The following is a 70,048-nucleotide window of genomic DNA, read 5'->3' on the forward strand; positions in this document are numbered from 1 at the left end:
TCAGATGGATAGATTGCAAAAATGTTTTCCCATTCTGTTGGTTGCCAGTTCACTCTAATGATTGTTTCTTTTATGTATTTGAAAAGCCAAAATAGACAAATGGGATTTAAGAAACTCTTAAATTTAATTAGATCCCATTTGTCTATTTTGGCTTTTGTTGCCATTGCTTTTGGTGTTTTAGACATGAAGTCCTTGCCTATGCCTATGTTCTGAATGGTATTGCCTACATTTTCTTCTAGGGTTTTTATGATGTTAGGTCTTACGTTTAAATCCTTAATCCATCTGGAATTAATGTTAGTGTAAGGTGTATGGAAGGGGTCCAGTTTCTGCTTTCTGCACATGGCTAGCCAGTTTTCCCAACACCATTCATTAAACAGGGAATCCTTTCCCTATTGCTTGTTTTTGTCAGGTTTTTCAAAGATCAGATGGTTGTAGATGTGTGGCATTACTTCCGAGGCTCTGTTCTGTTCCATTGGTCTATATCTCTGTTTTGGTGCCAGTACCATGCTATTTTGATTACTGTAGCCTTGTAGTATAGTTTGAAATCAGGTAGTGTGATGCCTCCAGCTTTGTTCTTTTTGCTTAGGATTGTCTTGGGTTTGCCAGTATTTTATTGAGGATATTTGCATTGATGTCCATGAAGGATATTTTTTTTTTTTTTTGAGACGGAGTTTCGCTCTTGTTACCCAGGCTGGAGTGCAATGGCGCGATCTCGGCTCACTGCAACCTCCGCCTCCTGGGTTCAGGCAATTCTCCTGCCTCAGCCTCCTGAGTAGCTGGGATTACAGGCATGTGCCACCGTGCCCAGCTAATTTTTTGTATTTTTAGTAGAGACAGGGTTTCACCATGTTGACCAGGATGGTCTTGATCTCTTGACCTCGTGATCCACCCATCTCGGCCTCCCAAAGTGCTGGGATTACAGGCATGAGCCACTGCGCCTGGCCCCATGAAGGATATTGAGCTGAAGTTTTTTTTGTTGTTTTGTAGTTGTATCTCTTCGAGATTTAGGTATTCGGGATGATGATAGCCTCATAAAATGAGTTAGGGAGGAGTCCCTCCATTTAAATGTATTATAATAGTTTCAGCAGAAATAGTACCAGTTCTTCTTTATAACTCTAGTAGATTTCAGCTGTGAATTCATCTGGTCTTAAGCTTTTTTTGTGGTTTGTAGGCTATTTATTATTGCCTCAATCTTAGAACTCATTATTGGTCTGCTCAAGGATTCATTTTCTTCCTGGTTCAGTCTTGGGAAGCTGTATGTTTCCAGGAATTTATCCATTTTTTCTAGATTTATGTGCATAGAGGTGTTTATAGTATTCTCTGATGGTTGTTTGTATTTCTGTGGGGTCAGTGGTTACATCTCCCTTATTTTTACTGATTGTGTTAATTTGCTGCTGCTTTTTTTCTTTATTAGTCTAGCTAGTGATATATCTATTTTATTAATTGTTTCAAAAAAACAGCTGCTGGATTCATTCATTTTTTTGGAGGGTTTTTCCTGTCTCTCTCTTCTTTATTTCAGCTCTGATCTTGTTTATTTCTTGTCTTCTGCTAGCTTTGGGCTTTGTTTGCTTTTGGTTCTCTGGTTCTTCTAGTTGAGATGTTGGGTTGTTAACTTGAGATCTTTCTAGCTTTTTGATGTGGACATTTAGTGCTATAAATTTTCCTCTTAACATTGCTTTAGATGCAACCCAGATATTCTGGTACCTTGTCTCTTTGTTTTCATTAGTTTCAAATAACTTCTTGATTTCTGCCTTAATTTCATTATTTACTCAGGAGTTATTCAGGAGTAGGTTTTCAATTGCCATGTAGTTGTTTGGTTTTGAGTGAATTTTTAAATTTTGAGTTCTAATTTGATTGCACTGTGATCTGAGAGACTATTCTGATTTTAGTTCTTTTGCATTTGCTGAGGAGCATTTTACTTTGGCCTGTGTGATCAATTTTAGAGTAATTGCCATGTAGTGGTGAGAAGAACGTGTATTTTCTTGTTTTGCGGGGAGAGTTCTGTAGCTATCTATCAGGTTTACTTGATCCAGAGCTAAGTTCAGGTTCTGAATATTTTTGTTAATTTTCTGTCTCAATGATCCATCTAATATTGTCAGTTTGGTGTTAATGTCTCTCACTATTATTTTGTGTGTCTATGTCTTTTCATAGCTCTCCATGAACTTGATTAGTGAATCTGGGTACTTCTGTATTGGGTGCATATATATTTAGGATAGTTAGCTCCTGTTGAATTGAACCATTTACCATTATGTAATGCCCTTCTTCATTTTTTGTTGTTGTTGTTGTTGTTAATTTTTGTTGGTTTGAAATCTGTTTTGTCAGAAACTAGGGTTTTGACTCCTACTTTTTCTGTTTTCTATTTGCTTGGTAGATTTTCCTCCATCTTTTTATTTTGAACTTACGCTGTCTTCATGCATGAGATGATCCTCTTGAAGACGGCATACTGATGGGTCTTGAATCTTTATCCAGCTTGCCATTCTATGTCTTTTAATTGGAGAATTTAGCCCATTTACATTAAAAGTTCGTGTTCTTATTATTGTTATGTGTGAATTTGATCTTGTCATCATGATGCTACCTGGTTATTTTGCAGACTTGTTTATGTGGTTGTTTTATAGTGTCACTGGTCTGCATATTTCAGTGTGTTTTTGTAGTGGCTGGTACCAGTTTTTCTTTTCTGTATTTAGTGCTGCTTTTATGAGCTCTTGTCAAGTAGATCTGGTGTTGATGAATTTTCTCAGCATTTGCTGAGAAGTGCTGACCTTAGAGAATCTGATAATAATAAATCTGATGATGGAGTATTTCAGCCTTGGAGAATCTGATGATGATGTGTCTTAGGGTTGATCTTCTCGTGGAATATGTTGCTGGGGTTCTCTGCATTTTCTGAACGTGAATATTGGCCTGTCTTTCTAGGTTAGGGAAGTTCTCCTGGATGATATACTAAAGTATGTTTTCCATCTTGATTTTGTTGTCCCTGTCTCTTTCAGGTACCCCAGTCAGTCATAGGTTCGGTCTCTTAACATAATCTCATATTTCTCAGAGGTTTTGTTCACTCTTTTTTTTCTCTATTCTTCTCTGCCTATCTTATTTCAGAAAATAGTTTCAAGCTCTGAGATTCTTTCCTTTGCTTAGTCTGTTCTGCTATGGATACTGTGGTTGCATTGTGAAGTTCTTGTGTTGTGTTTTTCAACTCCATCACATCAGTTATATTCCTTTCTAAATTGCCTATTTTGTCTGTCAGCTCCTGTATTGTTTTATCATGAATCTTAGGTTTTTCGCATTAGGTTACAACATGCTCCTTTAGCTCAGTGAAGTTTCTTATTACTCACCTTCTGAAGCCTACTTCTGTTAAGTCAGGCATCTCAGCCTCTGCCCAGTTCTTTGCCCTTGCTGGAGAAGTGTTGTGGTCATTTGGAGGAGAAGAGGCTCTCTGGCTTTTTGAGTTTTCAGTGTTTTTACGTTGATTCTTTCTCATCTTTCTGGGTTTATTATCCACCTTCAGTCTTTGAGGTTGCGGACTGTTGAATGAGGTTTTTGTGGGATTTGCTGTTGTTTGTTCTTTTTATTTTAACAGGCCACTCTACCATAGGGGTGCTGTAGATTTTTTTGGGTTCACTCCAGACGCTAGTTGCCTTGGTTTTTCTCATGCCTGGGGCTTCACCAGTGAAGGCCATGAAATGGCAATGATGGCAGCCAGCTTCTTCTGGAAGCTCTGTCCCAGGGGGTACTGACCTGTTGCCTACCCTCACACACCTCCTATGAGAGGTGCTGGAGACCCCTGTTGGGAGGTCTTACCTAGTTTAGAGGAATGGGTTCAGGGACTTGCCCAAAGAAGCAGTCTGGTGCTTTTAGGTAGAGCAGTTACACTACGTTGGGAGAGACCCTTCCTCATCTGGACCACCTGTATTTTCCACAGCTGGCAGACTGGAGTGGCAGAGTCAGCCAAACCACAGAGATGCCTGCTGCCTCTTCCCCAGGAACTCAGACCCATCGTAGGCAGACTCCCAACCCACTGCCACTGGCTGGCTGGGATTCCAAGCCAGTGGGTCTTACCTTGTGAGCTGCCCTGGAAGTGGGGCCCAAAGAATGATGCTGCTCAGCTTTCTGAATTCAGCTCTCTTTCTAGGGATATATAGGAATAAATTTCCTACCTTGCCACAAATCCCAGGACTGGATTATGTAAAACTTTTGGGTCTCTATGTTTGCCTGAACAGCTGCTCTTCTGAAACTCCACACAGCTCTGTGGACCCAAGGCCCTGGTGGCGTGGGCTCAGAAGAGGATCTCCTGATCCATGGGTTGCAAAGATTTGTAAGAGAAGTGTGGTTTCCCAGGTGGGGTCACACAATCGCTCACTGCGGTTTTTGGCTTTGGTTTTGTGCCGCTCCCAGGCGGGCTGTCACTCCCCTCCAGCCACTTTTTTTTGTTCTCTGTGGGTCTGTGGGTGGGATTTCTTTTCTTTCTTTCTTTTTTTTTTTTTTTTTTGCCTAGTTAGTCCTGATGTGAGAACCTGCAAATTTTAGTTGAAGATGCTGAATTCAATCACCCCTTTTCATTCCTCTCTGTGAGTGCCACAGACCACTTCTAATCAGCCATCTTGGATCGGTCTCCCAAACAAGCTATTAGAAATGAATTCAGGAAAGTGGCAATGAAGAAACATGGTGATTGAATCTAAAAACTTGAATTCAGCTGAATGATTCTGCAATATTAGCTTAGTGGTATAGAAAAACAGTGGTTCTCACTACATATAGGTTCTATTTTCTGCAGTGGAGTACATTTATTTCAGAAATTTGTGCAAAATGTAAAATCAGTTTTCTAGTATGAAAAAGTTATACTCTGCAAGTTATTATTTCTATATGGTATATTTTAAAATGGTACATTCTAAATGAAGTAACAAGATTTTTCATGAGCTGCTCTTGTCTGTCACAAAAAGGTATTTTCCTTTTGTATACAATATTGGCATCTGTGCTCTTTAGAAAAATACTATGAATTCTAAAATCTTTGAAGAAAGCTAAAATTCTCAAAAAGTTGCAAGAATCTTTAAAATGCTGAATAGAGTTGAATGAAAAACATAACTTCCCAGTTACAGAAGCAAACCAAAGGAACAAACCAGAAATTAATCAAACTAAGAAGCAAGTGTTTCTCTTACATATTGGTGATCACACATATACCATATCCATGTGACTTGCCCATTGCCATAAAGCAGATGGAAAAAACAAACATGTAACCTGACTCCAGACAGTCTTTTCAACGGTGCTTGTGCCCATAAGGGAGATCCAAATTACAACCTATGTTACCTGTGTTACAGGTTTACATTTAAAATGCTTGTCAATACAATGAGGGAAATAGAAAAAAATATAATAATGTGCAAAGAACAAGGAACTCTAAGATTGACAAGCCATATTTGGAAAAGAGCTAAATATGACGTAAACAATGGAAAATGTAATCAGTAGGGGCTGCTCCGCGGCAGAAGGTGTGTGCGGTTCCGCACGGGCTCGCGGCCGGAGCTGGCGGACACTCGACGGGACCGCAGCGCGCTCCGGCCCACTTAGTACATTCAGGATCCTGAGTTGTTGCCGGGGCCTGGCCACTCCCGCCCGGAGCCCTGCCTTGGCTGAGCTGGTCACTGCCGCATGTCCCGGGCTGCTGGCCTGCCTGTCATCTGCAGTGCACAGTGGCTGCCTCCAGGAGATGATGGCCGCGTGAGTGCCTGCCATGGCCCACTAGAAACGTGAGAGCGTGGGGAGCGGCATGTTGGACCACGGGGCGAGGCTGGGTTCTGTCCCCCACGGCCAGGAGCAAAGACGTGGAGCTGCCCTTGGAGGACTACGTGCCCAAGGGCCTGAAACTGGCCACCCTGCGGCCAGAGAGCCCCATGCCCCAGGAGTAGGAGTGCCACAGCCACAGCCCCGATGGGGACTCCAGCTCCAACCATGTGAACAACACCGTCGAGGAGGACGACTTTGACGAGGGCCTCCCTGAGGAGGACGAGGGCATCACCTACTACATCTGCTACTGCCCCAAGGACAACAGCTACCTGGAGGGCATGGACTGCAACGGGGATGAGTACCTGGTCCATGGCACGCACCCTGACGAGTGCCAGGAGCATCCACACAACATGCCTCATAACTGGACCAGTGAAGACCTCAGCCCCCATTAGAACTGCAAGGCACCCAGTCCCTCCCACCGCCTCGCTTCAGCATCTGCGGGGGCTATACCAGGAGGTCCCTTGCTCTCGGGCTCGTCTGCTCCCTTCCCTGGGACAGGAGAGGAGTGACTGGACTCGACGGGCCTGCACCCCCTCGGCCGTTGTGCTGAGGGCAGCCAGGACTACCCTGACGGCCACCTGCCCATCCTGGAGGACGAGCCCTCTGTCCTGGAGGCCCACGACCACTGGGCCTCTGCTGTTCAGAAGAAGATGGCCACTGCTGTCCCAGCAAAGAGGGCTTCCAGGACTGCTACCCCACAGAGGCCAACGGGAACACCTGCACCTCCCACTACCACATGGGGACTGGGATGTGGAGGACCAGGAGGAGGACATCGACCTGATCGTGGCTGAGATCAAGAGGAGCCTGAGCATGACCATCATCACCAGTGCCAGTGAGGTCAGCAGAACAATAAAATGTTGCACAGGAGTGATGAACTCTAAATTCAGAGGAGTGGGTACCTCTAGGGACGGGTAGAGAAATAAGCCTGTCGGGGGAGGTCTGGGGTTTTTTATTTCATATGTAAGTTTTAGTTCATGAAACAAAAAGTCTGAAGCAAGTTCCACTACATATGAGTATGTTCTGTTAACCCCAGAGAGTGGTACCGAGGTGTTTGGCATATGGACTCCTTCAGATTTATGTATGTTTGAAATACTTCCTTTGAAAAAAAACATAAGCAATATACTTAATATACAATATATGGGTTAAATGTTAAATTCTTCTGAGTTGATGAGAACATTACTGAACTGGTATATTTAGCACAATAATTACAGTAGAAGGAGAAAAAATATAAAACAAATATAATTAAACATGTAGCAAGTGAAATGAGAGGGAATAAAACAAATCTAATTGTTTTCCTAGAATATATTAAAAGAATTAAAGTAGGCTGGGCACGGTGCCTTACACCTGTAATCCCAGCACTTTGGGAGGCCATGGCGGGCAGATCACCTGAGGTTGGGAATTGGAGATCAGCCTGACCAATGTGGTGAAACTCCGTCTCTACTAAAAATAAAAATTAGCCGGGTGTGGTGGCACACACCTGTAATCCCAGCAACTCAGGAGGCTGAGGCAGGAGAATTGCCTGAACCCAGGAGGCGGAGGTTGCGGTGAGCCGAGATCGCGCCATTGCACTCCAGCCTGGGTAACAAGAGCGAGACTCCGTCTCAAAAAAAAAAAAATAAATAAATAAATAAATTTTTTAAAAAAGAAAGTACTCAAAGAGTTGGTGATTTGTAAGTTTTTAAAATTGAACATCAGACATAAACCCTTGAATTCAGAAATGCAGTGTGTCAAAAAAAGAAAAAAATACTTAAAAGAAGTAATAGTCAAGGTGCATAACACCAAAGAGAAGGAAAACACTAAAAATCAATGAGAGAAAAAGATAATTTACAAAGGTGAGACCAAAATTTTCACAGCCTGAGTAGAGCCAAAAATAATGAAATAAATATTAAGGGAGCTGGGAGAAATTGTCTTTAAAGCAAGAAATGAATACTTACCTACCTAACATGCCTTTAACAAAAAAGGGTGACTTAATATGGTTCCAAATGAGAAAACACTGAATAATTTGGTTACCAACAGAAACTTCTTAACAGTATACTTCAAGAAGAAATAATGTTTTTGTGGGTATATAAGCTTAAAAATGTAAAAGAAAGATACATGATTTGGGAATATCAAATCCTAGTGGGCATTGAACTCAAGAAACTAAGTAGGCCAGGTGCAGTGGCTAACACCTGTAATCCCAGCACTTTGGGAGGCCAAGGCAGGCAGAGCACTTCAGTCCAGGATTTGAGACCAGCCTGGACAAAATGGCAAAACCTTTTCTCTACAAAAAATATAAAAATCAGCCAGACATGGTGGCATGTGCTTGTCTCTACAAAAAATATAAAAATCAGCCAGACATGGTGGCATGTGCCTGTTGTCCTAGCTACTTGGAAAGCTGAGATGGGAGGATCAGCTGATCCCAGGGAGGTCCAGGCTGCAGTGAGCTGTGATCACACCACTGAACCCTAGCCTGGTGACAAAGTGAGACCCTGTCTCAAAAATAAAAAAGTGACATGAAGAAACTAAAGAATACATCAATGCATTAGATGAAGATTGAACATGATTTCATAAATTTATATTAAATTATTAAAGAATAATTAGCACAACTTAGCACACATTGATTTGGAAAGCAAGATGATATGGAAATTTTCTGGCAAAAAACCGTATATAGTTCTTCCCAATATAGACCCCTGCTAGAAATCTAAACAGAATAATATCCACAGGAGTAGAGAAGTTTATAAAAGAGGTGCTCACAAAGTTCCAGGATCAAGTAGTTTAACAGGGATATTCTACAGTCTTTTCAAATATCACATAAATCAATGCTGCTAACTGAATTTAAGAACATTACAATGGAAGTATTACTTCCAAGTAGGTTATGAAGATCAAATGGAACATTGATACCACAAAGTTCCAAATGTTGTCCAACGTAGAATGTTACAGAAAAATCTTATTTCTGCCTATACATAAAATATGTAAGACAAAATACTAGCAAATTCTAATTGATTATTAAAAACAACATATAATGACAAATTGCACTTTGTACCTGGAATTCAAGAATGATTAAATATTTGAAAGTCAACGGACAAAGTTCATTTTTATAGAGATAATAGAACAGTCCTTGATCATGTCTATATATGCAAAAATGTCTATTTAGCAGAATTTAAGATGTGTTACTGTTAATTTAAAACTATCTAAAATAGGAATTGATAGATTTTTTTTCAAAGATAGCAAAGTCTTTTTCATACACATGGAAAACATACTAGAGGCTATTTATTTTTAAGCTAACTTCAACATTGTATTTGATTCTGTCATTTTTTAAAGCTAGAAACAATTTTGCAAAGTGTATATGAAAGAACAAACATAAAGCTGGGTGCGGTGCCGAGGTGGGCGGATCACCTGAAGTCAGGAGTTCGAGACCAGCCTGGCCAACATGGTGAAACCCCCATCTCTACTAAAAATACAAAAATTGGCCGGGCATGGTGGCCATGCCTGTAATCCCAGCTACTCAGGAGGCTGAGGCAGAGGAGAATCGCTGGAACCCAGGAGGCGGAAGTTGCAGTGAGCCGAGATCGTGCCACTGCACTCCAGCCTGGGCGACAGAGCAACACTCTGTCTCAAAAAAAAAAAAAAAAAGCAAACAGGAACAGCCAAAACCCAAGAAAGAAACACAATGAAGGTTTCTGGTTCTGCAAAACATTAAAACACATGATGATCTTAATTAAAGCAATCTGGTGTTGACGCAAAAATAGGTGAACAGATCAGGACAGTAGAAAAATCAGAAATACACTAAAATGCATAAGAGATGCTATGCAATAAAAACCACAGAGCTTTTCTTAATACTTTGTGTTTGAGAATTGAACATGCCCATAAAAAAGATGGAAATGAATTCATTCTTCACAAGCTATAGTAAGATAAAGGATAAATGAAGGAGAAATCTAAATGGTAAAAAAAAAAAAAAAATGAAAACATACAAATAGTTGAAGAAAACATTGGTAAATACTTCTACAAGCTGTGAGACTAAATCGGGCTTATGACTCAAACCAAAAAATATTTAAAAATGATTACAATATAAAATCAGAATTTTGTGCATGTTAGGAAATGCCATAAGCCTAGTAAAAAGGAAAATGCCAAATGGGCATCTTTTTGCACCTTCTGTAACAGAAAAAAAGGAAGCACACAATGTCTGTTTGCTCCAGAAAATAAGAAGTCTTTCAAAACATACAGGCTCATGGTTCAAGGACAAAAAAGGCAATGTAAAGACCCCCTCATTTAAGATGGGACAATTTGGCTGGGCACAGTGGCTCTCACCTCTAATCCCAGCACTTTGGGAAGCCAAGGTGGGTGGATCATCTGAGATCAGGAGTTCGAGACCAGCTTGGCCAATATGGTGAAACCCCATGTCTACTAAAAATACAAAATTAGCCGGGCATGGTGGTGGGTGCCTGTAATCCCAACTATTCAGCCAGCTAGGGCACGAGAATCACTTGAATCTGGGGGGCAGATACTGCAGTGAGCTGAGATCACGCCACTGCACTCCAGCCTGGGTAACATAGTGAGACTCAGTCTCAAAGAAAAAAAATGGAGGGGGGGGTTATAATTTGAGCTCAAAAAATAGATATAGACTGCAGTATATGGACTCTCATTAAATACACAAAAAATAAGATTAGAAAAAATATTCACATTTTTTTGTTTGCTGAGGCCACACCGTTATTATTATGACAGTTAATAAAAGGGAGAATCAAGCTTTTATTCTTCCTTTCCTGATACGCTAGTTTTTAATGTAAAAGAGAGAGCTCATGAGAAAACGCAATTTTTAATAGAAGAATGAGAATACATGTGGAGAAAATAATTAGAAAACCACTATTTGGCAACTGTCACTGAGATAAGTGAAATTAGGAAATAGCAATCAATAAATTCTGAACAGTTATATGAAAGGAACAAGCAGGCACTCCTGGACCCCTCGATCAACCTTAAAGTGGTAAAACCACACACGTATCCAAATGCCCTATCTGAATTGAAACATGCTGGTAGCTTAATATACAGAGTGATTTTGAAAATTTAATATCCAACCAAAAACTTCATTGATAATGTTATATTCATCACCTATTGAAACAATATTTTTGGATACATTTGGTTAAATCATTGTAATCAATTCCACGTTTTTTCTTTTCTATTGCTACTGGGACATTTAAAATAACACACGTGGCTTTCATTTTATTTCTATTGGACATTGCTACCTGAGAGGACGTTCTCTTTTCAAAATTCGGGCTGCCTCTAATCCCACTGGGAGCAAGAAAATTCAAGATGCCTCCTTAAAAAACAAGAGGCTAGGAAAGTGCGAAATCTGAACTGTTAAAATAATTATCAGAGTGTTTCCAGTTGTAAATATCACACATATTACTCGTAAATGGACATAATCTTTTGTATATGGTTAAATGGGAAAGTCCCCGGGGGCGCCAGGTATCAGCACAGGGCAGAATCCGTGCCGGAAAAGGACTGCAGGCAAAGAACCTGGCCTTACTGAGCCCCTGGTCTGATTGCATCTCCCGTCACTCAGGACTGAGGGGGCGCGGCCTAAGGCCCTGTCCAATCGGGCGCTGGGAAGGAGGGGCAGCTTCCGGGACCTGGGGGGGTCTGTGCGTCCCCGCTGCTCCTTCCCCTTAGCCCTGGGACGTCCCAGTGGTTCCGCGGCAGCTTTTGTTGGTCTGGAACGTGCAGGTCCTGGAAGGTCCTTAGGGAGGACCCCAGACACCTGGAGACTGGGACATGGTGAGTTTGCCGGCCAGGTGTCTGAGGGGGAGCGGGGAGCCGACAGGGAGCGGTCGCGGCTGACACGGGCCTCCCCGTGGTGCGGACCCGAGTTTCCGCTGGTGCCTCGCGGCCTTGGGCCGGACCGGCAGCCAGACCCCGGGCGACCTGGCGTGTCCCTGCCTCGCCGCGCCGCCCGGGCCCGGAACCCTTTCTGGGCAGCTGCGCCCCTGCAGACCCGCGTCTCCCTCAGCTCGCGCGGTGCCCGCGGGAGGGTCCCAGGGGAGAGTCCCGAGTTGGGGTTTGGGGTTCCTGTGTGGGAGGAACTTTGGTCTGTGAAGTCCCCCAAACCGCCTTTCTCCTGTTAGAAATAAAACTGAGGCGCCGTTAAAGTATTAAAGAGTCTGAGCAGAGTCGTGGATTAGGAAGCCGCCAGCGTGGTTTGTGGTTTGGGGAAGGAGAGGCTTTTTATACAGAACCCGAGGAAGCAGACCGAGGTCAATGATTGTGTACAGCGTATAGCCGCCGCCCATGGACTGCGGAGCTAGAGAGCTCCTGGTTATATAACCAGAGGTTAACCGGTGGGTTCGTGGTTAAGGCTGTTTTATTTCCCTTTAAGTTATTAATTTACAAGAAATGCATGCGTTACATTTTGGTTGTTGTTTATTCATGTGTGTATGTACATATGTATGATGGAGTCTCGGACCTTGTACTCAGGCGGTCCTCCCACCTCAGTCTCCCTAAGTGCTTGTATTTAATTATTTTTAACAGTCCACCTGCCTTTTTGTGGACCTGCCTTTTTGTGAACCAACAACCCTGTTCCCACAGCCTAACTCTTATGGGGCTTCTAGTAAAATCCTAAATTTCCAATTCTTTGCCTACATTCAAATGCAACATTATCAAGTCTTTGTCTTTCATTGTACATTTCGTACAGATGCAGTATGTTACTTTTTCGGGGTAGTGAGTCGTTCTTAAAATATTTGTTTTCACTCTTAAAATATTTCCGAACGTTACACGAGTAGAAAGCAGAAAATCACCTGACAGTTAATTGTAAAAAAAAGACTTTGCGCATCTCCTAATATTGTCTTTTTTGAGTGTGCACATCTTACCAGAATATCTTTGGAGTGAAGTTCCCCTTTGGACACTTTAGAGGGTGATATGCCCTCAGCCACCTTCGTATCTTTTCTTGGTCCTCTGGTTTAGCGGCCAGATCTCTTGGAGTGTCTAACGAATATCTTCTCCTGAGTCATCTCCTCCCAGAGGACAGTTTAAAATATGGGAGAAGAGCCTCTCCAGGCAGCATCTGGGTGCCCTGGAGGTGAGAGACCTCTCCTAGTATACTCTTCGTCTAAAAAACAAATCCCTGGGGCATTAGGATTTTCTTCCTCCAACCACAGTTTTCATCCTTCCTCGGAGACACGGTGGTGGGCAGCCAGTCAGATGCTGGTGTTAAGGGAAAAAGCTAGAAATGATTCCTGCCCTCTGGATTTTGTCGGACTTGGGAATGGAGAAAAACTCTCACAGGGCAAGGAATACCCACCCCAATGAGATGGTGCAAGAACCAGAAAAGGACCATAATCAGAATTATGTAAGAAGGGAGTTGGCTGGGCGTGGTGGCTCCCACCTATAATCCCAGCATTTTGAGAGGCTGAGGTGGGGTGGATCAGGAATTTGAGACCAGCTGTGCCAGTATGGTGAAACCTTGTCTCTACTAAAAATACAAAAATTAGCCCAGCATGGTCGTGGATGCCTGTAATCGCAGCTACTCAGGAAGCTGAAGCAGGAGAATCACTTGAGGCCAGGAGGTGGAGGTTGCAGTGAGCTGAGATGGTGCCACAGCACTCCAGCCTGGGTGACAGAGCAAGAGTCAGTGTCGGAAAAAAAGGTTTATTCTGAAGTATTGCAGTGGGGAAAAACACAAGGTGTAAGAGCTGCAAGCATGTTGAAGTTTAGGCAGAAAAGGGCTTAGAAATTCAGGCACACAGTGGGGCACAGTACAGTGTTTTCTTGGGAGGGTGGTCATTGAATATTTCTGTGAGGAGGATGGGCCTGTGAGGATCTCTGAAGTGATACAATAACCCAACTTGACACTTGAGTCAGAGATGTTGGTGTTCCTTTCAGCACACCCCCTCCCCAAGTTTATTGCCTTGCAGAGATTTATTCACTTAGTTCAGCTTCAGTTTTTCATTAACTTTAAAATATATTTTATTCATAGAGCTTGAAAGATAAAAAATATATATATATATTTCTAAAGAGACAAGAAAGAGGTGGTTTTTCAGTGGGGAAAAAAATCTAGTCATATTCCGAGGCAGCGGGTGTAAGCGAGAGCTGGCCATCTCTGTCCCCCTCGCTTCGGTGTGGCTGTCCGCTAAGAGGAAAAAAAGAAGAATTTCTTGTTAACCCTTTTCTTCCCAAAAGTGAGTGCAGTAAGTTTCTCAGGTCTATTCTTTTTTGAGAGTGATTTCAAATGTAATTCTAGGGCTTTGCTTTGGGAATGTGTATTTGTTTTCAGGCTGCTGATAAAGACGTACCTGGGACTGAGCAATTTACAAAAGAAAGAGATTTAAAAGACTTAGGTTCCACATGGCTGTGGAGGCCTCACAATCATAGCTGAAGACAAGGAGCAGCAAGTCACATCTTACGTGGAGGGCGGCAGACAGAGAGAGCTTGTGTAAAGAAAATCCCGTTTTTAAAACCATCAGCTCTCATGAGACTTACTCACTATCACGAGAACAGCATGGGAAAGACCTGCACCTTTTATTCAGTTACGTCCCAGCAGGTTCCTCCCACCACATGTGGGAATTGTGGAAGTTACAATTCAAGTTGAGATTTGAGTGGGGATACAGCTAAACCATATCGTAATGTTACTAGGGAAAAGTTGGAAAAATCTTTTTTATTTTATAGCTGCAGAAAAACGAATACATTTCCACAAGCAAGTGTTGTAGATAAATTGGTGAATTACAAATATTTATCAAAACATCAGTACCTCCTTTTTGCAGGGTGGAGAATTTCTAACAGTGGATAACTGTGTTCTGTATCCTGTTATCTGGACGTTGGGGTTTAATGCTAAATTTTATGGGACAGGACTTGGCAACTCCTAGAGATGATTTGTTATCATGAACATAATAAATAAATGATATGTTTATTGTATGGTAGGGATAGATACTTCAGCTTTTCCAGTTGAGGTACTAAGTCTAATTGCCTTACAATTTCCTTCTCTTCTATAAATGTAAACACTGAGTTTGAGTTATTTTTCTGGATTCTTCAAATATTATTTTTAAAAAATTTAAAACAACTGAATAACCTTGACTGAGAAACAGAAGCTGGAGCTCAGTTACTGCCAGCAAAGGCCATCGTGAAGCCTGTAAAAGAAGATCATGGAAGGCCTACTCAGTTCTTCGGGAGCCTCCTTTACAGGTGTCTCCACCTGCTCACCCCAGCCATGAAAGGAGCTCTTTATATTGAGAGAGGCTACAGAGTCCTGGAAATCTGGTGTTCACAGGTGGATGTGGTTGGCCCTGGAAGGAAAGGATGGGATCCCCTTTTTAAGTGTGTAATTTTTTCATTGTCCTGGCATTCTTTCTAGACATTATTCAATAAAGCAGGGGTTGCCAACCCCTGGGCCATGGACCGGTACCTGTCAGTGGCCTGTTAGGATCCAGGCCATGCAGCAGGAGGTGAGCTGCGGCAGGTGAGCGAACATTACCGCCTGTGCTCTTCCTCCTGTCAGATCAGTGGTGGCATTAGTCTCAAAGGAGCACAAACCCTATTGTGAACTGTGCAGGGGAAGGCTCTAGGGTGTGTGCTTTTTATGAGAATCTAATGCCTGATGATCTGAAGTAGAACAGTTTGGTCCCCAAACTATCCCCATCATCCATGGAAAAATTGTCTTCCGTGAAACCAGTCCCTGGTGCCAAAAAGCTTGGGGACCGCTGCAATAAAGTAAATTCAGAATTATGTAAGAGGGGAGTTTATTCTTAAGTATTGCAATGTGGAAAAACACCAGGGGTAAGAGCTGCAAGCATGTTAAAGGTTAAGCAGAAAAGGACTTTCTTTCATAGGAAGGAGCAGACTAGATTAGAAAGGAGGGGAGAGGAAGAGGGCCAGATGGATTCTAGATGAGAGAACATTTCATCCTGAGGTCAGCCTGTTCACAGGAGATGCATAAAGAGGGGTTGTATGTTGGCTCAGCATGGAAGTGTATCAAAGTTCAGGGGCCTGAGGGAAGGAGGGAAACTTAAGTAAAATTTGGTTAACAAGTATTTTGTTCTGACCACTGAAGATGAATTTGTTCAGCTAATTGGTTATGAGGCAAAAAAAAAAAAAAAAAAAAAAAAAAAATTACAGTGTCTGTTTCAGGCTTTATGATGCATAAAGGAAGCATCATCTAAGTCATAATGAGAAGGTGTTTGTTTTCATCAGGCTGTTCCTGGAGAACACAAAGAATGTTTTTTTTGTTGTTGTTTTTTAAGTTGCAGATATTTAACAGGATTACCTACTCACCCCATCTTCCCCTGCTATGTTCTCTTGTCCTTTACAACTCTTCCATTGAGTTGTTCCTGAGTCACATCTTTTATAATAAACTAGTAAACATCAGTAAATTGTTTTTGCTGAGTTCTGGGAATAGTTTTTTTCACATCATCAAACTTGAGGAAGGGGTGATGGGAACCTTTGACTTATAAGCAATTGGTCAGAAGGCTAGATGGGCCCCTGGGGCTTGCAACTGACATGTGCAGTGTGGGCAGTGTTGTGGAACTGATCTGTGAGCTTGTGGGGTATGCGTTGAGTCTGAGTGGTGTCAGAATTTAATTGCTGGACGATTAGTAGGTGTTAGAGAATTGGTTGGTGTTCAGCAAAGTCCACACATTTGGTATCAGAAAAAAGACTCACAGATCAGAGCCTTCACCTGACTCTGGGAGAGTGTTTGGTCACTGGTGAGAATTGAGACCCTGGAGAAGAAAGCATTTCCTTACTGTAAGCTGGGGATAATAGGGTGTATGGAGCTCCCAGAATTAAATTTCCAGTTCCACATGCTTCCTTCAGTCATTCCCTAGGAATGAACCACCTTGGGCTATCTCCACCTTGAGAGTGGTCCCCAAGCTTCAGAACATATTTAACCTATGGAGCATGGGGTTCATCTTTATAAAATCTTGCTGGCACATAATTCCCATTTGGGCAAGTATTTAAGAATTTTATTCCATGATTTGAATGTGAGATTTTTCTTGGTTAAAAACAAGTGAATTGAGTGATATGACCTGAAAAAAAATCATAGATAATTCTTGAAATAAATTGTTTTATGCTAAGTTTAAATAATAAGACTATAAAGTAATAGGCTCACTATCCAGGTGAATAAACAGACTTTGTGCAGTTCTGGTGTTCTAATCATTTCTAACTTCTGCTCAGAGATGTGAACCACAGTTCTAATTATTTGTTCTTATTTTTTGTATATTAACCATCTGTTTATCATGAAGCAGAATTTTGCTCTTTTTTTATGGCTGCATAGTTTTACCTCTTGAATTTTTAGTAGCTTAATGTTACTATTAATATACTATTGTGCTGAAAATATTTTTTGTGTTTTTTTTCTTAAAAGTGTAAATTAAATTTTGTTTGAAATAATAAGGGTGGGCACAGTGGCTCACCCCTGTAATCTCAGCACTTTGGGAGGCTGATGTGGGTAGATCACTTTAGTTCAGGAGTTTGAGACCAGCCTGGGCAACATGATGAGACCCTGTCTGTACTTAAAAAAAAAAAAAAGCGAGGCACTGGTGGTTTGCAGCTGTGATCTTAGTTACTTGGGAGGCTGAGGTGGGAGGATCACTTGAGCCTGAGAGTTCCAGGCTGCAGTGAGCTGTAATTGCACCATTGCACTTCAGCATGGGCAACATAGTGAGACCCAGTCTAAAATAATAATAATAATAAATAAATACAACTGTGAAAGCAAATATAAATATTTAGTAAAAGGTATTTTAGTCAATTTATAAATGAGTTCTTAGATTTTAATGAAAATTCAAAATACATAACTCAAGAAAAAAACAGTATAAAAGATTTCATAGTACTTTAAGGCATGTGATTATTACCTTCATATTCAGACCTTCATCATTCACCAATTTTTTTTTAATTCAATTTATATTTTAGGTTTAGGGGCTACATGTGCAGGGTTGTGACATGGGTCAAATGTGTATCAGTGTGATTTGGTGTACAAATGATTTTATTACACAGGTGGTGAGCATAGTAACCAATAGGTCGTTTTTTGACTCTCACCCTTCTTCCATTATTCATCTTCAAGTATGACCAGTGTCTGTTTACCTCTTTGTGTCTATGTGTTACTCAGTGTTTACCTCCCACTTATAAGTGAGAACATGTAGTGTTTGGTTCTTTGTTACTATGTTAATTTGCTTAGGATAATGGCCTTCAACTACATCCATGTTGCTGCAGTGTGTGTGATTTTGCTCTTTTCTACGGCTGTGTAATATTCTCTGAGGTATATGTACCACATTTTCTTTATTCATTTTACTGTTGATGGGAATATAGGTTAATTCTATGACTTTGCTATTGTGAATAGAGCTGCAGTGAATATACACACACATATGCCTTTTTGGTAGAATGATTTATATTCCCTTGGATATATACCCAGTAATAGGATTGCTGGGTTGAGTGGTAATGCTGTTTTAAGCTCTTTGAGAAATCTCCAAAATGCTTTCCACAGTGACCGAACCTAATTTACATCCCCACCAGCAGTGTATAAGCATTCCCTTTTCTCTGCAACCTCACAAACATCTGTTATTTTCTGACTTTTTTGTAATAGTTATTCTGACAGAATTGGATCTTTTCTAATGATTAGATGTTGAGCATTTTTTCCACACACTTCTTGAGCATGTATATGTCTTTTTTTGAGAAGTGTTTGTTCATATTCTTGCCCATTTTTTCATGCAGTTGTTTTTTTTTTCCTTGTTGATTTGTTCAAGTTTCTTACAGATTCTGGATATTAAAAACCTTTGTCAGATATGTAAATAGCAAATATTTTCTCCCATTCTATAGGTTGTCTGTTTACCCTGTTGACAGCTTATCTTGCTCTGTAGAGGCTCTTTAGTTTGTTTAGGTCCCACTTCTTTATTTTGGTTTTTGTTGTAATTGCTTTTGGAGACTTTGTAATGAAATATTTGCCAAGGATTATGTCCATAATGATATGTCCTGTTTTCCTCTAGGGTTTTTATAGTTTTAGATTTTACAACGAAGTCTTTAATCCATGTTTTTTTCTTAAATTTTTTTTTATTTTTAATTTTTGTGGGTACATACTAGGTGTATATATTTGTGGGGTACAGATGTTTTGATACAGGGATGCAATCTGTAATAATCACATCATGGAGAATAGGGTGCCCATCCCAAGCATTTTATCCTTTGTATTACAAACAATCCAATTATACTTAGTTATTTAAAGTGTACAATTAAATTATTACTGACTATAATCATTCTGTTGTGCTGTCACATGCTAGGTCTTTTTTCTTTCCTTTCCCTTTTTTTTTTCTTTCCCTGAGTTACAGTGGATAACATTGCAACATGCTAGGTCTTAATTTATTCTTTTTGTTTTTTAAATACCAATTAACTATCTCCACCTCTTCCCCAATCCCCCTACTACACTTCCCAACCTCTGGTAACCATCCTTCTGCTCTCTTAAGAACATGAGATGTTTGTCTTTCTGTGCCTGGCTTATTTCACTTAGCATAAGGACTTTTAGTTTCACCCATGTTACTGCAGATGACAGGATCTCATTCTTTCTTATGGCTGAATAGTACTCCATTGCGTGTATATACATTTTATTTATGCATTCATCTGTCGATGGACACTTAGGTTGTTTCTTATTTTGGCTATTGTGAACCAGACACGTACACCAAACTACAATAAACACCAGAGTGCAGATATCTCTTTGATATACTGGTTTCCTTTGTTTTGGGTGTTTATCCAGCAGGGGGGTTGCCGAATCATATGGCAGGTCTTTTTTTTTAGTTTTTTGAAAAACCTTCAAACTGTTCTCCATAGTAGTTGTACTACTGTATAGGTCAGTATTCCCACCAACTGCATACAAGCGTTCTCTTTTCTCCATATCCTTGCCAGCATTTGTTAGTTACTACCTTTTTTTTGTCTTCTTTAACTTTCTTGGGCACATAAAAGATGTATGTATTTATGGATTAATGAGATGTTTTGATACAGGCATGCAATGTGAAATAAGGACCTCATGGAGATTGGGGTAGCAGGCATTTATCCTTTGAGTTACAATCAAATTACACTCTATCTTAAAATGTACAATTATTATTGACTGTAGTCATCTTGTGCTATCAAACTGTATGTCTTTTTAACTTCTTTCTATTTTTTTGGTAGCCATTAACTGTCTCCACCTCTCCTCCAGCTTCCAACTACTTTTCCCCCACCTCTGGTAACCATCTTTCTACTCTCTATGCCCATGAGTTGAGTTGTTTTGATTTTTATATCCCACAAATAAGTGAGAACATGCAATATTTGTCTTTCTGTGCCTGGCAAATTTTACTTAACATAATGATCTCCAGTTCCATCCATGTTGTTGTTGCAAATGACTGGATCTCATTCTTTTTATTTTTTATATTTTTTTGCAAACTAGTATCCTCCTGTGTATATATTACCACAGTTTCTTTATGCATTCATTTGTTGATGGACACTTAGGTTGCTTCTCCATCTTAGTTACTGTAAGCAGCATTGCAGCAAACATGGGAGTGCAGATATCTCTCTGATATACTAGTTTCCTTTCTTTTGGGTATATGCCCAGCAGTGAGATTGCAGGATCATATGGCAGATCAATTTTTAGTTGAGGAATCTCTAAAATTTTCTCTATAGTGGTTGCACTAATTTACATTCCTACCAACAGTGTACAAGAGTTCCTTTTTCTCCACATTCTTGCCAGCATTTGCTATTGCCTGCCTTTTGATTTAAGCCATTTTAACTGGGGTGAGATATCTCATTGTAGTTTTGATTTGCATTCCTTTGATGATCAGTGATGTTAAGCATCTTTTCATATGCCTGTTTTCCATTTGTATGTCTTGAGAACTGTCTATTCATATCTTTTGCCCATTTTTTTTTTTTGAGATGGAATCTTATTCTGTCACCTAGGCTGGAGTGCAATGGTGTGATCTTGGCTCACTGCAACCTCTGCCTCTTGGGTTCAAGAGATTCTCCTGCCTCAGCCACCTGAGTAGCTGGGATAACAGGTGTGCACCACCCCACCCCGCTAAGTTTTATATTTTTAGTAGAGATGAGGTTTCACCATGTTGGCCAGGCTGGTCTTGAATTCCTGAGCTCACATGATCCATCCACCTCGCCTCCCAAAGTGTTGGGATTACAGGTGTCAGCCACCATGCCCAGCCTTGCCCATATTTTGACCAGATTATTAGATTTTTTTTTCCTATTAGAGTTGTTTGAGCATCTTATATATTGTGGTTATTAATCCCTGGTCAGATGAGTAGTTTGCAAATATTTTCTCCCATTCAAGTGGGTTGTCTTTTCACTTTGTTGATTGTATCTTTTGCTGTACTGGAGCTTTTTAACTTGATGTGATCCCATTTGTCCATTTCTGCCTCGGTTATCTGGGCTTTTGGGGTACTACTTGTAAACTCAATGTATCTGAGACAGGTCTTAATCAATTTAGAAAGTTTATTCTGCCAAGGTTACAGTATGTAACGAGGTCCCAATGACATGGTAGTTGGGGGTATAGCTTACTTTTGTACATTTAGGGAGACATGATACATCTATCAATACATGCAAGATTTATATTGATCTGGAATGGTGGGACAACTCAAAGTGGGGGCTTCCAGGTCATAGGTAGATTTAAAAATTTTCTTATTGGCAATTGGTTGTAAGAGTTATCAATAAAAAGGAATGTCTGGGTAACAAGAGGTTGTGAAAACCAAGATTTTATCATGCAAATGAACCCCCCAGATAGCAGGCTTTAGAGGGAATAGATTGTAAATGTTTATCATTGGAACCTAAGGTTTGTGTTGATGTTAATGCTGGTTGACTTTTCACGAATTCCAAAAGGGAGGAGGGTATAAAGAAGCTTGTCCAACTCCCTCTTCCCATCATGGCCTGAAGTAGTTTTTCAGGTTAACTTTGGAATACCCTTAGCTGAAATGAGGGGCCCAATCAAATGGCTGAGGGGCCTTAGAATGTTATTTTTGGTTTATATTTTCAAAGCTGTGAGGAGTATGTAAGCTTTGGGGGATGAGCGTCCATGACCATGTTCCACTGCAGCTAATTCTGCACCAAACCTCTGGGCTCCGTGCAGGAAAGAATTCTGTCTTTGTCAACTGTCTGTGCAGTTATGTTTTCCAGCTCAGGTGTCCATGGGGGCTGTAGGTCTCCTGCAGCTAGGATCCTGGAGGCCTATGGCAAGAGTGGGCCACTCCATACCTATCTTACTCCTTTCCTGGGAGCCAGTCAGGGCCAGAAATGAGGCCTGGTTCTGTGCGGGGTTTCCACCTTTCTCCCCTTTCAGCCCAGGGGTCTGTATCATTTCTCTGTCCACTGTCAGTGCCTGTGTTTGTAGTGTGCTGGTCTACTTGGTGGTCTGGTCTGTGAGTCATAGACCTTCCTGGCTGTGTCGAGTTGGCCATCTTGACTCTGCTCTTTTTTTATGAGATTTTTTGCCTCAATCTGTTGCACACATACTGCTGTTGGAGGCTGTGGGTCCCCTACTCACCCATTACACTGCTATGGGACTTGAGCTGTCACAAGTTTATTTTTTGATGTTGACAGTGTCCTTTTGTCCCAAGTGGCAGCGCTTCATAAATTTATTACATATTGAGAAAAACGTGCTGGGTTTTAAAATTGCAGATAAATTCACATTTGCTAGAAAATGCCAATGGAATGTATGGATTAACTGACCCTTCATAAATAAGTGTTTATTCCTTACAAATACTTAGCCTTATTTCTTTATTTCTATGTGGCTATATATAGTTTTTACTGATTATTATTGGTTTTGAGCATTTTTCCTATGTGGTCATTTTCTGTGAAATATATTTCAATCATTTTCTATGAAATAGTTTTCAAATGGTTCTCAGTCATTTATTTGCATGTTTATTGCTTTTACTCTCCCGCTTTAAACATACTTACATGGTATTCCACTTCCATTTGTAAAGATTGAAAATATTAGTATTTTTCCCAGGTTATTTTTTCTTTTCATTCTAGTCTACCATTTGATGGACTCTTCTTAATTTTAGTAGAGTTGAACTTGTCAGTCTTTTTAGGGGCTTTATTTTTTCATATAAGAAAACTTGTAAGACAGGAGGGCATGTTGTACTCAGAGAGTTAACTCCTTAGGTTTTCTTCCTCATCACCAGGGACTCGTCTCTTCTGGGGCTGCATTTCAGCAGAGTCTGGCTCTCAAACTTAGAATATGTTTAACCTTCTGAATGAGGGTTTTCATTTTGAACTGTAGGTGAAACAGCCTCCTTATCTGAGCTATAGCAAATGTTTGCTTTTCTTCCCTTGCAATTCCTTTATGGAATGTTGTTGCCATATAACTCCAGTGTTTTTATGCATTTAGTAATTTTAGTTCCTTTTTGGCATCTTTTTATTTTCTTGGTTGAAAATGCATAGACCGGCCAGGCATGGTGGCTCATGCCCATAATCTCAGCACTTTGGGAGGCTGTGGCAGGTAGATTACTTGAGCTCAGGAGTTCAAGACCAGCTGAGCAACATGGTGAAACCCTGTCTCTACAAAAAAATACCAAATTAGCTGGGCATGGGGGCATGCACCTGTGGTCCCAGCTACTTGAGAGGCTGAGGGAGGCAGGAGGATTTTTTGAGTCCAGGAGATGGAGATTGCAGTGAGCCGAGATTGTGCCACTGCACTCCAGCATGGGTGACAGAGTGAGACCCCATCAAAGAAAAAAAAAGAAGGAAAGAAGGAAGGAAGGAAGGAAGGGTAGGAGGGAAGGAGGGGGAGCGGGAGGGGGAGAGGAAGGGAAGAAATACATAGACTGAGAGAGCCAACAGCCTCATCCCAAATTGCAGAGGTCTGGCTCCCTCTTGTTGCCTGACCTGGGCCCCATTTTTCCTTGAGGCCACAGATGGCTCCATTGGACAATGAGTCTGTAATTTCCTGTCCATGCTGTGCCCCTGTGTTCAGGAGGAAAAAGCAGGAAGGCCCCATGGAGTGTAGGAAGACAACAGTACAAAGTTCTGCCTAAATGCAAATGCCTACTGGGTGAGGTCAGGTCCCAGCACAGGAAGGAAGCCAAGAACCTGTCATTCTGGCCTCATTGGGCCCCACATCTGATCACATTTCTTGTCACTTGGGAAGGAGCAGTGGCAAGTGAAGCCCTATCCAGTCAGAAGCTCAATAGCAAGCCAGAGAGGAACGGGTAGCATTCTGCAAGTTGGTGGAGCCTTTGTCTTAAGAGCCCAGTGGTGGCAGAGCTCAGGGTCTTGTCTTCACTGCTCCATGTCGTCTGATGAAGGAGGCTCCAGATGACTCTGCTGCATTTTCTGTTGCTCTATGACCTGACTGCAGGTACTGCAACATTCTAGAAAAGATGCAGGGACAGTCTAGAAGTTGGGAAATGGTGAGTGTGCAGGATGGGCACGCTAACACGGGGAGGGGGCTGATTGGAACTAGGCAGAATTGGCTGAGGCCAGACCTAGCCCTCCCTGTGGGCAGCTACAGAGTCTGTGACCTGAGTATCCCATGGTGCAGCTCAGCCCTCAGTGCCCTCCAGTGCAGGGTGAGGCTGTGCCAGCAGCTGGGACCCCAGGCATCCTGTCACTGCTCCAGCAAACTTGGCCTGGCCCAAAGCCCTCTGGGAAGCTCTGTGCTCACAGCCCCATGTCGCCCTCAGATTGTGTGGTTATGATGGAAGGATCATCGGAGGAAAATTTTCACTTGGTATGCAGGGTTTGTGTGGAGGAGCAGTTGTGGTCTGTGGGGTCACCAGTTCTCCATTCTCCCCAGGTGTCCCGTTTTTCTCTGACTCTTCAAAATGTATGAAAAACAGAGTCTCAAATCCACCATCTTGTCCCCTCACCCACCTCCTCCTAAGGCTGGCAATAAATTCCCCAAATCCCAGTTTCCTTTTCAGGTTCCAAAATGCTACTTTCCCTCTCTGGTTCACAACGATATTATCAACTTTTTGTTTCCTGTGATACATTTTTGAATGGATGCTATTTTGTCACTTGTTGCATTGAGTAATGGATGGCAACTTTTAAGACACTCGATTTTTTTCTGAATACTTTACATAAAAGCAAAGCAGAGGCCGGGCGCGGTGGCTCAAGCCTGTAATCCCAGCACTTTGGGAGGCCGAGGCGGGTGGATCACGAGGTCAAGAGATCGAGACCATCCTGGTCACCATGGTGAAACCCCGTCTCTACTAATACAAAAAATTAGCTGGGCACGGTGGCGCGTGCCTGTAATCCCAGCTACTCAGGAGGCTGAGGCAGGAGAATTGCCTGAACCCAGGAGGCGGAGATTGCGGTGAGCCGAGATCGCGCCATTGCGCTACAGCCTGGGTATCAAGAGCGAAACTCCGTCTCAAAAAAAAAAAAAAAAAAAAGCAAAGCAGAGAACAATCACCTGACCACTGTATAAAAACCTCTGTGCCCCTCATCCTCCTATTCTACCTAAGCACAGACATTTCGTCAGAATGTCACTGGGTTGAGATCCCCCTGTGGAAACTTCAGAGTGATGTATCCTCAGCCACCCCTCTTGCCTGTTCCTGGTCCTGAGTTTCAGAATTGTCTGGGGCAACCCAAGATGCCCACAGTAGCCTTATCTTGGAGTGTCTGATGAATATCTGCCCTGGGTCATCGTCTTCCAGAGGACAGACTGAGGGATGGGAGTGTAGTTTGTCAGTGAAGCAGCTGGTTGTTCTGTGCTGAGGGGAGTCTCCTGATACGCCCTTCATCTAAAATGTTAACCTTCTGGGATATTAAGAGAGGAGGAAAACCCACCCCAGTGAAGTGGTGGAAGAACCTGCAAAGTAAAATATGCACTTTGGACACACAGAGGGCACAGTACACTTGGGAGAGTGGTCATTGAGCAGTTTTAGTGAGGGATGCAGGATGTTCCACATATTAGGATGGCCTGACGACATTTGAGCGTAACTGTGTTCCAGTCAGTACCACCTCTCCCTGTGCTCTCACCTTAAGAAGGTATGTTCACGGCCAGGCACAGTGGCTCACGCCTGTAATCCCAGCACTTTGGGAGACTGAATTAGGTGGATAACCTGAAGTTTGGAGTTCGAGACCAGCCTGACCAACTTGGAAAAACCCTGTCTCTACTAAAAATACAAAATTATCTGGGCGTTGTGGTGCATGCCTGTAATCCCAGCTACTCAGAAGGCTGAGGCAGGAATTAGTCTTTTGTGAAAGTTCAGTTGCTTACCTTTGTCAGGGTTTATTTCTGGGTTTTCTGTCCTGTTTTATCATGCTTATTCTTTCTCAAATATTGCACTGCCTTGATTACTGTAGTTTTACATTAAGTCTTCGTGTCAGGTGGTATCAATTCTGTGACTTGATTTTTCAATATTGTATTGATGACCATCTGGGTCTTTTGCCTTTTCCCGTAGGTGTTAGAATAAATTTTCTTTTTTAATATAACTTGGTAGGATTTTTATTGTGATGATAATTGAATTTGTTATTCAAATTGGGGAGAACTGACATCTTAACAATATTGAGGCTTCCTATCCATGGACATGGAATCTCTATTCATTTTTTTCTCTTTCATTAGAAATGTATAGTTTTGTCATATAGAGCTTTCTTTTTACTGGGTGCTATATAAGTGCTTAAGTGTTTTTTATCCAGTTGCTCATTGCTAATATACAGAAAGATAATTGGCTTTTTAATATTAACCTCATGTACAACTTTGCTATAATCTCAGTTCAATGAGATTTTTGTTGGTTCTTTTGGATTTTGTACGTAGACAGTCATGTTATCTGCAAATAAACAACAATCAATCTGCAAAAAGGCAGTTTTATTTATTCTTTCTCAATTTGAATGGCTTCCTCCCCTCTGCCCCATTTCTTTACCTTACGGCTTTTCATCAACTATTGATATGATTATGTTATTTTTGTTGTTTATCTTGTCAATGTGGTAAATTGATTTTTGCTTTTTGAATCAGCCATGCTTATCCGTCATAATTCCTAGTTGGGTGGGGTGTATATTAATACATTTTTATATTGAAAATTTTTGCGTCTCTGATTATGTTTTTTTTAATCTGTTGTTTTCTTTTGTAATGTACTCCTGTAGTTTTGGTAGTTAGGGCAGTGTTATCCTCATAGCATGCATTAGAAAATGTGTACTCTGCTTCTATTTTCTGGAAAAGCGTATAGAGAATTTGTGTCAGTTCTTCTTCAAATGTTGGACAGAATTCACCAGTGTGATCATCTGGGTCTTCAGCCTTGTCCTTCCTCTTTTGGACAGTTATTACTTTATTGATCCAATTTAAAAAACACATATAGGCCTATTCATGTTTGTTTATCTCTCCTTGTGTGAGTTTTTGGAGGTTTCTTTCAAAGGATTGGTTAATTTTATTGAATTTATCAATCTAGTGGTCATGGAGTTGTTCATAATCATTTTTTTTTAAACATCTATAGCATTAGTGGTAATGATGGAACTGTTTCATTTCTGATCAACATTTTGTGTCTTATGTCTTTCTCCCTTTTTTGGTCTGGCTATAGGTTTATCAATTATATGTTTATGAAGAATCAGATTTTGTTATTGTTGATTTTCTATATTGATTTCTTGTTTGCAGCTTTACTGATGTTTTCTATAATTGTTGCTTGTTTGTGCTTGACTTAGGTTTACCTTGCTGGCTTTTTTCTAGTTTCTTTTTTTTTTTTTTTTTTTTGAGACGGAGTTTCGCTCTTGTTACCCAGACTGGAGCGCAATGGCGCGATCTCGGCTCACCGCAACCTCCGCCTCCTGGGTTCAGGCAATTCTCCTGCCTCAGCCTCCTGAGTAGCTGGGATTACAGGCACGCGCCACCATGCCCAGCTAATTTTTTGTATTAGTAGAGACGGGATTTCACCATGTTGGCCAGGATGGTCTCGATCTCTTGACCTCGTGATCCACCCGCCTCGGCCTCCCAAAGTGCTGGGATTACAGGCATGAGCCACCGCGCCCAGCCCGATTCTTAAAATGGAAGGTTAGATTATTGGTTTTAGGTCTTTCTTTTCTAGCACATGTCCTTGATACTTTAAATTTCTTCCAAGCACCACTTGTACTGCATTTCACAAATTCTCTGAAGATGTACTTTATTTAGTTTCCTTTGAAGTATTTACATTTACCTTGAGACTTACCTTTGACCTATTTGTTATTTAGAACTTTACAGTTTAATCCTCAATTATTTGGATGTTTTTCAAGTATATTTCTGTTGTTGATTACTAGTTTAATTCCAATTATGTTCTTAGGGCGTATTTTGGATGTTTACTAGTTTTGTTTTAATTTTTAATTTTTGTGGGTAAATACTAGGTGTATATATTTATGAGTTACATGAGATATTTTGATATGGGCATGCAATGCATAATAATTGTACCAGGGTAAATGGGGTATCCGTAACTTTAAACATTTATCTTCTGTGTTACAAACCATTTATAACCTTTTACTTATTTTAAAATGTACAATTGACTTATATTTGACTGTAATCACCCTGTTGTGCTAGCAAATACAAGGTCTTGTTTCTTTTTTTTTTTTTAGTACTCATTAAACATTCCCACATCCCCTCCACCTCCCCCACTACTGTTCCTGCCCTTTGATAACCTTCCTTCTGCTATCTCCATGAGTTCAATAATTTTAATTTTTAGTTCCCACAAGTAAGTAAGAATATGTGAAGTTTGTCTTTCTCTTCCTGGCTTACTTCATTTAACACAATGACTTCCACTGCATCCATGTTGTAAATGAATGGATCTTATTCTTTTTTTGTGTCTGAATAGTAAATCATTTTGTATATGTGCTACATTTTCTTCATTCATTCATCTGTTGATGGACACTTTGCTTCCAAATCTTGGCTGTTGTGAATAGTGCTGCAGTAAACATGGGAGTTCAGATGTGTCTTCAATATACTGATTTCCTGTTTCGTGGATATGTTATATACCTAGAAGTGGGATTGCTGATCATGTGATAGCTTTCACTTTTCAAGGAACCTTGAAACTGTTCTCCAGAGTGATTGTACTAATTTACATTTTCACCACCACTATAACAGGGTTCCCTTTTCTCCATATCTTCTCCAGCATTTGTTTCCTGGAAAAAAAAAATGGATAAAAGCCATTTTAATGGAAATGAGATATCTCATTGTGATTTTGATTTGCATTTCTCTGATGATCAGTGATATTGAACACCTTTTCATATACCTGTTTACCATTTGTATGTCTTGAGACATTTTTTGGATCGGATTATTTGCCCATTTTTGGATCAGATAGTTAGAATTTTTTCCTATATTTGTTTGAAATACTGATATATTCTGTTTATCAATCTCTTGTCAGATGACTAGTTTGCAAATATTTCCTCCCATTCTGTGGGTTGTCTCTTCACTTTGTTGATTGTTTCCTTTGCTGTGCAGAAGGTTTTTAACTTGATGTGGATCTTATTTGTCCATGTTTGGTTTGGTCTTCTGTGCTCATGGGATATTACTCAAGAAATCTTTGCCCGGTTCAGTGTTTTGAAGTTTCCCCAATGCTTTCTTGTAGTAGTTTCATAGTTTGAGGACTTATATTTAAAATTTTTAATCCATTTTGATTTTTTTATCTGTTGAGAAATAGTGGTCTAGTTTTATTCTACATGTAGCTATCCAGTTTTTCTAGCACCATTTATTGGAGAGACTGTTCTTTTGCCAATGTGTGTTCTTGGTACCTTTGTCAAAAATAATTTCCCTGTAGATGTATGGATTTGTTTCTGGGTCCTTCATTCTGTTCCACTGGCCTTACGTGTCTGTTTTAATGCCAGTACCATACTGTTTGGTTACTATAGCTCTGTAGTATAATTTGAAGTCATGTAATGTAATTCCTCCAGGTTTTTTTTCTCCCACTTAGGATAGTTTTGTCTATTCTGGGTCTTTCAGGATTTCTAAGAATGTCATTGGCATTTTGGTAGGGATTGTGTTGAATTTGTACATTGCTTTTGGTAGTATGGACATTTTAACAATATTGATCCTTCTGATCCATGAACATGGAATTTTTTTTCATTTTTGAGTGTTTTGAATTGCTTTAATGTATTTCAAAATTTTCATTTTAGAGATCTTTTACTTCCTTAATTCCCAGGTATTTAATTTTTTGTGTGGCTATTGTAAATGAGATTACTTTCTTGATTACTTTTTCAGATTGTTCACTGTTTGCATATAAAAATGCTACTAATTTTTGCATGTTGATTTTGTATCCTGCAACTCTACTGAATTTATTGCTTCTAATAGTTTTTTTGGGGTGAGGTCTTTCGATTTTTTTCAAATATAAGATCATATCATCTGCAAACAAGGATAATTTGACTCATTCCTTTCCAATTTGAATGCCTTTTATTGCCTTCTCTTATCTAATTGCTTTAGCTAAGACTTTCAGTACTATTTTGAATAACCGTAGTGACAGTGGGCATCCTTGTCATGTTGCAGATTTTAGAGAAAATGCTTTCAGTTTTTTATCCAGTATGATACTAGCTGCGGGTCTGTCATATATGGCTTTTATTATGTTGTGGTATGTTCCTTCTGTTACCATGTATTTAAGGCTATGCATCAGGAGGGGATGATGAATTTTATGAAATGTTTTTTCAGCATCAGTTGAAATGATTATATGGTTTTTGTCCTTCATTCAGTTGATATTATATAGCTCATTGATCAGTTTGCATATGTTGAACCATCTTTGCATCACAGGGATAACGCCTACTTGGTCATAATGAATGATCTTTCTGATATATTGTTGAATTTGACTTGCAAGTATTTTATTGTAGATTTCTTTTTTCTTTTTTTTAGACAGTCTTGCTCCATTGCCCAGGCTGGAGTACAAGTGGTGTGATCTTGGCTCACTGCAACATCTGCCTCCTGGTTTCAAACAATTCTCTCACCTCAACCTCCCTGAGTAGCTGAGATTACAGGCATACATCACCATGCCTGGCTAATTTTTGTATTTTTAGAAGAGATGAGATTTTACCATGTTGGCCAGGCTGGTCTCAAACTCCTGAGTAGCTGCAATTGCAGGCATGCACCACCACACCTTGCTCATTTTGTGTTTTTTAGTAGGGACAGGGTTTCACTATGTTGGTCAGGCTAGTCTCAAACTCCTCACCTCAGATGATCCGCCCACCTCGGCTTCCCAAAGTGGTGGGATTACAGGCATGAGCCACCATGCCCAGCCTCTTCTCTAGTTTTTTTTGTTGTTGTTGTTGTTTTTTTTTTAAAGAGAAAGAGAGAGAGAGAATGGGGAGGAGGAAAAAGGAAGAGAAAGAGAGAGAGAGAATGGGGAGGAGGAAAAAGGAAAAGAAAGAGGGAGAGAGAATGGGAGTATTGCTTTCTTGCCCAGGCTAGAATGCAATTAGTAATGGGTATTGAAAACCTCTTGTATACTGATAATTATACTTAATAATGTAGTCAGGAAGGAATAAGGGAAGAAGATAACAAACAAACAGCCAACCAATATTTCATTTAAACCTATGAAATGCTATGCGATTATTGAGGAGTGATTTACTTCCAATTATATAGTCACGTTTGGAATAGGTGTGAGGTGGTAATGTATGTTTTGTGTATTTGAAGTGGAGAGTTCTATAAATGTTTATTAAGTTTACTTGTTCCGGGTCTGAGTTCAAGTCCTGAATATCCTTGTTAATTTTCTATCTCGTTGATCTATAGAATCGTTAGCTATTCTTGTTACATTGATCCTTTTACCATTATGTAATGTCCTTCTTTGCCTCTTTTGATCTTTGTTTCTTTAAAGTCTACTTTATCAGAGGCGAGAATTGCATCTCCTGCTTTTTGTTTATTTGTTTATTTTTACTCTCTGGTTGGTAAATCTTCCTCCTTCTCTTTGAGTCTTTGTGTATTGTTGCATGTAAGATGGGTCTGGATGTAGCATACCGATGGGTTTTGGCTTTTTATCCAATTGAAATATATATAAGTTTAATACTGGCGTTTGATGCTAGCTGGCTGTTTTGTCCATTAGTTGATGTAAATATTTCATTGTATTAATGTTCTTTGCTTTTTGATGTATTTTTGGAAAGGTTGATATTGGTTGTTCCTTTATATGTATAGTGCTTCTTTCAGAAGCTCTTGTAAAGCAGGCCTGGTGGTGGTGAACTCTCTAAGTACTCGTTTGTTCGCAAAAGATTTAATTTTTCCTTTCCTCATAAAGCTTAGTTTGGCTGGATATGAAATTCTGGGTTGAAAGTTCTTTTCTTTAAGGATGTTAAATATTGGTCCCCACTCTTTTCTGGCTTGTAGGGTTTCTGCTGAGAGATCTGCTGTGAGTCTGATAGATTTCCCTTTGTGGGTAACCTGACCTTTCTCTCTGGCTGCCCTTAGTATTTTCTCCTTCATTTCAACCCTAATAAATCTGGCAATTATGTGCCTTGGGGTTGGTCTTCTTGAAGAATATCTTTGTGGTGTTCTCTGTATTACCTGGAGTTGAATATTACCTTGCCTTGCTAGGTTGGGAAAGTTTTCCTGAATGATATCCTGAAGAGTATTTTCCAACTTGGGATTCATTCTCTTCATCACATTCAGGTACACCTATCAAACGTAGATTAGGTCTTTTCACATAGTCCCATATTTCCTGGAGACTTTGCTCATTCCTTTTTATCCTTTTTTCTCCAATCTTGTCTTCTCGTTTCATTTCACTGAGCTGGTCCTCGACTTCTGATATCCTTTCTTCTGCTTGATCAATTCGACTGTTTAAGCTTGTGCATGCTTCGCGAAGTTCTTGTGTTGTGCTTTTCAGCTCCATCAATTCACTTATATTCCTCTCTAAATTGTCCATTCTCGTTAGCATTTCGTCAAACCTTTTTTTAAGGTTCTTAGTTTCTTTGCATTGGGTTAGAACAAGTTCTTTTAATTCACAGAAGTTTCTCATCACCCACGTTTTGAAACCTGCTTCTGTTATTGGAACACACTCGTTCTCCATTAAGCCTTGTTCCATTACTGATGAGGAATTGCGATCCCCTGTAGAGGGAGAGGCATTCTGATTTTGAGTATTCTCTGCCTTTTTAGGCTGGTTTCTTCCCTTCATTATATATGTATCCGTCTGTTGTCTTTGTAATTACCAACTTTCTAACTAGGTCTCTGAGCGGACGTCCAACTTTTTGATTCCCAGCGCCGAAATCTGAGCAATCCACTGCGCCGGCCAAGACAGCGGTGTTAAAGTTGATGGTGCCTTTCTGCCCAGGAATCTCTGGACTCTGCACCAAGAACTGCCGCTTTAAGGCGCCAGCCAAACCGCTGTGCCGGCCACAAGAGTCGCTCTGGCGACCCGTGGAGCTCCTCCGCTGGGAATCTCCTGGTCCGTGAGCTACAAATATTCTTCTGAAAGTGTGGCGTCCTCTCGTTCTCTGCACTTTCACTGGGAGCTACGTGCCCGAGCTGCTAGTGGTCAGCCATCTTGGATCTCTCTCGAGTAGCTATTCTTATATCAGGCAATACAAACTTTAAAGCAACAGCAATTAAAAAAAGAAAGGATCATTATATAATGTGACAAAAAGACTCATCGAATAGTAAAATATCACAGTCCTCAATCTCTATACATCTAACATTGGAGCTTCCAAAGTTTGAAAACACTGTTAGACCTAAAAAATGAGATAAATGGGAACACAATAACAGTGGGGGACTTTCATACTCCCCTGACAACACTAGACAGATTAAGACAGAAAGTCAACAAGTAAACAATGGTCTTGACGATACTCTAGAACAAATGGACTTAAGAGATATTTATAGAACATTCTACTCAACAACTACAGAGTACACATCAGCACATGGAACATTCCCTAACATAGACCATATGATAGGCCACAAAACAAGTGCCATTAAATTTAAGAAAATCAAAATCATATCAAGTACTCTCTTAGACCACAATGGAATGTAATTGGAAATCAACTCCAAAAGGAACACAAAAACCATGCAAGTACATGGAAATTAAATGATCTGCTCCTGAATGACCATTGGGCCAATGATGAAATCAAGGTGGAAACTTAAACACTTTTTGGACTGAATGATAATGGTGATACAAGTTATCAAAACCTCTGAGGTACAGCAAAAGTGATGCTATGACAAAAGTTTATGTCATTAAATGCCTACATCAAAACGTCTGAAAGAGTACAGACAGACACTCTAAGGTTAATCCTGAAAGAACTAGAGAAAGGACAAACCAAACCCAAACCCAGCAGAATAGAGCAAAACTAAATGAAATTGAAACAAACAAAACTTACAAAATATAAATGAAACAAAAATCTGGTTCTTTGATAAGAGAAAGAAAATTGATAGACCTTTAGTGAGATTAACCAAGAAGAGAGAAAATCTAGATAAGCTCAATTAGAAATGAAATGGGAGATAATACAAACAATATGACAGAAATAGAAAAGATCACTAAGGCTACTTTCAACACCTTTATGTGCACAAACTAGAAAACCTAAAAGAGATTTATGAATTCCAAAGTATAAAACTCTCCTAGATTAAATCAGAAATAAATAGAAACTCTGAACAGACCAATAACAAGGAGCAGCAATGAGATGGTGACATGGTTTGGCTGTGTCCCCACCCAATATCTCTTCTTGAATTAGAGACCAGGTGGAGGTAACTGTTTTCACGAGATCTGATGGTTTGATGTTTGGCAAGTTTCTCCTTCAGTCATTCTTCCTACCACCATGTGAAGAAGGTAATTGCTTCCCTTTTGCCTTCCACCATGATTGTGTTTCCTGAGGCCTTCCCAGCCATGTGGAACTGTGTCAATTAAACGTGTTTCCTTTAGAAATCACTGAGTCTTGGCTGGGTGCAATGTCTCACTGTCGTAATTCCAGCACTTTGGGAGGCTGAGGCAGGTGTATCACCTGAGGTTGGGAGTTCGACACCAGCCTGACTTACATGGAGAAACCTTGTTTCTACTAAAACTACAAAATTACCTGGGCTTGGTGGTGCATGCCTGTAATCCCAGCTACTTGGGAGGCTGAGGCAGGGAAAACACTTGAACCTAGGAGGTGCAGGTTGCAGTGAGTAGAGATCGTGGCTTTGTACTCCAGCCTGGGCAACAAGAGCAAAACTTTGTCTAAAAAGAAAAAAGAAAAATCACATTATCAGATAAATTACTCAGTCTCTGGCATTTTTGTATAGCAATGTGAGAGTGGACTAATATAGTAAATCGGAGAAAGTGGGGTGGTGCTATAAAGATACCTGAATATGTGGAAGTAACTTTGGAACTGGGTAACAGGCAGAGGTTGAAACAATTTGGAGGGCTCAGAAGAACACAGGAAGATGTGGGTAAGTTTAGAACTTTTTTTTTTTTTACATTTATTTATTTTACTTTAGGGGCATACTATATCTGGCATTTCTCCCCATGTTATCCCTCCCTCCCCTACCTTCCCACCCCCCATTGTCTCTCCCGTACCCCCCCCCAACTGTCCCCTGTGTGTGATGCTCCTCTCCCTGAGTCCACATGTTCTCGTTGTTCAACACCCACCTATGAGTGAGAACATACAGTGCTTGGCTTTCTGTTCTTGAGTCAGTTTGCTGAGAATGATGGTTTCCAGATTCATCCAAGTCCCTACAAAGGACACGAACTCATCGTTTTTTATGGCTGCATAGTATTCCATGGTGCATATGTACCACATTTTCTTTGTCCAGTCTATCATTGATGGGCATTTGGGTTGGTTCCTAGAACTTTCTAGAGACTTGTTGAATGATTTTGACCAAAATGCTGATAGTGATCTGGACAGTTAACTCGAGGCTGAAATGGTCTCTGATGGAAATGAGGATCTTGGGAACTGAAACAAAGGTGACTCAGTGTACTTTACCAAAGAGACTAGCACATTCTGCCTCTGCCCTAGAGATCTGCAGTACATTGAAATTCAGAGAGATGAATTAGAGTATCTGGCAGAAGAAATTTTCAAAGAGCAAAGCATTCAAGAAGTGACTTAGATGCTCTTAAAAGCACTTAGTTTTATGCATTCAAAAAGAGATGGTTTGAAATCAAAACAGGTTTAAAATGGAAGCAGAGGCTAATAGTTTGGAAAATCTGCAGCCTGGTGATGTGATAGTAAAGAAAAACCCATTTTCTGAGGAAAAATTTAAGCCAGCTGCAGAAATTTTTATAAGTAATGAGGATCCAAATGTTGATTACCAAGACAATGGGGAAAATGTCTTCAGGACATGTCAGAGGTCTTCATGGCATTCCCTCTCATCACATGGTGGAAAGAAATGTTTCATGATCCAGGCTCAGTGCCTTGCTGCTTGGGACTTGGGGCTGTGTCCTGGCTGTGGCTAAACCCTGACTGTACAGCTCAGGCCATTGCTTCCCAGGGTTCAAGCCACAAGCCTTGGCAGCTTTCACTTGGTGTTGAGCCTATGAGTGCACAGAAGTTAAGAACTGACGTTTGGGGACATCCACTATGATTTTAGATATGTATGGAAATAAATGCCCAGATGTCTAGGCAGAAGTTTGCTGCAGTGGCGTAGCCCATGTGGAGAGCCTATGCTAAGGCAGTGGGGAAAGGAAATGTGGTTTTGGGCCGGGCGCGGTGGCTCACGCCTGTAATCCCAACACTTTGGGAGGCCGAGGCGGGTGGATCACGAGGTCAAGAGATCGAGACCATCCTGATCAACATGGTGAAACCCCATTTCTACTAAAAATACAAAAAAGTTAGCTGGGCATGGTGGTGCGTGCCTTTAATTCCAGCTACTCAGGAGGTTGAGGCAGGAGAATTGCCTGAACCCAGGAGGCGGAGGTTGCAGTGAGCTGAGATCACGCCCTTGCATTCCAGCCTGGGTAACAAGAGTGAAACTCCGTCTCAAAAAAAAAAATGAAAAGAAAAAAAAGAAATGTGGTTTTGGAATCCCCACACAAAGCCCCTGTTGTGACACTGCCTAGTGGAGCTGTGAGAAGATAGCCACCCTCCTGCAGGCCCCAGAATGGTAGATTCACTGACAGCTTGCACTGTGTACCTGGAAATATCACAGACAATGCCACCTTGTGAAAGCAGCCAGGAAGGAGGCAGTACCCTGCAAAACCATAGAGGTGGAGCTGCCCAAGGCTGTGATAGCCCACCTCTTGCATCAACATGGCCTGGATGTTACACATGGAGTTAAAGGAGATAATTTTGGAGCATTAAGATTTTACTGCCCCGCTGGATTTTGGACTTGCATGGGGCCAGTAGCCCCTGTGTTTGGGCCCTTTTCTCCCATTTGGAACAGTTGTATTTAGCCAATGCCTCTACCCTCATTTTTTTTTTTTTTCTATTTCTTGAGACGGAGTTTCACTCTTGTTACCCAGGCTGGAGGGCAATGCCGCAATCTCGGCTCACCACAACCTCCGCCTCTCCTGGGTTCAGGCAATTCTCCTGCCTCAGCCTCCTGAGTAGCTGGGATTACAGGCACGCACCACCATGCCCAGCTAATTTTTTGTATTTTTAGTAGAGAGGGGGTTTCACCATGTTGACCAGGATGGTCTCGATCTCTTGACCTTGTTATCCACCCACCTCGGCCTACCCACATTTTATCTAGGAGATAAATGATTTTATTTTACAGGCTCATAGATGGAAAGAACTTGTCTTAGATGAGATTTCAGACTTGGACTTATAGGATAGTGCTGGAATTAGTTAAGGTTTGGGAGGATTGTTTTGTTCAAAACAAAAAAATGGTTTTAAAATGTGAGGATATGAGATGTGGGAGGGGCCAGGAGTGAAGTGATGTGGTTTGTCTGTGTCCCCAGCCAAAATCTCATCTTGAATTCATGTTCATAATCCCCATGTTTCAAGGAGAGACCAGATGGAGGTAACTGAATCATGGGGCTGGTTTCCTTCATGCTGTTCTTGTGATAGTGAGTGAGTTTTTAGGTGATCTGATGGATTTTTAAGTGTTTGGCAAGTTCCTCCTTTGGTTATTCTCCTTCATGCTGCCTTGTGAAAAAGGTACCTCACTTCCCCTTTGCCTTCTGCCATGATTGTAAGTTTCCTGAAACTTTCTCAGCCATGTAGAACTGGGAGTCAAAGCTCTATATTAACCTAGTCTCAGGTATTTCCTTATAGCAATGTGAGAATAGGCTAATATGGATGATAGTTTTTAAAAATTGCTAACAAAAAAGTATCCAGGACCAGATGGATTCACAGCCAAATTCTATCAGACATTAAAAAAAAAAAAAAAAAAAAAAAAAACCTATCCTATTGACACTGTTTGAAGATAGACAAAGAGCAAATTCTCTCTAGATCATTCTATGAAGCCAGCAGCACTCTAATACCAAAATCAGGAAAGGACGTAACAAAGAAAACTACAGACCTGTATCCCTGATGAACATAGATGCAAAAATCCTCAACCAAATACCAAATCCAACAGCATATCACAAAGACAATCCACTATGATCAAGTGGGTTTCATACCAGTGCTGCAGGGTGGTTTAACACATGCAAGTCAGTAAGTGTGATACACCACATAAAGAGAATCCAAAACAGAAATCACAGGATCATCTGAATAGATGCAGAGAAAGTATTTGACAAAATTTAGTATTTCTTTAAAATTACAACCCTCAGCAAAATCAGCATATAAGGAACACACCTTATGGTAATAAAAGCCATCTATGACATGCCCACAGCCAACATTATATTGAATGAGGAAAAGTTGAAAGTATTTTTCCTGAGAACTGGAACATGACAAGGATGCCCACTTTCACCACTTCTATTCATTGTAACTGTGGAAGTTCTCTACAGAGCAGTCAGACAAGAATAAAATATAGGGCATCCAAATTGGTGAAGTGGAAGTCAAACTGTCACTGTTCGCTGATGTTATGATCATATCCCTAGAAAATCCTAGACATTCATTTAGAAACCTCCTATATCTGATAAATACATTCAGTAAAGTTTTAGGATACAAAATTGATGTACACAAATTGTAGCACTGCTATACACCAACGTCGCCCATGCCTAGAATCAAATCAAGAATTCAACTTTTTTGGACAGCTGGAAAAAAAAAACAAAAACCCTTCAGGAATAATACCTAAGCAAGGAAGTGAAAGGCGTCTACAAGTAAAACTACAAAACACTGCTGAAAGAAATCACAAGTGACACAAACAAATGGAAATACATCCCATGATCATGGATGGGTACAGTCAATATTGTAAAAATGACCATACTACCAAAAGCAGTCTACACCTTCAATACACTTCCCATCAAAATCACATTATAATTCTTCACAGAAGTATAAAAAATTCTAAAATTCATATGGAACCAAAAAGGAGCTCAAATAGCCAAAGCAAGATGAAATAAAAAGAAATCTGGAGGCATCACTTTACCTGATGTCAAAGTGTACTACAAGGCTATAGTCCCCACAACAGCATGGTACTTTTATAAAAGTAGACACCCAAACTGATGGAACAGAATAGAAAACCCAGAAATGAAGCCAAATACAGCCAACTGATCTTCCACAAACCAAACAAAACCATAAAGTAGGGAAAAGACACCCTATTAAACAAATGGTGCTGGGATAATTGGCAAGCCACACGTAGAAGAATGAAACTGCAATACATGCAATATAAAAGAATTAGTATGAAGAGTAAAACTGAACACGATTTAAAAATGAGAAAACATGCAAAGCATACTAACATGAAAGAACATCTATTTTTTTTTAAAGTAAATTTTCTTGGAAATGAGAAAGAAAATAAAATGTCAGGTACATGACATTTGATATTGACTAGAAGAAAAAATCAATTTCTCAACTTTAATTGTTATCCAATAGAAATTATAAAATTGTTAGGCCCGGTACAGTGGCTCACACCTGTAATCCCAATACTTTGGGAGGTAGAGACAGGCAGATCACCTGACATTGGGAGTTTGAGACCAGCCTGACCAACATGGAGAAACCCTGTCTTAGCTGGACATGGTGGTGCATACCTGTAGTCCCAGCTACTTGGGAAGCTGAGGCAGGAGAATCACTTGAATCCAGGAGGCGGAGGTTGCAGTGAGCTGAGACTGTGAGATTGTACTTCAGCCTGGGCAACAGGAGTAAAACTCTGCCTCTCTCCCCCCACCATATATATAATGTTTTGTATTATTAAAGATAAATTATCACTTTACAACTGGATTCAATTTGCTCTGGAGTAAACTACCTTCAAGCTTCCATATATTCTCTTATTTTAATCACATTGATGCCTCATTTCTCCAATTAAGTTGTAACAACGTGAGAAATATTGTTTACTAAGAATGCTCATTAGAGACTTAATGCTCAGAGTATTATTTAGGGCTGATCCCCTAGGTACCACTGCAAGAATGGAATAAAGTAGTAGGCTTTCAGAAACAAAACAAAACTAGGGTTCAGCCTATAATACATTGCTTGCATAAGTTTGTTTACACATTGTGAACCACTCACTTAGGGTGATGAGATCCCTGAGAAAATCTTTTCTCACACCAAAATATCAGACTTTGTGAGCAGGTATTTCTAAGGACATATACTCTTAATACTAACTGTTGTGCACAAAAGATAGCATGACTTTGTGAGCAGGTATTTCTAATGATATGTAGTCTTAAGACTTAATACTTTTATGCACACAGATGGCGTGACTTTGTTATGAGAGGCCCTCAAGGGAAACTGTACACATCGAAATTACGGGTGACCTCATTTTTTACAGCATTTATTCCCTGCACCTGCCAAATGAGAAAGGTGTTTCTACTCTGCTGTTGACTTTCTGAATAGTTTCATTTTAGCATGAGGAATGTTGCTTGGGAAGCACTAAGTGCAGACAGAGTAAAATTCTGATGTCTAAGTCATGGAAGAAGTGTTTTAAGTCTGCAGAATTATGTTAAGATTTTATGAGATGAGTGTAGACTTTAGTATTGTCTTAAGTCATCCTCTCTTGACATGTGGGATATTCCAGTATTCAGTGTCATTTGAAGATGTGGCTGTGACCTTTACCCAGGAAGAGTGGGCTTTGCTGGATCTTTCTCAAAAGAGTCTCTACAGAGATGTGATGCAAGAAATCTTCAGGAACCTGGCTTTTGTAGGTAAGAATAACAGTTTTTCTTATAGTTGAATAGAAAACAGGTATTTTGGGTGGGCGTGGTGGCTCACAACTGTAATCTCAGCACTTTGGGAGGCTGAGGCGGGGGTGGATCACCTGAGGTCAGGAGTTTGAGACCAGCCTGGCCAACATGGCAAAACCCCATCTCTGAAAAAAATACAAAAATTAGCCAGGTTTGTTGGTGAGAGCCTGTAATCCCAGCTATTTGGGAGACTGAGACAGGTCAGTTGCTTGAACCCAGGAAGTAGAGGTTGCAGTGAACTGAGATTGAGCCACTGCACTCCAGCTTGGGCAACAGAGCAAGACAGGATGGAAGGAAGGGAGGGAATGCAGGAGCAGGAGGGAAGGAGGGTGAGTTTCTTGTTCATGAATGTTGTTTCCTGATTTGGCATGTGGAAAGGGGATACTTTGTGAGAAAACCTAGATGTAGTCACAGTGTATAATGAACCTTGCATCTACCAGTTTTTAAAGTTTCAAATCATTCATAATAATCTTATGGATGTATATATATTTTAGAAAACAAGTCAGAAAACCAGAATATGCAAGATGACTTCAGAAGTCCTGGGAGAAATCTAAGGTAATTTGTATTTACAAGAACAAACAAAGCCCTTGAGGGAATCTTAGCATGTCATAGGTTTTTAAAACAAATTACCACTAGAAATGTTATTTGTTTTCAGAAAATTCTCAGCAAAAACACACCTGAATGTAACATCAATGTTGAATATTTTCTGAATATTTTACTTGGAAGCACCAATACGAAACTGTACATGTGACTGTCACAGTTATGATAATAGTTATGGGGGACCCATGTCTTACAGTAATTAGTTTATTTACTTTAAAACAATTCAGACATGGCAGAAAGCTTGTATTTTTTGTGGTATTAATAGCAATGTAAATCATGTATAAATGTACCATTAGTCATGTATTTATTATTTTTACAGCAGTCATATGGTAGAGAGATTGTTTGAAATTAAAGAAGGCAGTCAATATGGAGAAGCCTTCAACCAGGATTCAAATTTTAATCTGAATAAGAAAATTTCTACTGGAGTAAAGCCATGTGAATGCAATGTGTGTGGAAAAGTCCTCATATGTCATTCAGCCCTTCATAGGCACATCATATCTCATAATGGAAACAAACTATCTGAGTGTATGAAATGTCCAGAGAAGTTATATAAATGCAAACAATGCAGGAAAGCCTTTATCTCTCTCAAAAGTGTTGACAGACACATGGTAACACACACTAGTAATGGATCTTATAAGAGTACAGTATATGAGAAGCCTTTTGATTTTTCCAGTGTATTATTTCAAATGCCTCAGAGCACTTATACTGGAGACAAAACATACAAATGTAAATACTGTGATAAAACCTTCAGTTATTCAAGTTATCTTCGTGAATATGAAAGGACTCATACTGGCGAAAAACCCTATGCATGTAAGAAATGTGGTAAATCATTCACTTTTTCCAGTTCTCTTCGACAACATGAAAGATCTCATACTAGAGAGAAACCCTATGAATGTAAGGAATGTGGCAAAGCCTTCAGTCGTTCCACTTATTTGGGAATACATGAAAGAACTCATACTGGAGAAAAACCCTATGAATGTATAAAATGTGGCAAAGCCTTTAGATGTTCCAGAGTCCTTAGAGTACATGAAAGGACTCACAGTGGAGAAAAGCCCTATGAATGTAAACAATGTGGTAAACCCTTCAAATATTCTAGTAACCTTTGTGAGCATGAAAGAACTCATACTGGAGTGAAACCTTATGGATGTAAGGAATGTGATAAGTCATTTACTTCTTCTAGTGCCCTTTGAAGCCATGAAAGAACTCATACTGGAATAAAACCCTACGAATGTAAGAAATGTGGTAAAGCTTTCAGTTGTTCCAGTTCCCTTCAAAAGCATGAAAAATCTTACATGTGGTAAACAACAACAACAACACACCTCTATGTAAGAAGTGTGTTAAAGCTTTCAGATATTCTAATTTCATTAGAACGTGAAAAAATTAAAAACTCACACTAGAGAGAAACCGAACACATGTAAGGACTATTAGAATGTATGCAGTTTTCCTAGTTCCCTTCTAAAACATAGAAGAACCCATACTGGGAAAGAACCTCATAAAATGCAACAAATGTTTTATAGCATTTAATTTTCCGAGTCGCTTTCAAATATATAAACTAATTCACAATGGATAAAAACATTTTAATTTTCAGAAATGTAAAACCTTCAGTTTTTCCATTTTTTTAAAAATAAAACTTGTAAGTTACAAAGTTTTTTCATTTTTTGAAATCATAGAAGGACTTAGTGGAGAAGAGCCTTATGAATGTAAATACATGCCAATTCCATTTGAAGACATGGAAGAACTAATTTCTAAGACCTGTATGAATATAGAGTGTTGGAATGCCCTTATTTCTCAAATATCTATTGAAAGATACATGATAACAGACACTGGAGATGGACCTGGTAACTAAAAGCACACTGAGGCAAAACTCTGGTTGTTTGAGAAAATACAGGAAAGTTTTTAACAATTACTTCAAAAGTCAAGTGAAAACTATTGGAATGAAATCCTATAAATACAGGTAAATAGAAAAGTGTGATGAAATTATCGCATAATGCTCAAAAGTTTATAAATGTTATACTAGTTATAAATATATTTTTATCAGTTGTTAAGGTGATTTTCAGTTGTTTTGCAAGGAATCATGGAGTTGACAATTCCATAGATAAACCATAGTACATGAGTTTAATAGGCAGTTTTTTTTCTCATCCATTAATATAATTGTTGTCTATTCATTAAAAATTTTATTAGATTCCTAGGCTGAGTTGAAATGTATTTCTAAATGTAGGTAATTTTAATTTTCATTTAGTTGTCTAATTGTTCTCTAATTAATGGATCATTAAAAAATGAGGTTTTAATTATTGGAAATTTCTTACTGATCTTATGTGGCAAGTTTTGGCTATTGCCCACACATCTTGTGTGTGTGTGTGTGTGTGCACGCACGTGTATGTGTGTGTATATATATATATTTTTATGTATATATATATTTTTTACCTTTTTATGGGAAAAACTTTTTATTGTAAAGATTGTCTTCTATTTTCTTGCTAATAAAAAATTATTAATTGGCCGGGTGTGGTGGCTCACACCTATAATCCCAGCACTTTGGGAGGCCGAGGCGGGTGGATCACAAGGTCAAGAGATCAAGACCATCCTGGTCAACATGGTGAAACCCCATCTCTACTAAACATACAAAAAATTAGTCGAGCATGGTGGCGCGCGCCTGTAGTCCCAGCTACTCGGGAGACCGAGGCAGGAGAATTGCTTGAACCCAGGAGGCGGAGGTTGCGGTGAGCCGAGATCGCACCATTGCACTCCAGCCTGGGTAACAAGAGCAAAACTCTGTCTCAGAAAAAAAAATTAATTTGCAAGTATGTGAATTTTATTATATAGTCTCGTGTGCATTATTATTTTCATTTTCTTTCCTTTTGTCATTATTTTTGGCTATTTGCATAGTTCACTTTTTTTTTTTTTTTGAGACGGAGTTTCGCTCTTGTTACCCAGGCTGGAGTGCAATGGCACGATCTCGGCTCACCGCAACCTCCGCCTCCTGGGTTCAGGCAATTCTCCTGCCTCAGCCTCCTGAGTAGCTGGGATTACAGGCATGAGCCACCATGCCTAGCTAATTTTTTGTAGTTTTGGTGGAGATGGGGTTTCACCATGTTGACCAGGATGGTCTCGATCTCTTGACCTCGTGATCCACCGGCCTCGGCCTCCCAAAGTGCTGGGATTACAGGCTTGAACCACCGCGCCCGGCCCATAGTTCACTTTTTTTAAAAAAATTGTGTTTTTAGAGACAGGGTCTCACTATCAGCTAGGCTGAAGTCTAATGGTACAATCATAGCTCAGTGTAGCCTCAAACTGCCTGGGCTCACGTGATTCTCCCACCTTAGCTTCCTGTGTAGCTGGAGGTACAGACACATGCCACCATCTGACTGTATTTTCTAGGCTGGTCTTGAATTCCTGGCCTCAAACTATCCTTCTGCCCCAGCCTCTCCACATGTTGGGGTTACAGACATGAGCCACCACACCTGGCTCACTTTTTACTTTGAATTAAGAGAGAACTGTGATAGGACAGTGTGCTTGTCGAATCTGAGTATGAAAGCATTCAGTCTCACCATAAGTATATTGTGGGTTTTTCATAAATATTTTAAAACAGGTTCAGGAAGTTTTCTTGTATTTTTTATTTATTGTTTCATGTTGAACTTTTACCACATGTTTTTTGTTGCATCTATTGAGATGATTTGTGGTTTCTGACATTCTATTAGTAGTCTATTACATTGACTGGCTTTCAAATATAAATATATTATGGTTTTCTGAGTGAAATTTGTCTTCATCACGGAATATAACTTTTTATTTACAGGTTGAGCATCTGTAAACCCCAGATTACAAATAACAAATCTGAAATATTCTGAAGTCTAAAACTGAGCACCAGTATTTTGCCCAACAGAAACACTCATTAGAGGATTTTTGATGTTCAACCAGTAAGTTTTCTGTAAATATTCCAAAAATTTTTAAAGTCTGAAATGCAAAGCACTTCTGTTTTCAAGTATTTCAGATAAGAAACACTCAACCCATATTGATATGTTCAATTTTCCAGTGTATTATTGTGGCCTTTTGCATTTATATTCACAGAAATTTGTGTGCCCTAATCTACCATATAGTATAGAATCATCTAGTATATATGGCATTTCCACATGTGTACTTATATGTGTATAAATAATTCTGTATGTTACTTCGTATAGTAGTTTTGTAAATATGAATTGTGCATATCTAGTTTGTCTAATTCATACTGTAATAAAATACTATTTTGATCTCATCCTGTAAAAAAAAAAAAAAGAAAAGAAAAGGCCCAAAGTAAAGGGATGGAAGAATATTTACCAAACAAATGGGAAGCAAAAAAGCAGGGGTTGCAATCTTAGACTCTGACAAAGCAGACTTTAAACCAACAAAGATCAAAAAAAGACAAAAAAAAAAAAGAGGGCATTGTATAATGCTAAAGGGAACAATTCAACAAGAAGAGCTAACTATTCTAAATATATATGCACCCAATACAGGAGCACCCAGATTTATAAACCAAGTTTTTAAGAGACTTAAAAGAGGAATTAGACTTCCACAAAATAATAATGGGAGATTTTAACAACCTACTGTCAGTATTAGATCAATAAGAAAATTTGCAACAATATCCAGGACTTGAACTCAGCTCTGGATAAAGCGGACCTAGTAGATGTCTACACAACTCTCTACTGCCAATCAACAGAATGTACATTCTTCTAAGTGCCACATGGCACTTATTCTAAAATAACCACATAATTGGAAATAAAATACTTCTTAGCAAATGCAAAAAAACTGAAATCCTAACAATCTCTCAGACCACAGTACAATCTAATTAGAACTGAGGTTTAAAAAACTCACTCAAAACCACACAATTTCATGGAAATTGAACAACCTGATCCTGAATGACTGCTGGAATCAGAAATCAGGAGGTGCTTTGAAACCAATGAGAAAAAGGAGACAACATACCAGCATCTCTGGGACAAAGCTAAAGCAATGTTTTTTTAAAAAAATTTATAGCACTAAATGCTAACATCAGAAAGCTAGAGGCAAGAGCAAACTAATTCAAAAGCTAGCAGAAGAAAAGAAAGAGCTAATATCAGATAAGAATTGAAGAAGATGAAGACACAAAAACTCCTCCAAAAAACAAACCCAGGAGCTGGTTATTTGAAATAATTAGCAAAATAGACCACTACCTAGACCAATAAGAGAGCAATAATCAAATAGACACAATAAAAAATGATAAAAGGGATATCACCACTGACTCCATAGAAATACAAACTACTATTAGAGAATACTGTAAACATGTCAACACAAATGAACTAGAAAGTCTAGAAAAAATGAATAAATTCCAGGACATATACACCCTACCAAGACTAAAGCAGGAAGAAGTCAACTCCCTGAATAGTCCAACAATAAGCTCTAAAATTGAGGCAGTAATTAATATCCTACCAACCCACAGAAGCCCAGGACCAGATGGATTCACAGCTAAAATTTACCAGAAATACAAAGAGGAGCTGATACCATTCCTTACTGAAATTATTCCAAACAATTGAAAAGGAGGGACTGGTCTTGGTAGCTCATGCCTGTAACCCCTGCACTTTGGGAGGCCAAGGTGGGTGGATCATGAAGTCAGGAGATTGAGACCATCTGGGCTAACATGATGAAACGCTGTCTCTAATAAAAATATAAAATTTATCCGGGCTTGGTGTCAGGCGCCTGTAATACCAGCTATTCTGGAGGCTGAGGCTGGAGAATCACTTGAACCCTGGAGGTGGAGGTTGCAGTGAGCTGAGATTGTGCCACTGCACACCAGCCTGGGTGACAGAGCAAGACTCCAAAAAATAAATAAATAAATTATAATTTAAAAACAAAGGGAAGGGAAGGAGGGAGGGACCCTGTTTAATAAATGGTGCTGGGAAAACTCACTAGCCCTATGTAGAAAGCTGAAACTGGATCCCTTCCTCACACCTTATACAAAAATTAACTCCAGGTGGATTAAAGATTTAAACATAAGACCTAACTCCATCAAAAGCCCAGAAGAATATCTAGGCAATACTATTCAGGACATAGGCATGGGTGAGGAATTCATGGCTAAAACACCAAAAACAATGGAAACAAAAGCCAAAATTGACAAATGGGATCTAAGTAAACTAAAGAATTTCTGCACAGAAAAAAACCAAAAACTGTCATTAGTGTGAACTGGCAACCAACAGAATGGGGAAAAACTTTTGCAATCTACCCATCTGACAAAGGGCAAATATCCAGAATCTACAAAGAACTTAAAACAAATTTACAAGTAAAAAAAAAAAAAAAAACTTTATCAAAAATTGGGTGAAGGATACGAACACTTCTCAAAAGAAGATATTTCTGCAGCCAACAAACATGAAAAAAAGCTCATCATCACAAGTCATTAGAGAAATGCAAATCAAAACCATGAGATACCATCTGATGCCAGTTAGAATGGCGATTATTACAAAATCAGGAGATAGATGCTGGAGAGGATGTGGAGAAATAGGAACACTTCTACACTGTTGATGGGAGTGTAAATTAGTTCAACCATTGTGGAAGGCAGTGTGGCAATTCCTCAGGGATCTAGAAATAGAAACACTATTTGACCCAGCAATCCCGTTACTTGATATATACCCAAAGGATTATAAATCATTGTATTATAAAGACACATGCACATGTATGTTTATTGCAACACTTTTCACAATAACAAAGACGTGCAACTAACCCAAATGCCCATCAAGGATAGACTGGATAAAGAAAATTTGGCACATATACACCATGGAATACTATGCAGCCATAAAAAAGGTGAGTTCATGTTCTTTGCAGTGACATGGATGAAGCTGGAAACCATAATTCTCAGCAAACTGACACAAGAATAGAAAACCAGATACCACTGTTCTCACTCATAAGTGGGTGTTGAACAATGAGAACACATGGACACAGGGAAGGGAACATCACACACTGGGGCTATTTATGACAATCCCACAGTCAATATCATATTGATTGGGCAAAAGCTGGAAGCATTACCTCTGAATATTGGCACAAGACAAGGATGACCTCTCTCACCACTTTTATTCAACATAGTATTGAAATTTCCAGCCAAGACAATCAGGCAAAGGAAAGAAAGGGTTTTCAAATAAAAGAGGAAGTCAAGTTGTCTCTGCACATGACATAATTTTATATTTAAAAAAACCCTATCATCTCAGCCCAAAAACTCTTGAATTGATAAGCAACTTCAGCAAAGTCTCAGGATACAAAATCAATGTACAAAAATCATAAGTATTCTGTTACATCAACAATAGACAGGCAGAAAGCCAAATCATGAATTAACTCCGATTCACAATAACTACAGAGAGAATAAAATAACTAGGAATACAGCTAATAAGGGATATGAAAGACTTCAAGGAGAACTGCAAACCACTGCTCAAGGAAATAAGAGGATATGAACAAATGGAAAAATATTCCATTCTCATGGATAGGAAGAATCAGTATCATGGAAATGGCCATACTGCCCAAAGTAATTTATAGATTAAATGCTATTCCCATCAAACTACCATTGATACTTTTCACAGAATTAGCAAAAACTATTTTTAATTTCAGATGGAATTGGCAGGGTGCGGTGGCTCATGATTTTAATCCCAGCACTTTGGGAGGCCAAGGTGGGTAGATCACTTGAGGTCAGGAGTTTGAGACCAGCCTGGCCAACATGGTGAAACCCCATCTCTACTAAAAAAACAAAAATTAGCTGGGCATGGCACCTGTAATCCTAGCTATTGGGGAGCCTGAGGCAAGAGAATCACTTGAACCTGAGAGGTGGAAGTTGCAGTTAGCTGAGATCACCCCACCACACTCTAGCCTGGGCAACAGCTCAAGATCCATTTAAAAAAATGTACATACATATATTATATGGAATAAAAGAAAATCCTGTATAGCCAAGACAATCCTAAGCCAAAAGAGCAAAGCTGGAGACATCATGCTACCTGACTTCAAACTATACTACAAGGCTACAGTAACCAAAATAGTATGGTACTGGTACCAAAACAGACATATAGACAAATGGAGCAGAACAGAGACCTCAGAAATAACACCACACATCTACAACCATCTGATCCCCAACAAACCTGACAAAAACAAAGTGAAGAAAGGATCTCCAATTCAATAAATGGTGCTGAGAAAACTGGCTAACCATATGCATAAAACTAAAACAGGACCCCTTCCTTACACCTTATACCAAAATTAACTCAAGATGGGTTAAAGATTTAAATGTAAAATCCAAAGCCATAAAAACCCTAGAAGAAAACCTAGGGAATAGTACTCAGGACATAGGCATGGCCAACAGCTTCCTGGCAAAAATGCCGAAAGCATTTCCAACCAAAGCAGAAATTGACAAATGGGATCTGATTCAATGAAAACACAAAAAAAATCATACCCCTCAAAAAGTAGGCAAGGGATATGAATAGACACTTATCAAAAGAAGACATTTATCCATCTAACAAACGTAAACAAAAGCTCAACATCACTGATCATCAGAGAAATGCAAATCAAAACAAGGAGATAACATCTCATGTCAGTTAGAATGGTGATTATTAAACAGTCAGGAAATCAGATGCTGGCACGAATGCTAGCTGTAGAAGAAATAAGAATTGCTTTTACATTGTTGGTGGGAATGTAAATTAGTTCAACTATTGTGGAAGACAGTATTACATTTCCTCAAGGATCTAGAAACGGAAGTATCATTTGTCCAAGCAATCCCATTATCAGGTATATACCCAGAGGAATATAAATCATCATTCTACTATAAAGGTCCATGCGCACGTATGTTTATTGCAGCACTATTTACAACAGCAAATACATGGAACCAACCCAAATGCCCATCAGTGATCGACTGGATAAAGAAAATGTGGTATATATACACTATGTAACCATACAAAGGAATGAGATCATGCGCTTTGCAGGGACATGGCTGAAGCTTGAAGCCATTCTCAGCAAACTAACACAGGAACAGAAAACCAAACACTGCATGTTCTCACTTGTAAGTGAGAATTGAACATTGAGAACACATGGAAACAAAGGGGGAACAACACACACCAGGGCCTTTTGAGGTTCAGGGGGTTAGGAGAGGGAACTTAGAGGATGGCTCAACAGGTGCAGCAAACCACCATGGCACACGTATACCCATGTAACAAACCTGCACATCCTACACATGTATCCTTTTTTTAGAAGAAATAAAAAGGAAAAATTCTGGACTGATTTAAAATGAACAATTCTTCGATCAGTCACATAGCAAATTATTGCCCCAGGTTGCAGAGAAAGAAATATACATACATAAACCCAAAACTTAAGAGTAGAAACCCATGAGCATAAACATCTTCATGAGCCAGTACATCTGTAGGAAAACTGATAGTGTAATTGGCAAATTGTTGAAGGCTGAGTGTGAACATGATTGACAGTAAGAAATAACAGAGGACTCTATCCTATGGTGTCATCACCAGAAGTTTATGAGTTTTGTTGTTGTTTTTTTTTTTTTTAACTGATTCTTATTCTGTTGCCCAGGCTAGAGTGCAGTGGCATGATGTCAGCTCACTGCAACCTCCGCCTCCTGGGTTCAAGCGATTCTCCTACCTCAGCCTCCTGAGTGGCTGGGACTACAGGTGCATGCCACAACACCCAGCTAATTTTTTGTATTTGTAGAAGAGATGGGGTTTCACTGTGTTAGCCAGGATGGTCTCAATCTCCTGACCTCCTGATTAGCCTGCCTCAGCCTCCCAAAGTTCTGGGATTACAGACATGAGCAACTACACCCAGCCGCTTATGAGTTATGTATCCTGAAAGTATTCCAGGTTCACAGACAAGTTCAGGAAAAAATTTCTGGCGGAGGGAAAATATACCTGGCAGAAATTTAGCCATTTTAACATGTGACCATTTAGTACTTCTTCATATGATCCACCCTCAAAAATGAAACAATCTCACCAAATCCTAGCTGACCTGAAACAAAGACACTAAACTCCAACCCACACTACCCCTTCTGCCTCAACTAAAAATGAGAACTGAAAAGCCCTCTTAGGATAGGCTTTCACAAAAAATGAAGCCAAATCAGAACTGTACTTTCCCTCCCTTAACCCTTTACCCTGTTATTATAGAGAATCCCTACTAATGTGCTTCTTTATGCTGGTTAACTTAAAACCTAGTGATTCTAAAATGTGCACTGATGTATTTCTTAATCATGAGGCTTTTTTTTTTCATTGTCTTGCATGAAGACACTTTAGCCTGTATGATGCAATCTCTAGCCAGTTACTGTAAACTCTTGTGTTTTACCCTCCAATGGAAAAACAAATACAAAAAACTCTGGTATGGAGAGTCCTCCCTTCTACACATTCCTATAAGTCCTTCCAGTTGTAGCAGACTCCAAAACACAACTCTGTTGATGTGTTTTTCCAGGTTAGTCCTCACATTTGAATTCCAATAAATCTTTATTAAATTGTTTTTGTTCAAAAACCTCAAGTTTGCTTAACAAGGATATGTCAATGAAGTGAATAACTTAGGTAAAATAAACCAATTGTAAAAATACACAATGTACTAAAAGTAAATTATGAAGAAACAGAATATTTGAACAGACCTATAACTAGAAAGAAGATTGAATGATCAAAAACCTTTCCACTGAGAGAAACTCAGAACTAGATGGCTTTACAGGTGAACTATGCCAAATATTTAAAGAAAAATTAACGCCAGTCCTCCTCCAAATCTTCTCAAAAAGTGTTAAAGGATTTTTTTAAACCCATTTTATAAGGTCAGCATTGCTCTGATACCAAAGCCAAAGGTAGCATAAGAAAACTACAGATAAAATATGCTTTATGGGTATTGATGCCAATATCCTTCCAGAAATATTAGCAAATAGTATTGAACCAGACATAAAAATATGAAACATGAGCAAGTGGGATTTATTTCTGGAATTCAAGGATGATTCAACATTTCGCTATCTAACAATGTAGTACACCATGTTAGCAGAATGAGAGAGAAAAAATCTTCTCAATTGATTTAGAAAAAACCCTTTTATAATAAAAAAACAATACTTAGCAAGTTAGGAAAAGGAAACTACCTCAATATCATAAATGTCATATATGAAAAACTGCAGTGAACATCATATATGGTGAAAGATTGAAAGGTTTTCCACTAAGATGAAAGTCAGAAAAGGCTATCTGCTTTCACCACTTCTGTTCAACTTTATATTTCAAGATGTAGTCAGAGCACGTAAGCAAGAAAACAAAAGTCATCCAAATTGGCATGGAAGCAGTAAAATTCTCTCTTTGTAGGTGACATGGTATCAGAGCAAACACTAAAGATTACACACACACACACATTCACACACACACACACACAGAAGGATCTTAGAATTCATGAGTGACTTCAGTAACGTTGCAGGTAGAAAATCAATTGCAAATATAGTTTACATTTTTATACATCAGCAATGAATGACCTGAATTTTAATTTGAAAAACTTATTTAGAACATTTTAAAAAGCGTAAAATACTAATAAATTTAACTGAGGAGACAAAACTCTTACACTGAAAATCTCAATACATTTTATTCCAAAAAATGGAAAGATGTGTTCCAACCCGACAGAAACACTCCTTGAGCAACTATGTGACCAAAAATACCTTAAGGAAAATCCTGGAACTTACAGGGAAGGTTATAGTTCACTAGTGAAGAAAATACAGTAAAAAGCATAAGGGGAATAGTTTCACTGAATCACCCATCTCCCAATCCACTGTAGTGCAGTACTGGGAGGAACAACCTTGGCATGTAATTTTTTCTGTGTGGAAAAGAGAAATCAAGGAGGGTGTCAAATTTCCTGAGAGGTTTGGGACACTTTTTCAGTGTACCTGTAATACTAAAGGAGTTGGCATGGATGGACCACTTCGGGGCAACTAGAAAGAAAAATGGGCAGGACTTGCAGCACAAGTGTTTGTGAATCTGGGACCTCTTCATTCCAGTAGCGGCCTAGCGGGCTTTGTGTGACAGTGGAGCCTGTTAGCAGACTAACTCTACTGGGGGTTTTAAAGTCAATTATACCCAAGCATGGAGCCTCTGAATAGCCTTGCTGGAATAGGTAACTTCCCTAACTATAAAACCTAGTCAGGAGACTTACCTAACAGCAGAGTCTCACTCCATCATGAAGCCCAGTCAGTGCCCTTTCCTACTGCCAACAAAGGAAACTACATCTGGCAAAATTGTCTCTAAAAGGAAGAGACATAGATATTCCCAGATAAACAAAAACCGAGGGAGTTTATCACCACTTAATCAGCCTTCTGAGATGTGCTAAAGGGAGTTCTTAAAATAGAAATAGATGGAAAAAACAATATGAAAGCCCACGGAAATATAAATCTCACTGAAAAACGTATAGTAAGTCCTCATTTAACATTGTTGAATTACTGTGGTATGAAAACATAAAATATGTGTGTGTGCAGGCAGTAAAAGTGCAGAGCCTTTGTATACAATTGGAGTTAAGTTGTTATAAACCCCGAATAGACATTTGAAACTAAGGTGATATATGTAAGCCTCAAGGCAACCATATAACAAAAAGTTATAGTAGACACACAAAAGATAATGGAATCAAAGCATGCCCCTGTAGAACATCAAGTTGTAATGAAGGTAATAGAGAAAGGAACAAAAGATATCAACTAAATACAAAGTATCAGTCTATGTGTGTGTGTTATTTTGTTTTGATTTGAGTGTTCAGGCTATTCACACTTAATGATATTATTGGTAAGTAAAGACATCTGCCATTTTGTTAATTTTTTTTTTTTTTCTGGTTTTATAGTCGTCTTTCTTTCCTTCCTTCTTGTCTTCCTTTTAGTGAAGGTCCTTTTCTCTGGCGGTGTGTTTTAATTTATTGATTTTAATTTTTGTGTGTCCATTGTGTATTTTAATATCTTATAACTGATTATTTCAAACTGATGACAGTTTAACACTAATTGTATAAACAAAGAAACTAATTGCAAAAAGACTAATAATCCTGGATAATATAGACTGTGCAAAAGAAAAAAAATAGGCATGGTAGCATGTACATGTAGTCCCTACTACTCAGGAGGGTGAGGCAGAAAGATCCCTTGAGCCCAGGATATTGAGACTGCAGTAAGCCATGACTGCACTATTTGCACTCCAGCCTTGGCAACACAAAGAAACAGAAAAAAAGAAGCCACAGGTTTGATTACCTTATAGGGAAAATTTGTTTCATTACATTTTTGAAAACAATACATCCTTCAGCTAGTGCAGTTTAGCCTCTGAGTGCTCCCAAGAGAGGAAAAGGTCCTACCAATACCACTGTTATTCTTAGATGACTCTGAACGGAAAAAAACCTGAGCCATTTATTTTTCCACTGAAGAGACATTATTAAAGGTTTACCACTGTGTATTAGTCTTTTTTCACACTGCTGATAAATACAAATCCAAGACTGAGTAATTTACAAAAGAAAGAGGTTTAATTGGACTGAGAGTTCCACGTGGCTGGGGAAGCTTCACAATCATGGCAGAAGGCAAGGAGGAGCATCTTACATGGATGGCAGCAGGCAAAGAGAGAGCTTGTGCAGGGCAACTCCCATTTTTAAAACCATCAGATCTCATGAGACCCATTCACTATCATGAGAAAAGCATGGGATACTCACCCCAATAATTTAATCATCTCCCACTGGGTCCCTCCCACAACACATGGGAATTATGGGAGATACAATGTGAGATTTAGATGGAGACACAGAGACAAACCATATGATTCCATCCTAAAGAACATCTACTAGCATCAACACCATTCAGGAAAACGTGACCTTGCCAAATTAACTAAGGCATCAGGGACAAATCCTAGAGAAACAGATATGTGGCTTTTTAGACAAAATTCAAAATAGCTGTTTTGAGGAAACTCAAATTCAAGATTACACAGAGAAGTAATTCAGAATTAATTCAGATACATTTAACAAAGAGACTGGAAGAATTAAAAAGAATCAAGAAACAATTCTGGAGCTGAAAAATGCAATTGGCATACTGAAGAATTCTCAGAGTCCTTTAATAAAATGTATAAAGCTGAAGGAAAAATTAGTTAGCTTGAAGACAGCCTATTTGAAAATAGTCGGAGGAGATAAAAGAAAAATACATTTAAAAAATGAAGCACACCTACATGACCTAAAAAGCCACAAAATGGTAATTCTAAGAGTTATTGGCTATAAAGAGAAGGTGAAAAAAGATACAGATGTAGCAAATTACTTCCCAAACCTAGAGAAAGATTTTAGTATCCAAATACAAGAAGGTTGTAAAACACAAAGCAGATTTAACAAAAAGAAGAATGCTGAGAACGTAAATAAGTACAACCACTATGAAGAAGAGCTCGCAGTTTCCTCTGAAACAACTAAAAATAGAGCTACCATACTATCCAGCAATTCCACTGCTGGGTATAAACCCAAAAGAAAGAAAATCAATATACTGAAGAGATATCTGCACCCCTATGTTTTTTGCAACACTGTTTACAAGAGGTAAGATTTGGAAGAAACCTAAGTATCCATCAACAGAAGAATGGGTGAAGAAAACTTCATACATATACACAATGGAGTACAATTCAGCCATATGTAAAACTGGAGATCATAATGCTAAATGAAATAAGCCAGGCACAGAAAGAAAAAAATCATATATTCTAACTTTGTGTGATCTAAAACTTTAAACAATTGAACTCATTGAGATAGAGAGTAGAAAGATGGTTACCAGAGGCTAAAAGGGGTAGTGGGGAAATGGAGGGAAGGGTGACTATAGTCAATAATAATTATAAATTTCAAAATAACTAAAAAAGTATAATTGAATTTTTCCTAAAACAAAGGATATAGGCTTTAGGGAATGTAAACCTTATTTTTCATGATGTATTTATTACACATTGCATGCTTGTATCAAAACATCTCATGTGCCCCATAAATACACCTACTATTTATCCAGAAAATGTAAAAAAATATTTAAACCAAGCAAATAAGAATGGCATCTAGAGCAGAAAAGCATACTCTGAGAAGGCTTAATATATTTTCTAAAATGTCTGGTTTGCAACAAAAACGGGAGATATTCAAGAAAACACAAAGGTAAGACCCCATACACCAGGAAAAAAAAGCTCACAAAAGAAATGTTATGGAAGAATAGTGAGTGTTAAATTTAACAGAAAAATACTTCTAGGTAGACATTATAAATATATTCACAGAACTAAAGCATGAATAAAGGAATAAAGAAAAATAGTTCACATTATTTTGAAAGTAAATTAACAAAACCAAACCAAATTATCCAGTAATTTCACTCCTAGGTATATATCCAAAAGAACTGAAATCAAGGTTTTAAAGAGATATTAGTGCACTCGTGTTTAAAGCATTATTTTTTTACAATAACCAAAAATTGATACATACATATAATATAAATCATCTAGTCTTAAAAAGAAAGGAGATTCCAGCCGGATGCGGTGGCTCACACCTGTAAATCCAGCACTTTGGGAGGCTGAGGCAAGTAAATCACGAGGCCAGGAGTTTGAGACTAGTCTGGCCAACATGGTCAAACCCTGTCTCTACTTAAAAAAAAAAAAAAAGATTATAGTAGGTGCCTGTAATCCCAGCCATGTCACACCCTAGCCTCTCTTCCTTCCCAGGAAACAGACTCACAGTGTTCCCAGTGCCTCTCTTAAACACAAGTAGTCTCTCCCATATCTTCCAAAGGAAGGAGGACAGGCACCACTTTTATCAGATTCAATTGACTCAGAACTTCAGGCAGATACTGCATATATCCATTCACACATCCTATCCTCTTGCCATATAATTTCTGAAGAGTCATAGATCCACCTCTTTGCATTCCACCTGCACTCAGTGTTTGAGAGCTAACTCCCCCACCCCAACCAATTCTCTACACTTGGTTGCAGTAAGGAGAGAATGACAATTTGAAGTTCTTGGCTTGTCATCAGGGCAAACTTCTGAAGTACATACAATTTCTTCAGATAGGAGGGCACTAGAGTTTGATAGGTGTTATCTACCATCTCACTTGAGTTAGCTTGAATATTATGGGTCTGAATATTTGCCCTACTTGGACCCATTACTACTCCTGATATTCAGTTCAGCAACAATAAAACCCCTCATCCTCACACTGCTCACTTTCTGTTAGAATTCCTTTTCTTTCTGAGAGACTGACAAATATTTTTGCCTTTCTCTCTCTCTCTCTAACTTAGGCTACACCTTCCAGACACTGAGAAACTTATTAACAGAGTTCAGGAAGATGGAAGAGTAAGGAGAGGTCACAAGAGCTGGACCTGAGGGAATGAAAGAATATTTTTGATTAAGCATCAAAACCAAGCATATTGTTTGGAAAATACAGCCAATTCTTAAAAGAAGTGTTAGAGATGTCTATGCAGGACATCTAAGAGAAAGACATACTTTTAATTGGGTCATACCACCGAAGAGTCCACAGAAGATCAAATCAGAAATGCCTTGAAATAGCAATTGAAAAATGTAAGTGCCTTTCTGTTCAGATCCACGGGGTGATTGGCAAAATGTTAAGGGAAATATTAGGGAAAGTGGTAAGTTTATAGTCTCAAACCTTTTGGAAGGCCGAAAGCTTTTTATTAACTTGTGGAACAGACTGAAGGCGACCAGTTCTTCTGTTAGAGCATTAGGTCATAGGGTGAAGATTAGGGATAATAAAAGCTTCCCTAGTTAAGCCTGTTTCCCCACATTCTTTTGTCTCTACTCTGTTTGCTCATGTAAACTTTGTGCCAGAATAGACAAATGGGATCTAATTAAACTAAAGAGCTTCTGCACAGCAAAAGAAACTATCATTAGAATGAACTGGCAGCCAACAGAATGGGAAACAATTTTTGCCATCTATCTGACTGACAAAGGGCTAATATCCAGGATTTACAAAGAACTTAAATTTACAAGAAAAAAGACAACCCCATCAAAAAGTGGGCAAAGGATATGAACAGATATTTTTCAAAAGAAGACATTTATATGGCCAACAAACATGAAAAAAACCTCATCATCACTGGTAATTAGATAAATGCAAATCAAAACCACATTGAGATACCATCTCACACCAGTTATAATGGTGATCATTAAAAAATTAGGAGACAACAGATGCTGGAGAGGATGTGGAGAAATAGGAACGCTTTTACACTGCTGGTGGGAGTGTAAATTAGTTCAACCATTGTAGAAGACTGTAGGCGATTCCTCAAGGATCTAGAAATAGAAATACCATTTGACCCAACAATCCCATTACTGGGTATATACCCAAAGGGTTATAAATCATTCTGTTATTAAAGACACGTGCTCACGTATGTTTATTGTGGCACTGTTCACAATAGCAAAGACCTGGGACCAACCCAAATGCCCATCAATGATAGACTGGATAAAGAAAATGTGGCACATATATACCATGGAATACTATGCTGCCATAAAACATGATGAGTTCATGTCCTTTGCAGGGACATGGATAAAGGTGGAAACCATCATTCTCAGCAAACTGACACGAGAACAGAAAATCAAACACCGCATGTTCTCACTCATAAGTGGGTATTCAACAATGAGAACACATGGACACAGGGAGGGGAACATCATACATCGAGGCCTGTCAGGAAGTGGGGGGGTTAGGGGAGGGGTAGCAGGGGGTGGGGGGATTGGGGAGGTATAGCATTAGGAGAAATACCTAATGTAGATGATGGGATGATGGATGCAGCAAACCTCCATGGCACACGTATACCTACCTATGTAACAAATCTGCATGCTCTGCACATGTACCCCAGAACTTAAAGTAAAATAAACCAAAAAAATTTTTTTAAATGTAACTATTACTGTGGCAGTAGCAGAGGGGCTGTCACATGCCTCTGGGAGCCTCTCCATGGGGAAATTCTGGGCCACTACTGGTGGGTATACTCCGCCATGGAAGAGGTGACTGTTCTGTGTTCATGAGCTGGGGGCCCTACAGCAGCAAAACTGAGAAGACTGTAATGCCTGCCATAGCGGATCCCCAAGGGTCCACACCGGGTACAGCAAGCAGCCCATATCTCAGTTCCCAGGAGACCACCTGCTGCCACTTCTGAAAAGCCTGGTGACCTCTGTGCTATGTCTGAGGCCATTTATCAAGACCTAGCTCAGACACAAGCACACTAGGTCCATTCTCTGCTGACCTGGGAGCAGTGTGGCTGAGATTCCCAGCCCTCAACAGGGAAGACAGCCACCTGGAAATCTTTCCACACTGAATTGTCCCAGGGTCCAGTCTTGGCTGGAGAAGTCCAGAGCTCCTTCTGGGAGAAACACAAGCCCAGCCATTTTTTGGACAGAAGGTAACTCAGCCTGTCTGTAGATCAGATGAAGCTTGACCTGGGGGTCTCCTGACCCTATTCAGCAAAGAAAACAGCTCTGTGAGTGAAAACAAAGACTTGCTGCTTCTCAGATTCTTCCAGATGACCAGCAGTGACAATTTTAGACACACCATGTTAATAAATAACAGAACCTATGATGGTTGTAGAAAAGGAATTTTAACAATATACTGAAAATGGTAAACCCAGTTTTCTGTAGGGTGAATTACTGATAAATTTTATATTTCATGTAAGACATCTGATGTCTTTTGGCTGTCTTTTTGATTTACAGTCATCCAATTTTCTGATTTATAGTCATCCATTTCTGTAAATCAGAAAATATATTAGGGTGTAATCATTCATACATGTTTATATATTAAAGAGAGTAGCAAAATGAATATATATTTATATCCTCCCCACTTTAACTGAGGAAAGACTATAGCTTTTCACTCTCCCAGGCCAAGTCCTTGGAAGACTGATATTCACTAACCTTTAATAGCATTCTCTCTGTAGAAATGCTTCTATTTTTTCAGTTTGATGAAATTACCATGCCATTGTTATTTACTTTTCATTTTCTTTATATAAAATCAAAGAGCAGATATATTAAATGCTTATTGATCCTATTCTTCACCTGGCTCATCGTTTGCCTAATGTTAAACTTTCTTCCGCTCTATAAATTTCAATTCATCTTAGGTATTGTAGATTTTAAATCCAATACAGATATTGTCTTTTTTACATATATTCTATTGGCATTTTACACTGGGGCCACGCAGTCTTTCATGATATAAATTACTTAATTTGTATGCAGAAAAGTATTTTGATGTTTTGTTATTTGCTCTATAATTTTCGTATTACATACTGATTAGATAATGTTTTTGAATATTTTAAATTGTCAATAAATATGCATTTTATCCCTAAGGAATCTCATGTGGGATAGAGAGCTGTTTTTTCCTCACTTCTATTTAATCTCCATTGTGACCTCTCCAGAATCCTCAGCTCTTTGTGTAGTTGGGGGATAGCAGTTTACAATTCCAGTAAATGGGGCTAATTCAATGATAATATACCACAAATCAGTATGAAGCCAGGACATGCCTTCAAAAGACACCCAAATGCCTTCATATATATAATAGTAATGCATAAGTTACAGTTGATGTGAAAAATAAAATGACAAAAGGATTGTTAAAGTAAATTAACAGGAAAATCACGCCTAAAAAATCCCTGAGGAGATATGTGATCAGAGGCTTTCATAGGCATATGCTGCTCTACAGACCTACCACGGAGGCTTAACACAGAATCTGACCTTGGAAGGTGACTAATGAACAGGTGTCCTGGTGTTCCAATCTACAGGAATCCTGACCTCTCTTGATCCATCCAGAGCTCTAGGATCTCTTCTAGATTTATTTACTACACACAGACTGGAAGATTTTGACAGAAGCTTTGAACTGGGACCCTTGCCCTGTTCCACCAGCTTCTCTAGAAGGACAATGTTCTCATCACTCCTGAGAGACTCCATCTGAGGGTCTCTCTCTGAGACAACAAGATTTAAAGCGAGAAGAGGAACAGGCAAGAGTCGGGCTATGCTGATGGCTGTGTCTAGGGTTCTCTTATCTAACTATATCTTTAGTTTACCCAAATATTGACAAACACAGATTAATCTCTCAATGGCAGAAACACAGGAGGAGCTCTAGCTCACAGAAGTAGACAATGGGATGAATGCTCCATAGATCCAGCTTAAGCTCAAGCCATGAGATACTAAGTCTATCAGAAAAAAAGTAATAGTTCTCCATCATCTACAACTGTAGCCTCAGACAGCTAGGCAGTGAGCGTGCGTGCTCAATAAAACTCCACATCCACATCACAGAGAGCTGGAGCAGTGCCAAGGGAGCCCGAAGGGCCCTGTGGAGGGACCAGGAGATGAACCCACAGCGCCTGCCCTACCATCTGCTCCAATACCAACCCTGTCCTTTCCCATCATGGATTTCCAGATTTCTCTCTGGCCCTCCTAAGGGTGATTCAGAAAGAAAAAAAGTTACCAAGTAAAACACATGAGGTAGCAATTAAAAAAAAAAAAAAAAAGTTAATGCCCCTCCATTCTCCACATCTCCTGAGGTCTGAGTTGTCTGCCCCGCAGGTTTCGGGTTGCTACCCCTCCCCAGCTACATCCACAAAATTAGTGCATCTCATTCCAGTACCAATAATGTCACCTTTATTCTGGTCACTCCCTACCTTCTCCCGGACATTTTATCTAAAAAAAAGCAGATGAAATAGGGACGAAAATGTTTATACAAAACTCAATCAAAACTAAGTTGGAGTACCATAATCCCACTTTGGGCTAGGTTGCCACTCAGCCTAGTACAAACTAGGCTTGGTGCAATTAGGGGAAAGCCAGGATTTAGAGCTGATGTGAAAGTCAGCTATATAAGCTTGCCACAGAGCTCCTGTCAGGCTGAATCCTAACCCAAGGAGGATGGAGGGCTCTGTAGCTTTATACTCCACTTCTGCAGTGGGTCAATTTGAACTCTATGAAAGGCTACAAGACTAGCTCTAAACTCTAGTCTAGTACAAACTAGGCCAGGGTTGCAGTTAGGGGAAAGAAAGACGTATCTTTTCAAGTAGTCGGTGTGGAATCTCAAATTTGAGAAATAGCTCCCTATAGTCCGCAACCATTTCATTCTGATCCTGGAGCCAGTCAAAAAGAGATTATTCCTTTTTAGAAAGAATTACATTCAATCAACAAATTCTAACGTGGTTCAGGAGAAGGAAAAGATGGTAAAAATCAGTCAATTTTTAGATTTCACGATGAAAGACACAACATCAGAGTACAAATGGTTTTGAAATTTGAAAAGGTGACAGATTAGTTACAAGGGACACATGGTGTGTCTGGAGTCAGTTTTTATGCTGAAAGTGTCAGCAGTGACAAGGCATTAACAATTCCTTGAGAAGTGAGTCAGAAGGTCAACAAAGTCATTCTGTTGAGAACCGCCGGGGTCTCCCATATTGTGAGACAAAAAGATCAACTTTCACCAAGAACCACAATTCTGGCTGCAGTGATGCCCTCAGCACTAGACATGGATTCAGACTCAATCCACAGCTTATGTCAGTCTCTTCAGAGAACAGGCTTTTACTAAAAACTTCTAAATAAGTGACCTGACAGTAAATCAGCTGCTAAAGTTGTTTTCAGTTTGCAACCTGAAAGTTTCCTTTTATCAGGCAATCTATAGTTTTTAATGCAAAAGACCAAACAGCTAGAATGTGGGCAATGACCCAAAACCCTGAGTTCTGACCACTGAGTGGAGTGTCACTCAGGTTCTGCATGGCTAGCACTGAAGTGAAAAAGCCACCGTAGACAGCAGCTCAGTGAACACCATGAGGTATCAGTTTCTCTGACCTATCAGTAAACCAGGGACAGAAATTTAGGGAATACTTAGTGAAGTGGGGGCCCCACAGAGCCAGAAGCTTTGCTTCGGATAGTGCAGCAGGGCACAAAATTTCCACCAAAAGTAGATTCCAATTTTCCCTTTAAAATGATTTCTGTGCCAGTCCAATTTCCTTCTAGAATACATTATTTATATTTAACATGCAGTCTTTTGAGGTCTTCAAACTGACCCACCCCAAAACTGGAATATAGAGTTAGGCAGCCCCCAGCCCTCCCTGAGTTGGGATTCAGTTTGACTGGAGTTCTGTAGCAAGCTTCTAGCTGAACTTCACATAGTGTAACCTGTAATGTCAGGGTGGCTATGAGTCAAAAACCCCAAATATCTTTAGGTGCTGACTCTTTTTGTCAAAGGCTCCAAATGGCAAAGTTATCAAGTTTTTCTTGACTACTGGAAGAATCCAGCAACAAAAATATGCCCACTTAGTTTCACTAAACCTTATTTGCAAAGTAAAACTCTGGTTTTTTTCCAGGTCTTCTTGTTATTGAGAAAACAGGGCTTATTACCCAATATGTTAGGAGCCAATACATTGAATTGTCATTGTTTGTTTTTGTTTTGAGAAAAGCTTTATACTGAAAGTTCACTCTCAAAGAGACGGGCGTCTCAGGCTCAGATCTGTCTCCCTACGCTGGCATCAAGGCGGTACTTCTATTAGGAAAGGTACGGGGGGGGGGAGATTATGAGATTAAAAGGTGACTAGTGGATAACAGTGAGAGGTCTGGAACATCCCTGGGCATGCCCAGTTATTTATGCTACCTCATGGGTCATATGTGCAAATTTTAAGGGAGTTAGTAGGAAACATGGTGGAAATTGAAGCTATGATGTCAGCAAGCTCATTCTGTGCAGAGTCTCATTGGTCATATTTATTCAAAACAGTTTCAGCTAGTTACTTTATCTCCTAAGTGAAGGGAATTTCAGTGTCTTGGCAAGTTGCTTTTTTTTTTCTTATCTGCCATCCTGCAAACTCAAGGATTTCTGTTAGTCACTGGCTTCTTTAACTTTTTGAAGCACAGTTTCAATTATCAGCTACGTCTACTAGCAGAGAGATACGACCATTCTAGACAGGAGCCCTAAGACAGACACTTCTGTCTTTGCATCCAACAGCTCATACAGGGTAAACATTTTTGGATATCAGAGCATAAAGGCACTCATGATACTGTCCTGCCTTCTGTGGAAAATGGGGAAGTCTGTCTCTCTCGCTTTCTTCTACCTGTCTCTCACCCAGGCTGGAATAGTCCCCTCTGGCACTTACAGGACAGGAAGCCCAAAAACACGTAACACAATTCTAACTATAAATTTTGATGTAGAAACACAAGAGGACATTGAGTTAGTCCCAAAGGCCCCACCTCCATTGTTCTGTGACATTTCTGCCCTCGTGGTGCACCCTACCCAATCCGTGTCAGTTGAGTTTTGGTGTCAGTGAGTACACAGTGTGACTCCCTGCTTACAAGCAAGGCACCAACACCCACATTTTCTTTTAGTTTCTAGCAGCCTCTTGACTGCTTTCAGCAAAACCACAAGAACTTACAGTATTTTCTGTTGATCTAAAGTGCTCTATCAGCTTTGGGGACTCCTTATTCTTTCCCAATTTGGCTAGAAAGAGAATGAACATATGAGGCACATTTAGACTGTCCTTTCAATTCTCCCTCTCACACAACAGCCTCACTAACAGGCTGGAGAGTGGAGGGATCTTACTCTCACTTAATTCAAATTTGGATGAGAGAATTTGCTTCTTGTTCCAGGGAGCCTTCTCGTATCTCCTGACAGGTCTGTGAAGAATCTTTCTACTTTCCTCTTCTACAAGGTTACAGATCTCTCAGAATCAATCCCATCCTCATCACCCAAACTGTCAAAAATGTGAATATTCTTGGATTTTTTTCTATTTGCAAGCCAAAAAGTTAGACTGTCAACTTCACGGATATCAGAAGAAGGCATGAGATTCTTGGGCATGATGAAAGTATTTTATGATTCATCACACAAGTGAAAGCATTTGTTCTCCACGTCCACTCCAGGTGGCAGGGATGATACAGAGACCCAACTGGGTACTTTCTGCACAGTGGATTTTGATCACACCTGAGGAATCTAAAGGTTAAGAAATCCCACTGCTTTAAAATGTGTTTCAAAGGAAGCCTTCCAACCACTGCCTCAGAGAAAGGCATAATCTTTATTAAATTGTCCAGGTATTTATTTGGTCTTTGACCTGAAGAGACACGTCTTTCAAGTCTGTTTCTTTCATTTAAAAAAATCCTGAAAACGACAGCTCAGAAGAAATGCTTATATAAGACAGAGGAAAATGAAGTGAGCGATCCATGGACAACTGTCACCCAGAAGGCTGCAATATTCCCTTGTATTTATGAGAATATTGATACAGCCATTATAAAACAGTCAGGTGGCTCATCACAATATTAAAATAGTACTACCATATTATCCAGCAACCCCACTGCTGGGTATTACATCCAAAGGAAATAAAATCAGTACCTCAGACTTCTGCACTTCCAGGTGTATTATGCCCATTAATAGCTGAATAGAGAAATTGTGATTACATATGATATATATGTATATACACACACAGTGGAATATTCAGCCATAAAAAAGTCTTATTGTGAAAATATGGATCAAAGTAGAGAATATTAAGTAAAATAAGTCAGACACAGAAAGACAAATGCTATATGATCTTAATTAGAGATGGAGCTTAAAAACATTGAACTCATAGAAACAGACAACATACTGGTTTCCAGGGGCTGGAAGGTAGGGGAAATGGGGAGACACTGCTCAAAAGGCACAAACTTTCAGTTATACGATGAACAAGTTCTGGCAATCTACAGCATGGGTGGCAATAGATGCTGTCTCAGTCCATTCCTGCTGCTTTAACACAATACCTGACTGACTAGGTGATGTATACATGACAGAAATTCATCGCTCCCAGTTACATAGGCCGCAGACTGTCTCTGGTGAGGACCTTGCTCTCTGCTTTCAAGATGATACCTTGAATGTTATGTTCACAGACAGCAGAAGGGCAGAAATGGCAGAACTCACTGCCTCAAGCCCTTTTATGAAATCATTAATCTCGATGATGAGGGCACAGCCTTTATGACCTACCCACCTCCTAAAGGTCCCACCTCTTAACGCTATTGCGTTGGAGTTTAAGTTTCAACATGAATTTAAGAGAAGCACGAACTTTTAAGCCATGGCAGAAACAACTGATTTTGTAACAATTATCATACAAGGCATATTTGGAGATATCGTGAATATATCCAATATTTGTCTGTCAATATTTTAAAATTAAACATATGAATAAAATATGAAAATAATTTATCTATTGAGCAAAAAAGGCCCACAGATGATTTTGGACTAAAACTACCATTGACTCTTTGGTGCTATGGGGCTGCTGAAAACTGAAAGATGAAGAAAGAAATAGAATTATACACAGTCTTCACAGAAAAGTCAGTTCTGAGGGTGAGATGATACTGATTTGGGTGAAGCAGTGACAGGTGACAACAAATAAAAAGAACCATATTCAGAATCAGAATAAATTATATTTTCTTAGCTTACTGGAAAAAAATAAAATTCCTAGCCACAAAAACCTTGAATTCTGAATGAACTGCAAAATCAAATTTTCAATATACATCCTGATTAAAAAAACAAAAATAAACAAAATTTCTGTAGACTTAAGATTTTTTTTTTTTTTTTTTTTTGAAACGGAGTTTTGCTCTTGTTGCCCAATGGGGAGTGCAATGACACGAACTCGGCTCACAGCAACCTCCACCTCCTGGTTTCAGGCAATTCTCCTGCCTCAGCCTCCTGAGCAGCTGGGACTACAGGCACGCGCCACTATGCCCAGCTAATTTTTTGTATTTTTAGTAGAGATGGGGTTTCACCATGTTGACCAGGATGGTCTCGATCTCCTGACCTCGTGATCCGCCCACCCTCGGCCTCCCAAAGTGCTGGGATTACAGGCATGAGCCACCGTGCTGGGTGAGAAAGATTCCTTAAACAACAACAACAAAAATCATTTGCTATGCTGGGGTAAAGAACAAATAAAATTCTTCTAAAATTAAGAATTTATCAAAATACAAAATAAATTATATTTTGTTAGCTTACTGGAAAAAAATAAAATTCCTAGCCACAAAAAAAACTCAATTCTGAATGAACTGCAAAATAACATTTTAAACACACATCTGATTTAAAGAACAAAATCTTGGCCAGGCATGGAGGTTCATGCCTATAATCCCAGCACTTTGGGGAGCTAAGGTGGGCAGATCACCTGAGGTCACGAGTTCAAGACCAGCCTGACTGACATGGAGAAACCCTGTCTCTACTAAAAAATACAAAATTAGCAGGGTGTGGAGCTGTATGCCTGCGATCCCAGCTACTTGGGAAGCAGAAGCAGGAGAATCGCTTGAACCCGAGAGGCAGAGATTGCAGTGAGCCAAGATCGCACCATTGCACTCCAGCCTGGGCAACAAGATCACCTGAGGTAGCAAGTTCAAGACCAGCCTGACTAACATGGAGAAACCCTGTCTCTACTAAAAAATACAAAATTAGCACGTTGTGGAGCTGTATGCCTGTGATCCCACCTACTTGGGAAGCTGAAGCAGGAGAATCGCTTGAACCCGAGAGGCAGAGGTTGCAGTGGGCCCAGATCGCACCATTGCACTCCAGCCTGGGCAACAAGATCACCTGAGGTCACAAGTTCAAGACCAGCCTAACACTCTAGCCTGGGTAACAAGAGCAAGACTCCGTCTCAAAACAAACAGACAGACAAAAAAATCTTAAAATAGAGAAATATTTCTTAAATAAAACAAAAATAATATAATGGGGAAAATAAAATTTTATTAAAATTAAGAGCCTATCAAAATACAGAAAGAGAGAGACTGAGTGAGCAGGCTACCAAAGAAACAAGTCTTACCAGCTCCATGTAAAGAACTACCATAAGTCAAGAAGGAAAAAAACCCTAAAACAATGAGATGAGAAAAATAAGTCTTCAAAATAGAGATTATTTAATAACGAAAAAGTGTGCTGAAATGTTCAACTGTTAGTCATCAGAGAGATGTAAATAAAGCCTGAGACAATCAACAATTACACAGCAACCAGAAGACTAAACGAAAATGACAGAAAATGCCATGTGTCGACAAAGATGTGGGTACACAAGAAAATTCACACATTACTTGTTGGCATGAAAAGTGTTATAAGCAAAAAAAAAACTGGTAATATCACCCACAGCTGAAGAGAGGTAAACATAGAACACGACAAATTCACTATTACATATGTTCCCAACACAAATTTGTACGTTTCACCAATACCAGTGCATTTTCTAGAATTTACACACTGCCCTGTTCCTGATTCCCTCAGCTGAATCACATGCGTGTGCATCAGCACAGAAGAATCGTCCGATATTCACACAACAGAATTCAATGCTAAAAAAAATCCAAAACATGCAGAAATACAGAAAAACTCAAAACAACCTACTGAATTTTAAAAGCCATGTGCAAAAGCATTCCTCCTGCATGATGTTTACATAAAGTATAAAAGGAAAAGTGACCTATCCATTAGAGATCGACACAGTGATCATCCCTGAGAATAAGTGACTGGGATCACAAGTGTATCTTTGGGCTAAAAATGTCTTCCCCCCATACCCAGCTTTTTTTTTTTTTTTTTTTAAGATCTAAAAAGCCTCTGACAAAATCGTGCCCAATATTTAAAATTATATTGTGCTATCCACTTAGGACATGGGTATGTGTCTTTAAATATTTTAAATACATGTAAGAATTTTGTTTTAAGTTGAAGGATGCTAAATAGATTGAAGTATTGCTCACAGGGCACAGGTCTTAGGTCGCTTGACATTGTGGCAGCTTAAAAATAAGTTGCAATTTCTAGGTTAAAAACAAAAAGATATATGATTTCCAGTGAAAAAGAGGAAAAAGGTAGAATTATATTAAAATTTAGTACAAAAGAAGATAAAAAGAACACAGCAGGTATCATGAACACAGCAAGTCAATAAATCCAGTCCCAAATACACCCATTATAATATTCAACAAAATAGACTTGTTACTCCTACTAAAGACAAATATTACTTGACTATATACAGTTGAATAAAGATAAATTAACCATGAATCACCTAGTACAGCGCTTTATTAAATGTAATAGAATTTATGGTAAATCATTGTCATTGTAATTACTATTGCTTTTACATCCTTGATGTATAATTTTGCAGCACTGCTGCTTGATAAGCAGAATCTGTCACGCACAGAAAAACCATCACACCTTTATGTTTAGATAATGTATTTATGTGAGTATATACTGTCAATTTCTTGTAATGTTACCTGTGGGCCGAGATGGCCAGGGGCAGACCTGTGTTACTTCTAGTTAAATGATTACAGGCTTGCTTTGATTTTTATACACTGAGATTCATGCCACGGATCAAATACGGAATTAAAAAAACTCCAAACTATGGTGCAGTAAAATGAAGATTAAGACCTGTAAAAACAGAAACCAAGCGGTAACAGGTGGCCTACGGTAAAGACCATCTGAGAGCTTTAAAACCACGGAACGCAGCGGTGTGGGCGCACGGCAGGAAAGACGGCTTCGGTCCCATGATCTCTTCCCAACATAGGGTCTGCATGAGGGTCCCGTAATGAGGGCTTGTGTAAGAACTCTGGGAAGAAATGCAACCTCTGCTCACAAGACTCCAGAGGGTCTTTGTAGAAGGTGGGAGCTTGCAAGGCAAGGATAACTGCAACAGCACAGGCTCTGCCTAGGTTCTCAGAATATGGCGTTCTGTGTCCACAATGCTCAGGAGGTAACAAACCCTTGATGCCCTGTGTGTGGTCGGAACTCGTGACGCCCTATCAGCTGTGATGCAGATGCACCTTGATAATCATCGGTGGTAATATTCAGTGTCCTAGGTTAGCACTTCTTACAAGAACCACATTTGCTATTGAATGCTGCAGACCCATGTCCTCCCCCA

The 70,048-nt window shown here is 39.5% G+C and overlaps 1 protein-coding gene across 3 annotated transcripts; it reads left to right on the top strand.

Annotated features, from left to right (window-relative positions):
* Nucleotides 1-11,418: 11,418 nt before the first annotated feature.
* Nucleotides 11,419-45,552, top strand: ZNF670 (zinc finger protein 670). 3 transcript variants are annotated; one of them, XM_012472694.2, is made up of 5 exons: nt 11,419-11,511; nt 40,541-40,667; nt 41,201-41,261; nt 41,626-43,260; nt 45,097-45,552. In XM_012472694.2, the coding sequence occupies exons 1-4, from the start codon at nt 11,509-11,511 to the stop codon at nt 42,494-42,496; spliced, it is 1,062 nt and encodes a 353-aa protein (XP_012328117.1). In that variant the 5' UTR covers nt 11,419-11,508; the 3' UTR covers nt 42,497-43,260; nt 45,097-45,552. The 3 variants fall into 3 exon arrangements, with proteins under 3 accessions (XP_012328117.1, XP_012328116.1, XP_064239774.1); XM_012472693.3 differs by lacking the exon at nt 11,419-11,511 and having other exon boundaries at nt 36,406-40,667; XM_064383704.1 differs by lacking the exons at nt 11,419-11,511; nt 40,541-40,667 and having other exon boundaries at nt 40,684-41,264; nt 41,624-43,260.
* Nucleotides 45,553-70,048: the final 24,496 nt, after the last annotated feature.

The sequence above is a fragment of the Aotus nancymaae genome, unplaced genomic scaffold, assembly GCF_030222135.1.
Source record: "Aotus nancymaae isolate 86718 unplaced genomic scaffold, 86718_ANA_hifiasm-v0.15.2.pri h1tg000032l_1, whole genome shotgun sequence".
NCBI lineage: Eukaryota > Metazoa > Chordata > Mammalia > Primates > Aotidae > Aotus > Aotus nancymaae.

Coding starts and splice junctions, on each gene's coding strand:
- ZNF670 (XM_012472693.3), top strand. CDS start 40,463: ATGTTAAGATTTTATGAGATGAGTGTAGACTTTAGTATTGTCTTAAGT. Junction 40,668..41,200: donor CAGGAACCTGGCTTTTGTAG/GTAAGAATAACA, acceptor TATATATTTTAG/AAAACAAGTCAGAAAACCAG. Junction 41,262..41,625: donor AGTCCTGGGAGAAATCTAAG/GTAATTTGTATT, acceptor TTATTTTTACAG/CAGTCATATGGTAGAGAGAT.